Raw genomic sequence first — 72,089 nt, forward strand, 5'->3', positions numbered from 1 at the left:
ATCCCATCACATGCTGAAGATTGAGGACTTTAAGAAGGACATAAATAACTCACTTAAAGAACCTGTGTAAATAGGAAGAAGAACTTGGAGAGTAAACATGTAAATCTCCTAAAGAAATAGAGGAAAACAGAACCAAACAAGTGAATGAATTAAACAACACCATCCAGGACCTAAAAATGGAACTAGAAACAATAAAGAAATAACAAGGCAAGTTGGAGAGATTGTTCAGTGGTAAAGAGCACTGACAAGAGGTCCTCAGTTCAATTCCCAGCAACCACATGGTGCCTCACAACCATCTGTAATGGGATCTGTTTTCCCCTTCTTGTATCTCTGAAGACAGCTTCAGTGTAGTCATTTACATAAAATGAATAATTCTTTAAAAAAAGAAATTACAAAGGGACAAATCCCTGGAATTAGAAAAACTTGGAAAGATATCAGGAGTCATAGATGAAAGTATCACAAACACAATTCTTCAAGCAATTGAAGAGAGAATCTGAGATGGAAAAAATACCATAGAAAACATTGACACAAAGGTCAAACAAAATACAAAATGAAAAAAGCTCCTAATCCAAAACATCGAGGAAATCCAGAATACAATAAGATCAAACCTAAGGATAATAGTCATAGAAGAGAGAAAATATTCCCAACTCAAAGGGCCAGTAAATATGTTCAACAAAATTATAGAAAACTTTACCTAACCTAAAAAAGAGATGCCCATAGACATACAAGAACAGTATAGAACCCCAAATAGATTCGAACAGAAAAGAAATTCTTACCACTATATAATAATCAAAATACCAAGTGTACAAAAAAGAAAGAATATTAAGAGCAGTAAGGGGAAAAGATCAAGAAACATATAAAGGCAGACATATCAGAATTACAGCATACTTCTCACCAGACATTTGAAAAGCTAGAAAATGCTGAGCAGATGTCATTCAGACCCTAAAAGAAGAAAAATGCCACCCCAGGCTCTTATATCCAGCAAAACTCTCAATTAACATACCTGGAAAAACCAAGAAATTTTAAGACAAAACCAAATTTACACATTATCTTTCAACAAATCCAGCCCTACAAAGAAAATAGATGGAAAATTCCAACACAAAGAAGGAAACTACACCCTAGGGAAAAAAAAAAGAAAGTAATCTTCTTGCAATAAATCCAAAAGAGGATAGCCACACAAACATAATTCCAACTCGAACAATATTCAAAAAAATCTAAGAAGCAGCCTTCAAAAAATATTCTGAGTACCAACTCTAACAATAAAAATAATAGGAAGTAATAATCATTGGTCTTTAATATCTCTTAACATCAATGGACTGAATTCTCCAATAAAAAGACATAGCCTAACCTACTAGATAAATAAAGAGGACCCAACATATTGCTGCATATTGGAAAAACACCTCAGTGATAAAGAGAAACACTACCTCAGAATAAAAGGCTATAAAAATTTTATCCAAGCAAATAGTCAGAAGAAACAGGATGAATTAGGCATTCTAATATCAAATATAATCAACATTCAACTGAAAGCTATCAAAAAAAGATGATAAAGGCCACTTCATATTCATTAAAGGAAAAATCTACTAAGATGAACAATTCTGAACATCTATGCTGCAAATGCAAGAGCACACACATTCATAAAAGAAACTTTACTAAAGCACAAAGCACACATTGCATCCTGCACAGTAATAGTGGGAGATAATAGCCAAATCTCAGCAACAAGCAGATCACAAAAACAAAAATTAAACAGAGACACAATGATACTTACAGAAGTTATGAACCAAAGGGATTTAACAAATATCTATAGATATTTTATCTTAAAACAAACAAAAAAAATAATTTTCTTCTCGGCACCTCATGGTACCTTCTCCATAATTGACTATATAATCGGTCACAAAACAAACAACAACAGATACAAGAAGATTGAAATAATCCCATGGATCCTATCAGATCACCATGGACTATGGCTATTCTTCATTAACAACAAAAACAACAGAAAACCCACATACACATGGAAGCTGAACAACATTCTACTCAATGATAACTTGGTTATTGAAGAAATAAAGAAAGAATTTAAAGAGTATTTTAGAATTTAATGAAGGTACAACATATCCAAACTTAAGGGACACAATGAAAACTGTGCTAAGAGGAAAACTCATAGCTATGAGTGCCTCCAAAAAGAAACTGTTGCAAGCACACATTAGCAGCTTAAAAGCAATCTGAAAGCTCTAGAGAAAAAAAAAGCAAATGTCCCCAAAAGGAGTAGATGGCAGGAAATAATAAAATTTCAGGGCTGAAATAAACCAAGTAGAAACAAAGAGAACTATACAAAGAATCAACAAAGCCTGGAGCTATTTTGGTTTTTTTTTTTTATTTTTGTTTTTGTTTTTCTGAGAAAATCAACAAGACAGATAAACATTTAGCCAGATAAGACAGAGGGCACAGAGACAGTATTCACATTAACAAAATCAGAAATAAAAGGGGAGACATACAACAGAAAGCAAGGAAATCAAAAAAAAAATCACTAGAGTTTACAACAGAAACCTATACTGACCACAACTGGAAAATGTGGATGAAATGGATAATTTTGTACACAGATAACAGGAACCAAAGTTAAATCAGGACCAGATACACCAACTAAGCAGACCTATCCCTAAAGAAATAGAACCAGTCATCAGAGGTGTCCCAACCTCAGTTTCTAAACTGAACCAAATACCAATGGCTATGCTTTAAGATCAACAGTAGAAAAATGGGACCTCAAAAAATTGCAAAGCTTCAGTAAGCAAAGGAAACTGTCAATAGGACAAAACAGCAACCAAAAGATTGGGAAAAGATCTTTACAAATGCTGCATCTAATAAAGGGTTAATATCTAATGTCGAATATATACAAAGAACTCAAGAACATAGACTCCAGAGAATCAAATAATCCTATTAAAAACTGGGGTACAGAGCTAAACAAAAAATTCTCAACTGAAGAATTCAGAATGGCTGAGAAGCACCTAAAGAAATTTTCAACATCCATAGTCATTAGGGAAATGCAACAAACCAATCAGTACACATTGAGTGACACATGTCTCCAGCCACATATGTAGCGCAGAGTGGCATTGTCCAGCATCAATAAAAGGAAAAACCCTTTGTCCTGTGAATACTCATTTTTCCAATGTAGGGGAATGACAAAGCATTGATGTGGGAGTGGGTGGGTGGGAGTCGGAGCATCCTCATTGAATCAGGGGACAGGAGAGGCGGTATGAGAGAGTGAAGAAAGGGGATAACATTGAAATGTAAGTATATAAAATATCCAGGAAAAGTAAAATGAAAAAAAAAAGTTTCAACCAAAGAAAATCCTAGGTCCAGATGGGTTTAGTGCAGAATTCTATAATCCTTCAGAGAAGACCAAAAATCAATACTCTTCAAACAAAAAAATAGAAACAGAAGGAACACTAACTCCTAATTCATTCAATTAAGCCACCGTTACTCTGAGACCAAAACCACACAAAGACCCAACAAAGAAAGAGAACTTCAGACCCATTTTCCTTATGAATACTGATGCAAAAATACTCAACAAAATTCTAACAAAACAAATTTAAAAACAAATCAAAACAATCGTTCACCATGATCAAGTAGGTTTCATTTCAGGTATGCAGGAATATTGCAATACACAGAAATCTATCAACATAATCCATCGTATAAACAAACTCAAAGAAAACAAACCAACATGATCATCTTCTTAGATGCTAAAAAAGCATTTGACAAGGTCTTCCTGGTTGCTGCCGCTGCAGAGAGCCCGTGGGCAGCACCCCACGAGCGAACTTGAGCCCCGGGACCACAGGTAAGACCAACTTTTCTGCTGCAAGAAAGCTGCCTGGTGAGCTTGGGACACACGGAAGCAGAATTCCTCTAGGACCGGGCACGTTCTGTGTTTACCAGAAGTCCCACACCCGCGGATCCCGGCCCGCAGCAGCTCTCTGCCCCCAGACCCTGTGAGAGAGAGACCCAACCGCCTGGTCAGGTGGGCACTCCGAGGCTGCAGAGCGGAAGAGACCACCAACACTGCTCACCCCTGCCCACATCCCTGGCCCAAGAGGAAACTGTATAAGGCCTCTGGGCTCCCGTGGGGGAGGGCCCAGGAGCTGCAGGACCCCTGCCTGAGACACCGCCGGAACCTGAGGGAAACAGACCTGATAAACAGTTCTCTGCACCCAAATCCCGTGGGAGAGAGAGCTGAACCTTCAGAGAGGCAGACAAGCCTGGGAAAACAGAAGAGACTGCTCTCTGCACACACATCTCGGACGCCAGAGGAAAAAGCCAAAGACCATCTGGAACCCTGGTGCACTGAAGCTCCCTGAAACGGCGGCACAGGTCTTCCTGGTTGCTGCCGCTGCAGAGAGCCCGTGGGCAGCACCCCACGAGCGAAATTGAGCCTCGGGACCACAGGTAAGACCAACTTTTCTGCTGCAAGAAAGCTGCCTGGTGAACTCAAGACACAGGCCCACAGGAACAGCTGAAGACCTGTAGAGAGGAAAAACTACACGCCGGAAAGCAGAACACTCTGTCCCAATAACTGACTGAAAGAGAGGAAAACAGGTCTACAGCACTCCTGACACACAGGCTTATAGGACAGTCTAGCCACTGTCAGAAATAGCAGAACAAAGTAACACTAGAGATAATCTGATGGCGAGAGGCAAGCGCAGGAACCCAAGGAACAGAAACCAAGAGTACATGGCACCATCGGAGCCCAATTCTCCCATCAAAACAAACATGGAATATCCAAACACACCAGAAAAGCAAGATCTAGTTCCAAAATCATTTTTGATCATGATGCTGGAGGACTTCAAGAAAGACGTGAAGAACTCCCTTAGAGAACAAGTAGAAGCCTACAGAGAGGAATCGCAAAAATGCCTGAAAGAATCGCAAAAATCCCTGAAAGAATTCCAGGAAAACATAAATAAACAAGTAGAAGCCCATAGAGAGGAGACACAAAAATCCCTGAAAGAATTCCAGGAAAACATAAATAAACAAGTAGAAGCCCATAGAGAGGAGACACAAAAATCCATGAAAGAATTCCAGGAAAACACAATCAAACAGTTGAAGGAATTAAAAATGGAAATAGAAGCAATCAAGAAAGAACACATGGAAACAACCCTGGATATAGAAAACCAAAAGAAGAGACAAGGAGCTGTAGGTACAAGCTTCACCAACAGAATACAAGAGATGGAAGAGAGAATCTCAGGAGCAGAAGATTCCATAGAAAGCATTGACTCAACTGTCAAAGATAATGTAAAGCAGAAAAAGCTACAGGTCCAAAATATACAGGAAATCCAGGACTCAATGAGAAGATCAAACCTAAGGATAATAGGTATAGAAGAGAGTGAAGACTCCCAGCTCAAGGACCAGTAAATATCTTCAACAAAATCATAGAAGAAAACTTCCCGAACCTAAAAAAAGAGATACCCATAGACATACAAGAAGCCTACAGAACTCCAAATAGATTGGACCAGAAAAGAAACACCTCCCGTCACATAATTGTCAAAACACCAAACGCACAAAATAAAGAAAGAATATTAAAAGCAGTAAGGGAAAAAGGTCAAGTAACATATAAAGGGAGACCTATCAGAATCACACCAGACTTCTCGCCAGAAACTATGAAGGCCAGAAGATCCTGGACTGATGTCTTACAGACCCTAAGAGAACACAAATGCCAGCCCAGGTTATTGTATCCAGCAAAACTCTCAATTAACATTGATGGAGAAACCAAGATATTCCATGACAAAACCAAATTTACACAATATCTTTCTACAAATCCAGCACTACAAAGGATAATAAATGGTAAAGCCCAACATAAGGAGGCAAGCTATACCCTAGAAGAAGCAAGAAACTAATCGTCTTGGCAACAAAACAAGGAGAATGAAAGCACACAAACATAAACTCACATCCAAATATGAATATAACGGGAAGCAATAATCACTATTCCTTAATATCTCTCAATATCAATGGCCTCAACTCCCCAATAAAAAGAAATAGATTAACAAACTGGATACACAACGAGGACCCTGCATTCTGCTGCCTACAGGAAACACACCTCAGACACAATGACAGACACTACCTCAGAGTGAAAGGCTGGAAAACAACTTTCCAAGCAAATGGTCAGAAGAAGCAAGCTGGAGTAGCCATTCTAATATCAAATAAAATCAATTTCCAACTAAAAGTCATCAAAAAAGATAAGGAAGGACACTTCATATTCATCAAAGGAAAAATCCACCAAGATGAACTCTCAATCCTAAATATCTATGCCCCAAATACAAGGGCACCTACATACGTAAAAGAAACCTTACTAAAGCTCAAAACACACATTGCACCTCACACAATAATAGTGGGAGATTTCAACACCCCACTCTCATCAATGGACAGATCATGGAAACAGAAATTAAACAGTGATGTAGACAGACTAAGAGAAGTCATGAGCCAAATGGACTTAACGGATATTTATAGAACATTCTATCCTAAAGCAAAAGGATATACCTTCTTCTCAGCTCCTCATGGTACTTTCTCCAAAATTGACCATATAATTGGTCAAAAAACGGGCCTCAACAGGTACAGAAAGATAGAAATAATCCCATGCATGCTATCGGACCACCACGGCCTAAAACTGGTCTTCAATAACAATAAAGGAAGAATGCCCACATATACGTGGGAAGTGAACAATGCTCTACTCAATGATAACCTGGTCAAGGAAGAAATAAAGAAAGAAATGAAAAACTTTTTAGAATTTAATGAAAATGAAGGTACAACATACCCAAACTTATGGGACACAATGAAAGCTGTGCTAAGAGGAAAACTCATAGTGCTGAGTGCCTGCAGAAAGAAACAGGAAAGAGCATATGTCAGCAGCTTGACAGCACACCTAAAAGCTCTAGAACAAAAAGAAGCAAATACACCCAGGAGGAGTAGAAGGCAGGAAATAATCAAACTCAGAGCTGAAATCAACCAAGTAGAAACAAAAAGGACCATAGAAAGAATCAACAGAACCAAAAGTTGGTTCTTTGAGAAAATCAACAAGATAGATAAACCCTTAGCCAGACTAACGAGAGGACACAGAGAGTGCGTCCAAATTAACAAAATCAGAAATGAAAAGGGAGACATAACTACACATTCAGAGGAAATTCAAAAAATCATCAGATATTACTATAAAAACCTATATTCAACAAAACTTGAAAATCTTCAGGAAATGGACAATTTCCTAGACAGATACAAGGTATCGAAGTTAAATCAGGAACAGATAAACCAGTTAAACAACCCCATAACTCCTAAGGAAATAGAAGCAGTCACTAAAGGTCTCCCAACCAAAAAGAGCCCAGGTCCAGACGGGTTTAGTGCAGAATTCTATCAAACCTTCATAGAAGACCTCATACCAATATTATCCAAACTATTCCACAAAATTGAAACAGATGGAGCACTACCGAATTCCTTCTACGAAGCCACAATTACTCTTATACCTAAACCACACAAAGACACAACAAAGAAAGAGAACTTCAGACCAATTTCCCTTATGAATATCAATGCAAAAATACTCAATAAAATTCTGGCAAACCGAATTCAAGAGCACATCAAAACAATCATCCACCATGCCAAGAAGGCTTCATCCCAGTCATGCAGGGATGGTTTAATATACGGAAAACCATCAACGTGATCCATTATATAAACAAACTGAAAGAACAGAACCACATGATTATTTCATTAGATGCTGAGAAAGCATTTGACAAAATTCATCACCCCTTCATGATAAAAGTCCTGGAAAGAATAGGAATTCAAGGCCCATACCTAAACATAGTAAAAGCAATATACAGCAAACCAGTTGCTAACATTAAACTAAATGGAGAGAAACTTAAAGCAATGCCACTAAAATCAGGGACTAGACAAGGCTGCCCACTCTCTCCCTACTTATTCAATATAGTTCTTGAAGTTCTAGCCAGAGCAATCAGACAACAAAAGGAGATCAAGGGGATACATATCGGAAAAGAAGAGGTCAAAATATCACTATTTGCAGATGACATGATAGTATATTTAAGTGATCCCAAAAGTTCCATCAGTGAACTACTAAAGCTGATAAACAACTTCAGCAAAGTGGCTGGGTATAAAATTAACTCAAATAAATCAGTTGCCTTCCTCTATACAAAAGAGAAACAAGCCGAGAGAGAAATTAGGGAAACAACACCCTTCATAATAGACCCAAATAATATAAAGTACCTCGGTGTGACTTTAACAAAGCAAGTAAAAGATCTGTACAATAAGAACTTCAAGACACTGAGGAAAGAAATTGAAGAAGACCTCAGAAGATGGAAAGATCTCCCATGCTCATGGATTGGCAGGATTAATATAGTAAAAATGGCCATTTTACCAAAAGCAATCTACAGATTCAATGCAATCCCCATCAAAATACCAATCCAATTCTTCAAAGAGTTAGACAGAACAATTTGCAAATTCATCTGGAATAACAAAAAAACCAGGATAGCTAAAGCTATCCTCAACAATAAAAGGACTTCAGGTGGAATCACTATCCCTGAACTCAAGCAGTATTACAGAGCAATAGTGATAAAAACTGCTTGGTATTGGTACAGAGACAGACAGATAGACCAATGGAATAAAATTGAAGACCCAGAAATGAACCCACACACCTATGGTCACTTGATTTTTGACAAAGGAGCCAAAACCATCCAATGTAAAAAAGATAGCATTTTCAGCAAATGGTGCTGGTTCAACTGGAGGGCAACATGAATGCAGATCGATCCATCCTTATCACCCTTTACAAAGCTTAAGTCCAAGTGGATCAAGGACCTCCACATCAAACCAGACACACTCAAACTAATAGAAGAAAAACTAGGGAAGCATCTGGAACACATGGGCACTGGGAAAATTTTCCTGAACAAAACACCAATGGCTTATGCTCTAAGATCAAAAATCGACAAATGGGATCTCATAAAACTGCAAAGCTTCTGTAAGGCAAAGGACACTGTGGTTAGGACAAAACGGCAACCAACAGATTGGGAAAAGATCTTTACCAATCCTACAACAGATAGAGGCCTTATATCCAAAATATACAAAGAACTCAAGAAGTTAGACCGCAGGGAGACAAATAACCCTATTAAAAAATGGGGTTCAGAGCTAAACAAAGAATTAACAGCTGAGGAATGCCGAATGGCTGAGAAACACCTAAAGAAATGATCAACATCTTTAGTCATAAGGGAAATGCAAATCAAAACAACCCTGAGATTTCACCTCACACCAGTGAGAATGGCTAAGATCAAAAACTCAGGTGACAGCAGATGCTGGCGAGGATGTGGAGAAAGAGGAACACTCCTCCATTGTTGGTGGGATTGCAGACTGGTAAAACCATTCTGGAAATCAGTCTGGAGGTTCCTCAGAAAATTGGACATTGAACTGCCTGAGGATCCAGCTATACCTCTCTTGGGCATATACCCAAAAGATGCCTCAACATATAAAAGAGACACGTGCTCCACTATGTTCATCGCAGCCTTATTTATAATAGCCAGAAAATGGAAAGAACCCAGATGCCCTTCAACAGAGGAATGGATACAGAAAATGTGGTACATCTACACAATGGAATATTACTCAGCTATCAAAAACAACGAGTTTATGAAATTCATAGGCAAATGGTTGGAACTGGAAAATATCATCCTGAGTGAGCTAACCCAATCACAGAAAGACATACATGGTATGCACTCATTGATAAGTGGCTATTAGCCCAAATGCTTGAATTACCCTAGATCCCTAGAACAAACGAAACTCAAGACGGATGATCAAAATGTGAATGCTTCACTCCTTCTTTAAATGAGGAAAAAGAATACCCTTGGCAGGGAAGGGAGAGGCAAAGATTAAAACAGAGACTGAAGGAACACCCATTCAGAGCCTGCCCCACATGTGGCCCATACATATACAGCCACCCAATTAGACAAGATGGATGAAGCAAAGAAGTGCAGACCGACAGGAGCTGGATGTAGATCTCTCCTGAGAGACACAGCCAGAATACAGCAAATACAGAGGCGAATGCCAGCAGCAAACCACTGAACTGAGAATAGGTCCCCCGTTGAAGGAATCAGAGAAAGAACTGGAAGAGTTTGAAGGGGCTCAAGACCCCAAAAGTACAACAATGCCAAGCAACCAGAGCTTCCAGGGACTAAGCCTCTACCTAAATACTATACATGGACTGACCCTGGACTCTGACCCCATAGGTAGCAATGAATATCCTAGTAAGAGCACCAGTGGAAGGGGAAGCCCTGGGTCCTGCTAAACTGAACCCCCAGTGAACTAGACTATGGGGGGAGGGCGGCAATGGGGGGAGGAATGGGAGGGGAACACCCATAAGGAAGGGGAGGGGGGAGGGGATGTTTGCCTGGAAACCGGGAAAGGGAATAACACTTGAAATGTAAATAAGAAATACTCAAGTTAATAAAAAAAAAAAGCATTTGACAATACTCAACACCCCTTCAGGTTAAAAGTCTTGGAAAGATCAGGAATCCAATGCCCGTACCTAAACATAGTACAATCAATATACAGCACACTAGTAGACAACAGCAAACTGAATGGAGAGAAGGGACTAGACAAGGCAGCCCACTCTCTCCCTACTTATTCAATGGAGTACTTGAAATCCTAGTCAGAGAAATTAGACAACAAAAGGAGGTCAAAGGGATACAAATTGGAAAGGAAGAAGTCAAAATATTACTATTTGAAGATGATATTATAGTATACTTAAGTGACCCCAAAAGTTCCACCAGAAAACTACTAAGCCTGATAAACAACTTCAGCAAATTGGCTGAATATAAAATTAACTCAAACAAATCAGTAGCCTTCCTCTACTCAAAATATAAACTGGTGTAGTAAGAAATCAGGGAAATGGCATCCTTCACAACAGTCACAAATAATATAAAATGTCTCAATGTGACTCTAACCAAGCAAGTGAAAGATCTGTATGACAAGAACTTCAAGTCTCTGAAGAAAGAAATCAAAGAAGACCTCAGAAGATGGAAAGATCTCTCATTCTCATAGATTAGCAGGATTAATATTGTAAAAATGGCCATTTACCAAAAGCAATCTACAGATTCAATGCAATTCCCATCAAAACCCAAACTCAATTCTTCATAGAGTTAGAAAGAGCTATTATCCAATTTATTAGGAATAACCAAAAACTTAGAATAGCAAAAACTCTTCCCAACAATAAAAGAACTTCGGGGGAATCACCATGCCTGACCTCCAGATGTACTAAAGAGCACTATTCATAAAATTGCATGGTATTTGTATAGAGACAGGCAAGTAGATCAATGGAATAGAATTGAAGACCCAGAAATGAACCCACACAGCTATGGACACTTGATCTTTCAATTAGGAGCTAAAACCATCCAGTGGGGGAAAAAACACATTTTCTTTTTTAAAAATGGATATTTTTTATTTACATTTCAAACATTATTCCCTTCCCTCCACCCAACCACCCAACAGTTCCTGCCTCCCTGCCTTGACATTCCCTTACACTGGGCAAGGTGGTCCATCCTGGCCAGAACCAAGAGCTTCTTCTCCCTTTGGTTCCCAACAAGGGCATCCTCTTCTACATATGAAGCTGGAGTCACGGGTCTATCCATGTATACTATTTGGATGGTGGTTTAGTCAATGGGAGCTCTGTTCAGTTGGTATTATTGTTCTTGTGGGATTGCGAACACCTTCAGCTCCTTCAATTCTTTCTCTAACTCCTCGAATAGGGACACCATTCTCAGTTCAGTGGTTGGCTAAGAGCATTTGCCTCTGTATTTTTGATGCTCTGGCAGACGGTCTAGGTCTTCTATGAAGGTCTGATAAAATTCTCCACTAAACCCATCTTATTCTAGGCCTTTTTTTGTTGGGAGATTTTAATAACTGCTTCTATTACTTTAGGAATTATGGAACTGTATAGATGGTTCATCTGATCCTGATTTAACTTTGGTACCTGGTATCTGTCTAGAAAATTGTCCATTTCATCCAGATTTTCCAGTTTTGTTGAGCATAGGGTTTGTAGTAAGATTTGATTTTTTTAATTTCCTCATATTCTGTTGTTTTGTCAACATTTTCATTTCTGATTTTGTTAATTTGGATACCCTCTCTGTGCCCTCTGCTTACTCTAAGAGTTTATCTATATTGTTAAATTTCTCAAAGAACAAACTCCTGGTTTGGTTGATCTTTCTATAGTTCCTTTTCTTTCTACTTGTTTGATTTCAGCCATGAGTTTGATTATTTCCTTCTATCTATTCCTCTTGGGTGAATTTGCTTGGTTTTTTGTTCCAGAGCTTTTAGGTGTGCTGTCAAGCTGGTAGTCTATGCTCTATGTAATTTCTTTTTGGAGGCACTCATGGCTATGTGTTTTCCTCTTAGCACTGCTTTCACTGTGTTGCATAAATTTGGCTATGTTGTACCTTCATTTTTATTAAATTCTAAAAAGTTTTATATTTTTTCTTTATTTCTTCCTTGACCAAATTATCATTGAATAGAGTGATGTTCAACTTCCATGTGTATTTGGGCTTTCTGTCTTTTTGTTGTTGTTGTTTTGTTTTGTTTTGTGTTGTCTTGTTTTATAAGACAATCCTTAGTCCATGGTAGTCTGATAGGGTGCATGGGGTTATTTCAATCTTCTTGTATACATTGAGGCCTGTTTTGTGACTAAATATATGGTCAGTTTTGGAGAAGGTACCATAAGGTGCTGAGAAAAAGGTATATTCTTATTTTTTTGATGAAATGTTCTACAGATATCTGTTAAATGCATCTGCATCATAACTTCTGTGAGTTTCTCTGTGTCTCTATTTAGCTTCTGTTTCCATGATCTGTCCATTGCTGAGTGTAGGGAGTTGAAGTCTTCCACTATTACTGTGTAAGACTGGCTTTTGCCCAGCAAGATTTAGGTACAGAAAGCTGTGGGACAAGGTAATCTCTAGGCTCAGGCGAAAACTGGAAATATCCTGTGACAGACTGCTCCTGGATTCCTGTGTCATGAGGGATCCAGGGGCTTCCCTTGTAGCAGAAGTTGTAGTCTTACCTCTGCTCTCAGGTGTGTCCAAAAGACACATTTTCAACAAATGGTGCTGGTTCAACTGGAGGTCAGCATGTAGAAGAATGCAAATTGACCCATTCTTATTTCCTTGTACAAAACTCAAGTCCAAGTGGATTAAGGACCTCCGCATAAAACCATATACATTGAAACTAATAGAAGAAAAAGTTGGGAAAACCATTGAAAACATGAGCACAAGAGAATGCTTCCTGAACAGAACAACAATGGTTAATTCTCTATGATCAACAACTACAACTGTAGCCTCTTAAAATTGCAAAGCTTCTGTAAGGCAAAGGACACTCTCAATAAGATAAAATGGCAACCAACAGATTGAAAAAAGATTTTCACCAATCCTACATCCCAAAGAGTGCTCCTATCCAAGATACACAAAGAACTCATGAAATTAAGACACCAGAGAATCAAATCTAACTTAAAAAGCAGTACAGAGCTAAACCAGTGAAAAATCTTGAATGGCCAAGAAGCACCTAAAAAATGTTCAACATTCTTAATCATTAGGGTAATGCAAATCTAAACAACTATGAGATTACACTTAACATCAGTCAGAATGACTAAGATTAGACCTCAGGTGAGAGCATATTCTGGCGATGTGGAGAATGAGCAACATTCATCCATTGCTGGTTAGTTCGCAATCTGGTACAACCACTGTGGAAATCAGTCTGGTGTTTCTTCAGAAATTTGAGCATAGTACTACCTGAGGACACAGATACACCACTCCTGGCATTTTCCCAGAACATTCTCCAACATATAACAGGGACACATGTTCTACTACCTTCACAGCAACCTTATTTATAATAGGCAGAAGGTGGAAAAACAGATATCCCTCAAAAGGGGAATGGATACAGAATATGTGGTATTTTTACACAATGGAGTATTACTCAATTATAAAATCAATGACTGCATGAAATTATTAGGTAAATTTATGGAACTAGAAAATATCATCCTGGTTGAGGTAACCTAATCACAAAAGAACACACATGGTATGCACTCAATGATAAGTGGATATCACTTAGTCAAAAAGCTGGGAATACCCAAGACACAACTTATAAACCTTAAGGAGCTCAAAAAAGGAAGACCAAAATCTGGGTGCTTCAGTCCTACTTAGAAGGCAGAACAAAATACTGACTGGAGGTAGAGGGTAGGAGAGACTTGGGAGAAAGAGAGGAGGAGGAAGAGAGAAAATAGACGGAAGGGGCAGGTATGCCAGAAGACATGGGAGATGTACAGAGGGTCAGAAATTTGAACAGAGGTGTATAACAATGGGGTATAGGGAGCTAGGGGTTGCCACCAGAATGTCCCTTATGTCAGGAAAGCCAGAGGCTCCCAAGACCCAAAAGGGATGGCATTAGCTGAAATATCAAACAAAGGGTAGAGAACGTATAGAGACCATAACCAGAGGTTAGGCACAGCCCCTGGGTGAAGGTTAGTGTCACCTACCCGTCTCTAAAACTTTAACCCAGGGTTGATCCTGTCTAAAGGAAATCCAGGGTAGAAGAATGGAGCAGAGACTGAAGGAAATACCATCTAGATCCTACACCACCTGGGGATCCACCCCATCTGCAGCCACCAACCCAAGTCACTATTGCTGATGCCAAGAAGTGCTTGCTGACAGGACCCTGGTATAGCTGTCCCCTGAGAGTCTCTGGTAGAGCCTGACCAATTCAGGTGTGGATGCTCCCAACCAACTGTGAAACTGATCACAGGGTCCCCAATGGAGGAGTTAGAGAAAGGACTGAAGGAGTTGAAGAGTTTTGTAATCCCATAGAAAGAACAATATCAACTAATCAGAACCACCAAAGTTCCCAAGGACTAAAACCACCAACTAGAGTATCCATGGAGAGACCCATGGCTCCAGCTGCATATGTAGAAGAGGATTACCTTATCTGGCATCAATGGTAGGGGGGCCCTTGGTTCTTTGAAGCCTTAATGCCCTAAGTGTAGGGGAATGTTAGGGTGGTGAGGCAGGAGGAAGGGAGTGGGTTGGAGGGGAGCACCCTCATAGAAGCAGGGTGAGGTGGATGAAATTGGGCTTTTGCAGAGGGGACACCGGGAAAGAAGACAACATTTGAAATAAAAATAAATAAAATATCCAATAAATAATGTCTCCAACTTCAGCACCTCACAAGGCTTTTAGTGGTCAGAGAGCTAATATCTCCAATAGTGGCTGGGTTTGGTGACTATATGTGGGTGGGATCCCCAGGTGGGACAGTCTCTGAATAGCCTTTAATTCAGTCTCTGCTCCACACTTTGTCTCCATATTTATGTCTGTAAGAATTTTGTTCCCCCTTTAAAGAAGGACTAAAGAGTCCACAATTTGGTCTTCCTTCTTCTTGAGCTTCACGTGTTCTTCAATTGTATCTTGAGTATTCTGAGGTTTTAGGCAACATCTACTTATCAATAAGTTCCTATCATGTGTGTTCTTTTGTAATTGCGTTACCTCACTCGGGATGATATTTTTCTAGTTCAATCCATTTGCCTAAGAATTACATGAAGTCATTGTTTTTAATAGCCGAGTAGTACTTTGTTGTGTATATGTACCACATTTTCTGTATACATTCCTCTGTTGAAGGGCATCTGGGTTGTGGCTATTATAAATAAGGCTGCTATGAAAATGGTGGAGCATGTGTCCTTGTTATATGTTGGAATATCTTTAATTGGCATGCTTTTTCTTCTTTTTTATTGGCTATTTTATGTATTTACATTTCAAATATTATCCAATTTCCCTATTCCCCCTGCTCCTATGCCCTCCCCCTGCTTCTATGAGGGGGCTCCCCTTCCTACCCACCCATCTCACTGCCCTGGCACTCCCATACACTAGAGAATAGAGCTTTTGCAGGACCCAGGTCCTCTCCTCCCATTGATGCCAGACAAGGCCATTCACTGCTACATATGAGGCTAAAGCCATGGGTCGCTCCATGGTTGCGAACTCTTTGGTTGGTGGTTTAGTCCCTGGGAGCTCTGATAGTGTCTGGTTGGTTGATATTGCTCTTCCTATGGGGTTGCAAATCCCTTCAGCTCCTTCAGTCTTTTCTCTAACTCCTCCATTGGGGTCCCTGTGCTCAGTCCAATGTTCAGCTTCAAGCATCCTCATCTGTACAGTTACCTGGCAGAACCTCTCAGGAGATATACGTATCAGCTCCTTTCAGCAAGCACTTCTTGGCATCAACAATAGTGACTGGGTTTGGTGACTGCATACGGGATGTATTTGCTGGTGAGGCAAATTGACTATGTTTGCAAAATAATTCTTTAAACATTAGCTTTCATCCATTCACACCTTCTGAACAAAGGCATTGTTACTTGAAAGGATAGGGATAAAGAGCTCTAAGGGAGGGATTCTGAAGTATTTCCTTATTTCAAGTTAGAAAGGAAGCTTGCCCAAGTTTCAAGGATGCTAGCACCTCTTTTCACTGATTTCGATGCTATACAGATTGAGACCAGCATGTTAACCAGCCTTTCAAGTGTAAATGGGTGCATAAACAAAGGGTCATGCAAGTAGCTAAGCAGAAGAACTCAAGAGTCAGTGCTACCTTAAATGTTGAACTGTAGAGATGACTCAACAGTTAAGATCACAGACTGATCTCTGAAATCAGAGGTCCTGATTTCAATTCCTAGCAACCACATGGAGTCTCACAACCAACTGAATTGGGATCTGATGCCATCTACGTTTGTGTAAGAAGAGAGGACAGTGTACTCACATACCTTAAATCTTTTTTAAAGGGTGTCTTTAAAACGTTGAGGCATAATCGCCTCATTATAGTCCTGAACCTATGTGACAGACAACCCAGATACATTATCTCTCTGGAGAACAGAATGTATATTTGTTTGCTGTCCAGAAAATAAAGGCAATTCTCCTCTGAAGGGAAAACACTTTCAGTAATTTGGATTTTCTGAATGTAAACAAGGATGTAAACTTACCATGTGTGGAACATCTTCTATAGTTCACCTATGGGTCACCTTCTTGTGACTCAGGAAGCTCACACTGACCCATGAACACACATTAATGAACTTCTTAATATCTTATTCAAGAGTTTTTGCCTTCTGCCATAATCCACAAGCAAGCTGTAGCAAATTCCCTTATTGACTTCTGAGTAAGAAAATACCTTACTCAACCAACCCTAGTCTTTGATTCCTATTTTCAAAGAAGGGTGTGTAATCCCTTGTATTGGTGCCCAAAGAAATAAAGAACAATCAGGGAGCACAGGTATCTACTACTTGTTCTTACACAAGAAGGCCAAGATAATGAGTTCCAGTTACTCTGTGTAGTTCAATAAAGTGCTCATTTATTCACTCAACAAGCATTTACCAAGTTATATACCAAACATTGTGTGAGGTAGTGCTTTGTTGTTTGTTTGTTTGTTATGTGACAATGTAGGGTTTTGTTTGTTTGTTCAGTTGGTTGGTTGGTGTTTCACCATAGTTTCTTTTATTTTCTCCTTCACCCCATTTATCTCTGAAATAGTGCCTACATATCCCCTCCCAGAATCACCCTTCTCTGGAACATCAAGTTACTACAGGATTAGGTGCATCCTCTCACTGAGACCAGACAGGGCAATGCTTTGCTACATATATGGTAGGTGTGGTAGGGCTCAGAGCAGCCTGTGTATATGCTTTGGTTGGTGGCTTAGTCTCAAGTTGCTCCCAGGGGTCCAGGATAGTTGACACTATTGGTCTTTTATGGGGTTGCCATCCCCTTCAGTTCCTTCAATCTTTCCCCTATCTCTTCCTCAAGTCAATGTTTGGCTGTGAGTATCTGGACCTGTCTAGGTCAGCTGCTGCTAGAGCCTTTCAGAGGACATCCATGATAAGCTACTGTCTTCAAGCCCAAAATAGCATCAGTAGTAGTTTCAGAGTTTGGTGTCTGCCCATGGGATGGATCCAAATTTAGGCTGGTCATTGCTCAGCCATTCATTCAGTCTCTGCTCCATTTTTGCCCTGCATTTCTTTAAGACAGGAACTCTCTTGGGTTGAAAATATTTAAGGTAGGTTGGTTTCACCATCCCTACACTGAGGAGCCATGTCTAACTAATGGAAGTGGTCTCTGCAGGTTCCATATCCCCACTGCTGGTCATCTTGGATAAGGTCACTCACATTGAGTCCTGGGAACATCCCCCATCCCAGGTCTCTGGGAATTTCTAAAGGTTGTCCTATCCAACCCTAGAAGCTACTTATTTACAATAACAGACTAGGATATACTCCTGTCTTCTCCCATACCTGATCCTGTCACACTTTTTACTTCCCTATCCAGTATCCCACCAAGTTCCCACCCTTCCTGTGCCTCCCATGATTATTTTGTTCCCTCTTCTAAGTGGGATTGAAGCATCCTCACTTGGGCCTTCCTTCTTGTGGAATGTATCATTGGTATTCTGTGCATTTTAGCTAATATCCACTTACCAGTGAGTACAACAAGCATGTCCTTTTCAGTCCGGGTTACATCACTCAGGATGATATTTTCTAGTTCTATTCATTTGCCTGACGATTCCATGATGCTCCTGTTTTTAATAGCTGAGTCACATTCTATTGTGTAAATAAACCACATTTTCTGTACCTATTCTTCAGTTAAGGGATATCCAGGTTGCTTTTAGTAATGGAGCATGTGTTATTATATGTTAGAGCATGTTTTGAGTATATGCTCAGGAGTAGTATAACTGGGTCTTCAGGTAGAACTATTTCCAATTTACTTAGGACCCTCTAGATTGAGTTCCAGAGTAGTTCAAATTTGCAATACCACAGATATGGTAGAGAGTTCTCTGTTCTCTACATCCTTCCCAGCATGTGGTGTTGCTTAAGCTTTTGGATTGGTATAAGGTAGACAATCTCAGGGTCACTTTGGTTTGCATTTCCCTGATCACTAAGAATATTGAACATTTCTTTAAGTGTTTCTTGGCCTTCTATTAGGGCAGGATTAGGAGAAAGATATTGTTTATATTTGTTTTTTCATGCATTTTTTTTTTGTTTTTCCATCTATGATGATTGAAAATTTTGCTGGGTATAATAATCTGTGGTTTTTTGGGGTCTGCAAGCTAGGATCTTCTGGCTTTTAGAGTCTCTGTTGAGAAGTTTTGTGTAAATCTGTTCAGTCTGCCTTTATATGTTACTTGCCCATTTCCCTTGCAGCTTTTAATAGTCTTTCATTGTTCTGTGCATTCAGTGTTTTATTATGTGGCAGGAGGAATCTCTTTTTCTGGTTCAATCTACCTGGTGTTCTGTAGGCTTCTTTTATATTTATGGCTATCTTTCCTTTAGGGTAGGGAAGTTATCTTGTTGAAGATGTTTTCTGGCCCTTTGAACAGGAAACCTTTATCCTCCTCTATTCCTATTATTCTTAAATTGGGGTTTTTCATTGCATCCCAAATTTTCTGGATGTTTTGGGATAGGAACTGGCTATTTTTTGACCAATGCATCAATGCCTTATACAGTATATTCTATGCCTGAAATTCTCTCTTCTTCTTCTTGTATAGTTCCTGTTCTTTTACCTAGGATTTTTGTCTCCATGGTTCCCTCCGTTTATGATTTCTTTATTGTTTTTTTTCCCTTTTCAGGTCTTAAACTGTTTCATTCAATTATTCCACCAGTTTAATACATTTTCCTATATTTCTTTTCTTTTACTTTTTTTATTCTTTTTTTTTTGGTGTGTCAAAGTTCTTTTTTATCTTTATTAACTTGAGTATTTCTTATTTACATTTTGGTTGTTATTCCCCTTCCCGGTTTCCGGGCCAACATCCCCCTAACCCCCTCCCCCTCCCCTTCTATATAGGCTTCCTCTCCCCATCCTACCCCCATTACTACCCTCCCCCCACCAATAATCTTTTTTTTACAGTCCAGTCTTTATCCCCCTCCCAGTCTACCCTTGACTGTCCTTCATTCCATACCTCCTTTTCTCCCCCCCATCTCCAAGAAGATGTCCCCATCCCTCCCACCTGCACTGCACTACTCTCTGATGCCTGTCACTGGAACTCCTTTCTCTCACACTATTCTCCATTTTTATCCCTACAGTTCTTTCAGACAGGAACAACTCTGGGTCTGAGGTTTTTTTTTGGAATGGCAACCCCATCCCTCCTCTTGATGTCCTGTTTTCTACTGGAGGTGGACTCTACAAGTTCCCTCTCCGCACTGTAGAGCATTTCATTTAAGGTCCCTCCCTTTGAGTCCTGAGGGTCTCTCACCTCCCAGGTCTCTGTTACATTCTAGGGTTTCCCCTTTCCTCCTACCTCTTGTGTTTCGTTAAGAGGTTTATTTCTTTCCTCTTTAAGGGCTTCTACCTGTCTGCCTGGATTTTTCTGTATTTCTTTAAAGGAGTTATTTATATCCTCCCTAAAGGCCCCTATTATCTTCATGAAATGTGATTTAAGGTCAGAATCTTACTCTTCAGATGTGTTAGGGTACCCAGCACTTGTTGTGGAGGGATAAGTGCGTTCTTATGGTGCCAAATTGTATTGGCTGAAGTTGGTTATATTCTTGAGCTTACTTCTTGCGCCTGTGTTTTCTCTGATGTTAACTGGCCTTGGTGGCTCTGATTGGATCAGACCTCCTCAGAGGCAGATGGGACTGTGTGTTTCAGGTTAGAGTAGGACTCCTGGGAGGCAGGCAGTTTTGCCTCTAGTTACAGCAGACCTCCTGTGTCCCTGATAAAACTTGTTCTCCTTTGTCTCTGGTTAGGGAGGACTGCCTAGGACACAGGCAGGGATGTGTGTTCCAGGAGCAGGCATGCAGATGTGCCCCAGAGATTAGGGGCAGATGAGAAATGCAATGGGCAGAAGTGATATTATTTTAGGATATATTTTAAACCATCTAGATTCATATCATAGGGAAACATGATTTTTAAAGAGAGCAAAGAGTTGTATATAAGAAGGTTTGGAGAAAAGAAAGGGAAAGCAGAAATGATATAATTATAATGTCAAAATAAAAGAAACAAAAAGTATGATAATTGCAATTCAAAGACATCACTGCTGTAACAGAAATGAAAAGTCAGAGAAGACTAAAAAGAGATAGTGTCTGATTCAAGTTAGTGAAGCCAAAGATGGGAATGGGGCAGAGAATAGAATATGTGAATGTCATTTATATTTAAAGGAGAAAGTTCAAGGAAGGATGATGACCACATCCAATAGTGCATGCTGAAAAAAAATAAAATAGAAGAAAATGCAGAGATGATTGTAGAGGAGAAATTCTGAAGAGGAAAATGTATGACAACGTTCTGGAAAGCAAATCATAAAACTAGGGCTTTATGTAAAATGGGTGCTTTACAGTAGACTTTTGCTTTGTTAGTTTGGAAATTGTAGGACTCTCATTTTTATAAAAAATTGCCAGCTAGGTTTGAATTCTGAGAATAATGTTGCTACTCAAAAACAAATGTTACCAATGGAATACTACTCAGTTATAAAAAAAAAAAACAATGACTATGAAATTCATAGGCAAATGGATGGAACTGGAAAATATCATCGTGAGTGAGGTAACCCAATCACAGAAAAATACATGGTATGCACTCATTGATAAGTGGATATTAGCCCAAATGCTTGAATTACCCTAGATGCACAGAACACATGAAAGTCAAGATGGATGACCAAAATGTGAATGCTTTATTCCTTCTTTAAAAGAGGAACACGAATACCCTTGGCAGGGAATAGGGAGGCAAAGTTTAGAACAGAGGCTGAAGGAACACACATTAGAGCCTGCCCCACATATGGCCCATACAGATACAGCCACCAAACTAGATAAGATGGATGAAGCAAAGAAGTGCAGACTGACAGGAACCGAATGTAGATCTCTCCTGAGAGACCCAGCCAGAATAAAGCAAATACATCGGCGAATGCCAGCAGCAAACCACTGAACTGAGGACAGGATCCCCATTGAAGGATTCAGAGAAAGGACTGAAAAATCTTTAAGGGCCTTGAAACCCCATATGAACAACCATGCCAACCAACCAGAGCTTCCAGGGACTAAGCCACTACCCAAAGTCTATACATGGACTGACCCTGGGCTCCAACTGCATTGGTAGCAATGAATAGCCTAGTAAGAGCACCAGTGGAAGGGGAAGCCCTTGGTCCTGCCAAGACTGAACTCCTAGTTAATGTGATTGTTGGGGGAAGGGCGGTAATGGGGGGAGGATGGGGAGGGGAACACCCATATCGAAGGAGAGGGGGAGGGGTTAGGGAGATGTTGGCCTGGAAACTGGGAAAGGTAATAAAAATTGAAATGTAAATAAGAAATACCCAATTTAATAAAGATGGAGGAAAAAAACAAGTGTTACCTAACATATCTTTCCAATTGACTTAATCAGAAAATATCAACTTCTTCCCTTAATAAACTGTGTGTACTATGTAATTCATTGTGTCCTATTTTGGAATAATTGATACCAGGCAATTAAAAATTAAAATGTTTCTGATATTATTGTACAAATTATCATCCCAGGTAATGTTTTCTTTTCTTAATATATGGAATGCTAAATCAGTTCTTATCTCAACTCTAAGTTTTATATCATTTTAATTAAATGAACTTCTTTTAAATTTATAAGGTCTCATGTATTATTTATTCATTGACAAGTCTTGGCTCATGCTACAGATTATATATCATATTTCTTTGTGTCATAAGTAGTTGTTTTAATTGAAATAAAATTATACTTAACTGAACTTAAGGTTGGTGAGTTATTGTCTCATTTCAAACTTATTTTCTGATAACTTCACTGCCAAATGTTATAGATGAAAAAGCTTTTATCCTGACACTTAGAAGAAACTTATGTGCCATTACTGATTTTCTCTTAAAATACTTTCCTTGAGACTAAAATTTTGACATATAAATATAATGTGGAAAGCTATTGATAGAAAATGGATTTATTTTCACAAAAAATGTGAATACGTGTAAATATCAAATTTATTGAGATATTTATTTGACTCTAAGTCCATCTCATTCTATCTTTTGTTTCACTTCCTTGCTTTCCCTTTTGGAAGCTTCTCTTTCCATCTCAAAAGTCACAGCTTCTTCTTTGGTTCTTTAAGTCATGTTACTTATCCTATGGATCACAACCCCCTTGCAGATCAAAGACCCTTTCACAGGAGTTCATAAATCCATTGGAAAATAGATATTTACATTATGATTTATAACAATAGCAAAATTAGAGTTATACAGTAGCAATGAAATTAAATTTTTGGTTGAGTCACCACAACTTAAGGAACTGCATTAAAGGGTCCCAGCATTAGGAAGGTTGATAGACACTGACTAAACAATCATTTATTTAAATGTCACATACCTAATGTGTTTTTCATACTTATACACAGTGTTAATCAGTATAGCCACACTTTATCCAGAAAGGAAAATCTTAGATGAAAAAGCAGCACATGTATTGCTTGGTGACAGCTTGTTTGTTTACTAGAACTGTTTGATCAGTGAATGCTAGAAACTTAGCTTTGCTGATGACTCAACAAATGGTTCTCCCCTGTGAACACATGTCTAACCCTGGAGTCAAACAAGTAAGAGAGAATATAGTAGTTAGGTGAAAGGCATGTGTATTTGAATTAAACATACTAATGAGGTATCTTGTAATGCATTGCATACTACTTTGAATATCATATTTTGCTTATTACTAATGAAAATGTGATCCAAAAGTAATATATTGGTATTTCTCCTCTAATTTACCTGTATGTACACAGGCCTATCCTCTTATACTATCCTGTTTCTCCTTTCTTTATTCAAACACAAGGTTTCTTTATGCATTTTGGATGTTAATCTTATCTTAGTGTCAAAAATATTTTCCCCAAACCTATTAGTTTTTCTTATATTTCGCATATATACTTGCCTTTTGACATGAAACATGTTTATACATTTAGGTAGACAAAAATATTTTCTCCTATTGTATAGTATAGGGTTTCTGACATTTGAATTCTTAAAAGCTTTTCACTCCCTATTGTTATAAAGATATATCACAATTTTCATTTAAAAAAATCCTTATGGAGACACCGCCGGAACCTGAAGGAAACAGACTGGATAAACAGTTCTCTGCACCCAAATCCCGTGGGAGGGAGAGCTAAACCTTCAGAGAGGCAGACAAGCCTGGGAAACCAGAAGAGACTGCTCTCTGCACACACATCTCGGACACCAGAGGAAAACACCAAAGGCCATCTGGAACCCTGATGCACTGAAGCTCCCGGAAGGGGCGGCACATATCTTCCTGGTTGCTGCCGCTGCAGAGAGCCCGTGGGCAGCACCCCACGAGCGAACTTGAGCCCCGGGACCACAGGTAAGACCAACTTTTCTGCTGCAAGAAAGCTGCCTGGTGAGCTCGGGACACACGGAGGCAGAATTCCTCTAGGACCGGGCACGTCCTGTGTTTACCGGAAGTCCCACACCCGCGGATCCCGGCCTGCAGCAGCTCTCTGCTCCCAGACCCCGTGAGAGAGAGACCCAACAATCTGGTCAGGTGGGCACTCCTGAGGCTGCAGAGCGGAAGAGACCACCAACACTGCCCACACCTGCAAACATCCCTGGCCCAAGAGGAAACTGTATAAGGCCTCTGGGCTCCCGTGGGGGAGGGCCCAGGAGCGGCAGGACCCCTGCCTGAGACACCGCCGGAACCTGAAGGAAACAGACCAGAAAAGCAAGATCTAGTTTCAAAATCATATTTGATCATGATGCTGGAGGACTTCAAGAAAGACGCGAAGAACTCCCTTAGAGAACAAGTAGAAGCCTACAGAGAGGAATCGCAAAAATCCCTGAAAGAATTCCAGGAAAACACAATCAAACAGTTGAAGGAATTAAAAATGGAAATAGAAGCAATCAAGAAAGAACACATGGAAACAACCCTGGATATAGAAAACCAAAAGAAGAGACAAGGAGCTGTAGATACAAGCTTCACCAACAGAATACAAGAGATGGAAGAGAGAATCTCAGGAGCAGAAGATTCCATAGAAATCATTGACTCAACTGTCAAAGATAATGTAAAGCGGGAAAAAGCTACTGGTCCAAAACATACAGGAAATCCAGGACTCAATGAGAAGATCAAACCTAAGGATAATAGGTATAGAAGAGAGTGAAGACTCCCAGCCCAAAGGACCAGTAAATATCTTCAACAAAATCATAGAAGAAAACTTCCCTAACCTAAAAAAAGAGGTACCCATAGACATACAAAAAGCCTACAGAACTCCAAATAGATTGGACCAGAAAAGAAACTCCTCCCGTCACATAATAGTCAAAACACCAAATGCACACAACAAAGAAAGAATATTAAAAGCAGTTAGGGAAAAAGGTCAAGTAACATATAAAGGCAGACCTATCAGAATCACTCCAGACTTCTCGCCAGAAACTATGAAGGCCAGAAGATCCTGGACTGATGTCATACAGACGCTAAGAGAACACAAAGGCCAGCCCAGATAACTGTATCCTGCAAAACTCTCAATTAACATAGATGGAGAAACCAAGATATTCCATGACAAAACCAAATTTCCAAAAATATCTTTCTACAAATCCAGCACTACAAAGGATAATAAATGGTAAAGCCCAACATAAGGAGGCAAGCTATACCCTAGAAGAAGCAAGAAACTAATCATCTTGGCAACAAAACAAAGAGAATGAAAGCACACAAACATAAACTCACATCCAAATATGAATATAACGGGAAGCAATAATCACTATTCCTTAATATCTCTCAACATCAATGGCCTCAACTCCCCAATAAAAAGAAAGAGATTAACAAACTGGATACGCAACGAGGACCCTGCATTCTGCTGCCTACAGGAAACACACCTCAGAGACAAAGACAGACACTACCTCACAGTGAAAGGCTGGAAAACAATTTTCCAAGCAAATGGTCAGAAGAAGCAAGCTGGAGTAGCCATTCTAATATCAAATAAAATCAATTTTAAACTAAAAGTCATCAAAAAAGATAAGGAAGGACACTTCATATTCATCAAAGGAAAAATCCACCAAGATGAACTCTCAATCCTAAATATCTATGCCCCAAATACAAGGGCAACTACATATGTAAAAGAAACCTTACTAAAGCTCAAAACACACATTGCACCTCACACAATAATAGTGGGAGGTTTCAACACCCCACTCTCATCAATGGACAGATCATGGAAACAGAAATTAAACAGAGATGTAGACAGACTAAGAGAAGTCATGAGCCAAATGGACTTAACGGATATTTTAGAACATTCTATCCTAAAGCAAAAGGACATACCATCTTCTCAGCTCCTCATGGTACTTTCTCCAAAATTGACCATATAATTGGTCAAAAAAAGGGCCTTAACAGGTACAGAAAGATTGAAATAATCCCATGTGTGCTATCAGACCACCACGGCCTAAAACTGGTCTTCAATAACAATAAGGGAAGAATGCCCACATATACGTGGAAATTGAACAATGCTCTACTCAACGATAACCTGGTCAAGGAAGAAATAAAGAAAGAAATGAAAAACTTTTTAGAATTTAATGAAAATGAAGGTACAACATACCCAAACTTATGGGACACAATGAAAGCTGTGCTAAGAGGAAAACACATAGCGCTGAGTGCCTGCAGAAAGAAACAGGAAAGAGCATATGTCATCAGCTTGACAGCACACCTAAAAGCTCTAGAACAAAAAGAAGCAAATACACCCAGGAGGAGTAGAAGGCAGGAAATAATCAAACTCAGAGCTGAAATCAACCAAGTAGAAACAAAAAGGACCATAGAAAGAATCAACAGAACCAAAAGTTGGTTCTTTGAGAAAATCAACAAGATAGATAAACCCTTAGCCAGACTAACGAGAGGACACAGAGAGTGCGTCCAAATTAACAAAATCAGAAATGAAAAGGGAGACATAACTACACATTCAGAGGAAATTCAAAAAATCATCAGATCTTACTATAAAAACCTATATTCAACAAAACTTGAAAATCTTCAGGAAATGGACAATTTCCTAGACAGATACCAGGTATCGAAGTTAAATCAGGAACAGATAAACCAGTTAAACAACCCCATAACTCCTAAGGAAATAGAAGCAGTCATTAAAGGTCTCCCAACCAAAAAGAGCCCAGGTCCAGACGGGTTTAGTGCAGAATTCTATCAAACCTTCATAGAAGACCTCATACCAATATTATCCAAACTATTCCACAAAATTGAAACAGATGGAGCACTACCGAATTCCTTCTACGAAGCCACAATTACTCTTATACCTAAACCACACAAAGACACAACAAAGAAAGAGAACTTCAGACCAATTTCCCTTATGAATATTGATGCAAAAATACACAATAAAATTCTGGCAAACCGAATTCAAGAGCACATCAAAACAATAATCCACCATGACCAAGTAGGCTTCATCCCAGGCATGCAGGGATGGTTTAATATACGGAAAACCATCAACGTGATCCATTATATAAACAAACTGAAAGAACAGAACCACATGATCATTGCATTAGATGCTGAGAAAGCATTTGACAAAACTCAACACCCCTTCATGATAAAAGTCCTGGAAAGAATAGGAATTCAAGGCCCATACCTAAACATAGTAAAAGCCATATACAGCAAACCAGTTGCTAACATTAAACTAAATGGAGAGAAACTTGAAGCAATCCCACTAAAATCAGGGACTAGACAAGGCTGCCCACTCTCTCCCTACTTATTCAATATAGTTCTTGAAGTTCTAGCCAGAGCAATCAGACAACAAAAGGAGATCAAGGGGATACAGATTGGTAAAGAAGAGGTCAAAATATCACTATTTGCAGATGACATGATAGTATATTTAAGTGATCCCAAAAGTTCCATCAGAGAACTACTAAAGCTGATAAACAACTTCAGCAAAGTGGCTGGGTATAAAATTAACTCAAATAAATCAGTTGCCTTCCTCTATACAAAAGAGAAACAAGCCGAGAAAGAAATTAGGGAAACAACACCCTTCATAATAGACCCAAATAATATAAAGTACCTCGGTGTGACTTTAACAAAGCAAGTAAAAGATCTGTACAATAAGAACTTCAAGACACTGAGGAAAGAAATTGAAGAAGACCTCAGAAGATGTAAAGATCTCCCATGCTCATGGATTGGCAGGATTAATATAGTAAAAATGGCCATTTTACCAAAAGCAATCTACAGATTCAATGCAATCCCCATCAAAATACCAATCCAATTCTTCAAAGAGGTAGACAGAACAATTTGCAAATTCATCTGGAATAACAAAAAACCCAGGATAACTAAAGCTATCCTCAACAACAAAAGGACTTCAGGGGGAATCACTATCCCTGAACTCAAGCCGTATTACAGAGCAATAGTGATAAAAACTGCTTGGTATTGGTACAGAGACAGACAGATAGACCAATGGAATAGACTTGAAGACCCAGAAATGAACCCACACACCTATGGCCACTTGATTTTTGACAGAGGAGCCAAAACCATCCAATGGAAAAAAAGATCGCATTTTCAGCAAATGGTGCTGGTTCAACTGGAGGTCTACATGTAGAAGAATGCAGATCGATCCATCCTTATCACCCTGTACAAAGCTTAAGTCCAAGTGGATCAAGGACCTCCACATCAAACCAGACACACTCAAACTAATAGAAGAAAAACTAGGGAAGCATCTGGAACACATGGGCACTGGAAAAAATTTCCTGAACAAAACACCAATGGCTTACGCTCTAAGATCAAGAATCAACAAATGGGATCTCATAAAACTGCAACGCTTCTGTAAGGCAAAGGACACTGTTGTTAGGACAAAACAACAACCAACAGATTGGGAAAAGACCTTTACCAATCCTAAAATTGATAGAGGGCTCATATCCAAAATATACAAAGAACTCAAGAAGTTAGACCGCAGGGAGACAAATAACCCTATTAAAAATGGGGTTCAGAGCTAAACAAAGAATTCACAGCTGAGGAATGCCGAATGGCTGAGAAACACCTAAAGAAATGTTCAACATCTTTAGTCATAAGGGAAATGCAAATCAAAACAACCCTGAGATTTCACCTCACATCAGTGAGAATGGCTAAGATCAAAAACTCAGGTGACAGCAGATGCTGGCGAGGATGTGGAGAAAGAGGAACACTCCTCCACTGTTGGTGAGATTGCAGACTGGTAAAACCATTCTGGAAATCAGTCTGGAGGTTCCTCAGAAAATTGAACATTGAACTGCCTGAGGATCGAGCTATACCTCTCTTGGGCATATACCCAAAAGATGCCTCAACATATAAAGAGACACATGCTCCACTATGTTCATCGCAGCCTTATTTATAATAGCCAGAAACTGGAAAGAACCCAGATGCCCTTCAACAGAGGAATGGATACAGAAAATGTGGTACATCTACACAATGGAATATTACTCAGCTATCAAAAACAATGAGTTTATGAAATTCGTAGCAAATGGTTGGAACTGGAAAATATCATCCTGAGTGTGCTAACCCAATCACAGAAAGACATACATGGTATGCACTCATTGATAAGTGGCTATTAGCCCAAATGCTTGAATTACCCTAGATCCGTAGAACAAACGAAACTCAAGACGGATGATCAAAATGTGAATGCTTCACTCCTTCTTTAAATGAGGAAAAAGAATACCCTTGGCAGGGAAGGGAGAGGCAAAGATTAAAACAGAGACTGAAGGAACACCTTCAGAGCCTGCCCCACATGTGGCCCATACATATACAGCCACCCAATTAGACAAGATGGATGAAGCAAAGAAATGCAGACCGACAGGAGCCGGATGTAGATCGCTCCTGAGAGACACAGCCAGAATACAGCAAATACAGAGGCGAATGCCAGCAGCAAACCACTGAACTGAGAATAGGACCCACATTGAAGGAATCAGAGAAAGAACTGGAAGAGCTTGAAAGGACTCGAGACCCCATATGTACAACAATGCCAACCAACCAGAGCTTCCAGGGACTAAGCCACTACCTAAAGACTATACATGGACTGACCCTGGACTCTGACCTCATAGGTAGCAATGAATAGCCTAGTTAGAGCACCAGTGGAAGGGGAAGCCCTGGGTCCTGCTAAGCCTGAACCCCAGTGAACTAGATTGTTGGGGGGAGGGCGGCAATGGGGGGAGGTTTGGAAGGGGAACAGCCATAAGGAAGGGGATGGGGGAGGGGGGTGTTTGCCCAGATACTGGGAAAGGGAATAACACTCGAAATGTATATAAGAAATACTCAAGTTAATAAAAAAAATCCTTATTAGTGTGCATGTGTATGGAATGTGAAATACACAGTGCATGTAGAGGATAGTATAACATTGCCAGTTAAATTCTCTCCTACTTCGTTGAGGCTGAGTCTCTCATTTTTGATGTGCTAAGTACCCCCTGATACCTAACCAGCAATATTATTGACCATTCCTCTGTCTCCACCCTCATTCTTATGGTTTGAGCCCTGGAATTACAGATATATACTTCATGGGTTCCAGGAATCAAACTCAGTTCATCAGGCTTGAAACAGCAACCACTTTCACATAATGAGCAATTTTCCTGGCTCAATACATACTATAATATCTTATAAATGTTTTCAAAATTTTAATGATTTTTACTGAAATGTTTTAAGATGTTTAAGGATCTTTAGAAATTAAGCATTTAATTCCTTAGGAATTATCTTTTATGAAAAGTGTGGCCTTCCAGCCTGCAACTCTACTAAGGCCAAATCAAGCACTCAAGACTTCCCTTCTACACTCAGAGGCAGCTTGACTCCCAGGAGGCCCATTACAATCAGACTCACAGGTTAGACACCAGGCCCCCAAACCTGGCCTAACTGGGATCCCCACTGGGCTCAACGGATATAGCACCTATCCACCCTGCCAGAGACACATCTTTATTCCAGGTCCACAAATGTGCTTAGGGTCAGATTGTGTCCTCCAGAGCACCCCCTATCTCTCTGCCCACACTCAGAGACACTTTGAAACCCAGCAGGTTCATAATAACCAGGAAAACAGATTAGATACTCTAGGTCCCCTTGCAAACCCAGAGACATCTTGACTCTAGGAGGTCCATCAAAACCAGGCTCACAAGAGGTACAGACTCCAGTCAAAGACTGAAAGTCCAGTTAACATCAGATATAAACAGATGGCAAGAGATAAGCACAAGAATACAAGCAACAGAAACCAATGCCACTTGGCACTCTCAGAGCCCAGTTCTCCCATTACTGCAAGCCCTGGTTATCCTAACACAACTGAAAAGCAATATTCTGATCTAATCCCATTGCATGAAGATGATAGAGGACCTTAATTAGGACATAAATATTTCCCAAAAAGAAACACAGGAGAACACAGGTAAAAAGGTAGAAGAACTTAAAGAGGAAACACATAAATACCTTAAAGAAATATAGGAAAACACAACTAAAATGGTGAAGGGATTGAACAAAACTGTCCAAAATCTAAAAACAGAAATAGAAACAATAAAGAATTTGCAAAGGGAGGTAACTCTGGAAATGGAAATCCCAGGAAAGAGATCAGGAGTAATAGATGCAAGCATCACCAACAGAATATAAGAGACAGAAAAAAAGAATCACAGGAATACAAGATACTATAGAATATACTGACAAAACAGTCAAAAAATACAAAATGCAAAAAGTTCCTAACCCAAAACATCAAGGAAATTCATGTCACAATGAAAAGACCAAACCTAAGAATTATAGAAATAGAAGAGAATTAAGTTCCTGATTTAAAGGACCAGAAAACATCTTCAACATAATCAGAGAAGAAAATATCATTAACCTAAAGAAAGAGATGGTCATTAATGTACAAGAAACCAAAAGGAAACCAAATAGACTTGACCAAAAGAGAAATACCCCCTGTCATGTAATAATCATAACAACTAAATACAGAGAACAAAGAAAGAATACTTAAAGCAGTAAGAGGAAAAGGCCAAGTAACATATAAAGGCAAGCCTATCAGAATTACACCAAACTTCTCAACACAGACTCGAAAAGCCAGAAAATCTTGAATAGATGTCATACAGACCCTAAGAGAACACAAATGCCAGCCCATCCTACTATGTCCAGCAAAACTCTCAATCACCATAGATGAAGAAACGAAGATTTTAAATTACAAAATCAAATTTAAAAAATCTTGGGGCGGAAAGCCGGCCACTTCCGCCCCACGCCCTCACGCAGCGCAGGTGCGGCCGCGTCTTGACTTGTCACTGGAGGCGCCGTGCCTGTTGCTGGGAGAAGGAGCTCTGGCTAGGGAGAGTTCACGGCGGTGGGTGGCGACGTTGACCCTGACCTGGACCAGCCCAGGCATGGCGCGGAGGCGACTCGGGGTCCGTGGAGAGTGGCGGCGGGCGGCGGCGAGCCGGGCCTCTCGGGGCACAATGCTGAACATGTGGAAGGTGCGGGAGCTGGTGGACAAAGCCACCAATGTGGTTATGAATTATTCAGAGATCGAGTCCAAAGTTTGAGAAGCAACGAATGATGATCCTTGGGGACCTTCTGAGCAGCTCATGGGAGAGATTGCCAAGGCTACTTTTATGTATGAACAGTTCCCAGAACTTATGAACATGCTTTGGTCCCGAATGCTAAAAGACAACAAAAAGAATTGGAGAAGAGTTTATAAGTCGTTGCTGCTCCTAGCTTACCTCATAAGAAATGGATCGGAGCAAGTTGTTACAAGCGCCAGAGAACACATTTATGATTTGCGATCCCTGGAAAATTACCACTTTGTAGATGAGCATGGCAAGGATCAAGGTATAAACATCCGACAGAAAGTGAAGGAGCTGGTTGAGTTTGCACAGGATGATGACAGACTTCGATAGGAGAGGAAGAAAGCAAAGAAGAACAAAGACAAGTATGTCGGGGTCTCTTCAGACAGCGTTGGCGGATTCCGATACAATGAATGGTATGACCCTGAGCCCAAGTCCAAAAGGAACGAAGAGTGGGATAAGAAGAAGAGCGCGTGACAAGCTAGGGGAGCTGAGCGACAAGATCAAGAGCACAATCGATGACACCATGAGCAAGTTCCGGAGGAAAGACAGGGAGGACTCTCCGGAAAGGTGCAGTGACAGCGATGAGGAAAAGAAAGCAAGGAGAGGCAGGTCTCCCAAAGGTGAATTCAAAGATGAGGAGGAGACGGTGATGACGAAGCACATCCACATCACACAGGCCACAGAGACCACCACCATCCGCCACAAACGCACAGCAAACCCTTCCAAAACCATCGATCTCGGAGTAGCAGCACATTACACAGGGGACAAAGCCAGCCCGGATCAGAACGCTTCAACCCACACACCTCAGTGGTCAGCGAAGCCATCCGTGCCGAGCAGCAAGTCATCAGGGGACCTCGTTGACCTGTTTGATGGCAGTGGCCAAACAACAGGAGGAGCAGCTGACTTATTCGGGGGATTTGCGGACGTCGGCTCTGCTGCTGCCTCGGGCAGTTTCCCTTCCCAAGCAACAAGTGGGAATGGAGACTTTGGTGACTGGAGTGCCTTCAACCAAGCCCTATCAGGCCCTGTTGCTTCTGGTGGTGAGCTCTTCGGCAGTGCCCCACAGCCTGCTGTAGAACTCATCAGTGGTTCACAGCCAGCTTTAGGCCCACCTCCTGCTGCCTCAAACTCTTCAGATCTCTTTGATTTTATGGGCTCATCCCAGGCAACCATGGCGTCTTCCCAGAGTATGAATTTCTCTCTAATGAGCACTAACACTGTGGGACTTGGTTTGCCCATGTCAAGATCACAGCCTCTGCAGAATGTTAGTGCAGTGCTGCAGAAGCCTAACCCTCTCTATAATCAGAATGCAGATATGGTCCAGAAGTCGGCCAGCAAAACCCTGCCTTCTACTTGGTCTGACCCCAGTGTCAACATCAGCCTAGACAACTTACTACCTGGTATGCAGACTTCTAAGCCCCAGCAGCCATCGCTTAACACAATGATTCAACAACAGAATATGCAACAGCCTCTGAATGTGATAACTCAAAGCTTCAGAGCCGTGAACCTCAGTTCTCCATCAAACATGCTTCCTGTCCGGCCACAAACTAACCCTCGGATGGGGGGACCCATGCCTATGAACATGCCCGGTATAATGACGGGCACCATGGGAATGGCCCCTCTGGGGAACACCGCAGGGATAAGCCAGGGCATGGTGGGCATGAACATGAACATGGGGATGTAGGCCTCGGGGATGGGCTTGACAGGCACCATGGGAATGGGGATGCCCAGCATGGCCATGCCGTCTGGAACTGTGCAGCCCAAGCAAGATGCTTTTGCAAACTTTGCCAACTTTAGTAAATAAAAGGTTGTAACGGAGCGAGTGGAAGAAGCCTCTGTAGCTGCAATAGGTGATGTTGGGCTGGAAGATGCTAAGCAGTTCCCTTTTCTTTCATCAGTTAATTAAATAACCACATAAAGAACCAAAAAGGCTGCTGTTTCAGAAGCGATGCAAGAGCACTTCAGACGAGGCAGTCAGGATCAGTTTCCCCAGTGAAGATACATACGCTCCTAATGGGGCGAGGGGGCACGAGAGCCTCTCTGTCAGAGAGCATGTGTCCCAGTGTAGTCTGTGGGAGGACTGGCATGGATGGGGCTGAGAAAGTGTGCTTCACTCTCTAACTTTATACTTTCTCTCCCTGAGGAACTTGATTTTCTGTCCCTCAGTCGCCTTGTCATGATTGGGTCTGTTCCTTTACTACCACTCTTAAGTCCATGTATGAAATCATTAAAGTTGGATGATCAGTTTTTTATAAAAATATGTATTTTTGTCCAAAAAAAGGCATACCTATGTGATTATGGCTGAGTCAGAGGTAACTGGATGTGTGTACTTTGCCAGGCTCCAGCAGTGCTGCTACCCACCATCTGAGTCTGCATGGAATCCACCCTCTTCCTGCAGGCAGCGGGCAGTGGCTGTGAGGCTTCTCCCGTGTCTCCTCCCATTGCCCGTGCAGCCCTGGGAAAGCCTTCCTCAGGGCCACTCTGCGGTTTCCCTAACAGAGGAGAAGGAAGACCGTGTTGTTTGTTTGTAGCAGTTGTTCATTGCCCTTTGCAGCGACTGACTTGGCAAAGCTGTTTCCTGTGTGTATCCTTGGAGCCATCATTCAAGTCAGAAACAGTCAAAAGAGAAAAATATTTATTTTTATCTTTTTTGGTGTCTTTTCAAAAAATTGAAAGGTAAAAATACATTAAAACCTTAAGTTAATGTACATGTTAGGACTCAGCAACGTTCACATTTAGATTTTATACCATATTTGTTTTGTTTGCGTTTTGAGTGTAATACCACATTAGCAATACGGTTCCAATAGAAGTTCGATATATATTATTAAAGGAGACCTGTAGCAGTCAGAGATTTTATTGATTTAATGACAAATAAAGGAAATTAATTAAATGTTTTTTTTCTGCTGTGATTCTGCATTAAGCTCACATGAAAATCATGATTCTAGAGTTTGGAATGCAAAATTAAATGTTTCAACCTCAAGCTGGGAATATTTTTTAAAATAAATACTATAAGTATCAAATTATTATCTCCCCCACTTTATGTTGAATTTTTTTATTGAATTGGTACAAGTTTGTTTCCATTGTATTCATGATGTTCTGTTCTATATAACATTAAAACATTCATTAAAACCAAAAAAAAATCTTTCTGGGAACTGAACTGAACTAATCACACAGCTCCCTGCACCCAAATCCCATGGGGAAGAGAACTGAACTCCCAGAAGCGCGAACAATCCTGAGACTTCAGGAGAGACCACCGCTACTGCCCACTTCTGCCCACATTCCTGGCCCAAGAGGAAACTGCATAGTGCTGCAGGATACAGGAATATGGGAGAAGTAAGCGGCAGGAAACTGCTGGGTTCTGCCTGTGCTGATAACTGAACTGAACCGGTCCCACATCTCCCTGTACTCAAATCAGGTGGGGGAGAGAGCTGGACCTTCTGAAGTGTAGGCAATCCTGAGAACTCAGAGGATTTCCACCTGATTTCCACTTTCCACCCACATTCCTGACCCAAGAGGAAATTGCCTAGTGCCATATGTGCCCTTTGGGCACAGGGACCTAGGAGCAGTCCGGGGCAGGACACTTCAGGTTTCTGCCTACAGCCAGGGCTGAAAATGAGTTTCCAGGAGACCCGACACACTGAAAGCAGAGGTAAGACCAATTCTTCTGTGCTAAGCAACCTGTCTGGAAGCTTCAAGTCACACAAACACAAGAGCAGCTCTCTGTTCCCAGATCCTACCTAAAAATAAAGAGGTCTACAGGAATTCTGACACACAGGCATAGAGGAGGGTCAAGCAACTGTCAGAGACAGCAAGACAAGCTAACACCAGAGACAATCTGATGGCAAGAGGCAAGTGTAGGAACTTAAGCAACAGAAACCAAGACTACTTAGCATTATCAGAGCCTAGTTCTCCCACCAAATCAAATACTGTATATCTAAACACACTGGAAAAGCAAGATTTGGATTTACAATCATATTTTATGATGATAATGATGGGGGACTTTAAGAAGGAAATGAATAACTTCCTTAAAGAAATATAGGACAACGCAAGTAAACAAGTAGAAGCCCTTAAAGAGGAAACACAAAAAGCCCATAAAGAATTTTAGGAAAACACAACCAAACAGGTGAAGGAATGAACAAAACCATCCAGGATTTAAAAATGGAAATAGAAAACAATAAAGAAATCACAAAGGGAGACAACCATGAAGATAGAAAACTTAGGAAAGAGATCAGGAGGCATAGAAGCAAGCATCACCAAAAGAATACAAGAGATAGAAGAGAGACTCTCAGGCCCAGAACATACCATTGAAAACATCACACAACCTTCAAAGATAATGTAAAAGGCAAAAAGATCCTAGCCCAAAATATCCAAGAAATCCAGGATGCAATGAAAAGATTAAACCTAAGGATAATAGGTATAAAAGAGAATGAAGACTCCCAACTTAAAGGACAAGTGTGTTAACAGGGCCAAACCAGGATGTGGCGGGGCAGGGGTCCTGGTCTTGGGTAGCTGGAGGCCCTCAGCTACAGCCATGAGTGAAGGGGATTGGTGAGGGGGAGGTCTTGGGCATCTTTGGGCGGTGGGTGGCTCCTAAGGGCTGGCGGCTGGAGAGCTGGCTCTAGGACTGCAATCTGACCTGTGTCTTGCCCGAATTCACAGAGCGTCGGGTCCTGTCCTCACCATGAGGTGTCCGGGAAGGTCTTCATTCAGGGAGACTACAGCAGTGGCATCTGCTGCCAGTTCCAGACCAAGTTCCCCGTGGAGCTGGAGAACAATATTGATAGACAGTAGTTTGAAGAAACAGTTCAAACTCTAAATAACATTTATGCAGAAGCAGAGAAGCTTGGGGGCCAATCATATCTTGAAGGTTGTCTGGCTTGTTTAACAGCATACACCATCTTCTTATGCATGGAGACTCATTATGAGAAGGTCTTGAAGAAAGTCTCCAAATATATTCAAGAACAAAATGAGAAGATATATGCTCCCCAAGGCGTCCTCCTAACAGACCCCATTGCGAGAGGACTTCAAGTTATTGAAATCACCATCTATGAAGACAGAAGTGTGAGCAGTGGGAGATAAACTGTAGAATTAAAGATCCCACCTCCATCTGGGACCTTCCTCTGTCTACTGGCTGATGGCAGAGTGCCCCTACCTCCTCTCCAGAGCGTTTAATCTCTTGTCTCTAATGCCAGAGCCATGGTGCCACACCTGAAGTGACCTCTAGTCACTCAGCATCCACTTTGTGTCTCTCAATTGTGTAGGACCCTGTGATCTTTGACTTGTTTCCAAGAACACACAAGGAAGCAATTCACTTTTTAAAATTCAAAGCCATTTAAAAAACAGGCAGTTGGACAGCCCAAGGCAAGTCATTTTCTTACCTGGCACCAGTCTCACTGGTTCTCCTCATCCTGTGGGTCAGTTTACTAGGTGGCTTTATAATTCCACAAGTCATGTCTTAGCTCAGTTCTTCCCCAGATTAGTAACAGGCTTTGAGGGTTGTTATGCCTATGGTCCAACTAATCTGTCGCCCAAATTCCCCATGCTACCAGCCTTGATGTACTTCAGCTCTTAAGACTGATTCCTACTGTTCAGCTTCAGAAGCTCCTTGAGAGAATAATCTGTTACTTGTTTTAGTATTGCAGTCATTATTAAAGCAGTATTTAATGCAATTCAGTATATTTCTTTGAAAGCATTTCTGTTAATGTGCATTACCTCGAAATGTTGGGGAGATATTGTATGTGTTGTTTGTTCAGTACACAGATATGTAAGCACAATAAGCCAGATACTCAGCCATCAGATACACTGCCCCAGCTCTGCCCCAATGTGTGATAAGCAAGCACCCTAAACACCTAACTCTATCTAGTTTTGTTATAAATATAACTTAGGAGAAAAATTGGTAGGAATAATACTGTATGTTGCTAATTTGTAACCTACTTATAAACTCTGATTCATAGCCTCCTCACATACAGTACATAGAAATCTTTTGATTGACTCAAGTAAGTTTTGGCTTCCATGTAACTTGCAAGTTCAAGTTAATTTTCCCAACTCTTCTTTATCTCTGTCCTCTCTGTGTTGGAATTTCTTGTGTCCTTTCTTTTAGGAGTTTGAGAGCATGTTTGGGAGAAGTTAAGAAACAAAAAGAATGAACAAAGCAGTTGCAAGTTGAACTTTTAGAGACATTGTAGGTGCTAATACTGGATTTAATCTTTCAGATTTAATTTGTTTTCTGGGCCATGTAGTTATTCAGTAAACTCCTTAGATTTGTGTAATAATTTAACTGTACAACCCTCATTTATTCCTTTAAAGCCTATACTAGTCTGCCTGCCTTTTAAACTTGTTGCGATAATGTTGCCGAAATATTAATACATTAGAAGAGCTTTTCTTAAATAAACCCTCTCTGTGTCTTAAGAAAAATAAAGGGCAAGCAAATATCTTCAACACAATTACAGAAGAAAATGTCCATAACCTAAAGAAAAAGATGCCCATAAACATACAAGAAGCATACAGAACTCCAAATAGATTGGATCAAAAAAGAAATTCCTCTCATCACATAATAGTCAAAATACCAAATGCACAAAACAAAGAAAGTATACTAAAAGCACTAAGGGAAAAACATAAAGTAACATACAAAGGCAGACCTATCAGAATTATACCAGAATTCTCACAAGAGACTGTGAAAGCCAGAAGATCTTGGGCAGATGTCATACAGACCCTAAGAGAACAGAAATGCCAGACCAAGCTACTATATTCAGCAAAACTCTCAATTAACATAGATGGAGAAACCAAGATATTCCATGACAAAACCAAATTTACACAATATCTTTCTACAAATCCAGTCCTACTAAGAATAATCAATGGAAAACTCCAACACAAGGAGAGAAACTACACCCTAGAAAAAGCAAAAAAGTAATCTCCTTGCAAGGAAACCAAAAGAAGAGAGACACACAAGCATAATTCCACCTCAAACAACTAAAATTACAGGAAGCAACAATCACTATTCCTTAATATCTCTTAACATCAATTGAATCAATTCTCCAATTAAAAGACATAGACTAACAGACTGGAAATGGAAAGAGGACCCAGCATTTTTCTGAATACAGGAAACACACCTCAGAGACAAAGACAGACCCTACCTCAGCGTAAAAGGCTGGAATACAATTTTCAAAGCAAATATTACAAAAAAAAAAACAAGCTGGGGTAGGCATTCTAATATTGAATATAATTGACTTTCAGCCAAAAGTAATAAAAAAGATAAGGAAAGATATTAATATTCATCAAAGAAAAAACTACCAAGATGAACTCTAAATCCTAACTCTCTATGCTCCAAATGCAAGGGCAGCTATATTCATAAAAGAAACCTTACTAAAGCTGAAAGCATACATTGAACCTAACACAATAATAGTAGGAGATTTCAACACCCCACTCTCATCAATGGACAGATCTTGGAAACAGAAATTAAACAGAGACATAGAGAAACTAACAGAAGTTATGAACCAAATGGACTTAACATATTAATAGAACATTTCATCCTAAAAGAAAAGAATATACCTTCTTCCCAGAACTTAAAGGTGCATTCTTCAAAATTGATCACATATTCAGTTACAAAAGTGACCTCAACACATACAGGAAGATAGAAATAATCCCATGCATCCTATCAGGTCCCCATAGTCTAAGGCTTGTCTTCAATAACAGCAAAAACGACAGAAATCCCACATGTACATGGAAGTTGAGCGAAACTCTGCTCAATAATAACTTGGTCAAGGAAGAAATAAGGAAAGAAATTAAAGATGTTTTAGACTTAACGAAAACGAAGGCATATCAGTGGGACACACTGAAAACAGTGCTAAGAGGAAAACTCATATCTCTGAGTGCCTCCAAAAAGAAACAGGACACAGCATACATTAGCAGCTTGACAGCACAACTAAAAGCTCTAGAAGCAAAAGAAGGAAATACACCCAAGAGGAGTAGAAGTCAGGAAATAACCAAACTCAAGGCTGAAATCAACCAAGTAGAAACAAAAAGGACTATACAAAGAATCAACAAAACCAAGAGCTGGTTCATTGAGAAAATAAACAAGATAGATAAACCCTTAGCCAGACTAAACAGATGGCACAGAAAGTGTATCCAAATTAATAAAATCAGAAATGAAAATGGAGACATAAGAACAGGATCTGAGGCTATTCAAAAAAAAATAATCAAATCCTACTACAAAAGCCTGTATTCAACAAAACAGGAAAATCTGGAAAAAATGGATAATTTTCTAGACAAATACCATGTACCAAAGTTAAATCAGGATCAGATAAACCATCTAAACAATCCCATAACTCCTAAAGAAATAGAATCAGTTATTAAAAGTCTCCCAATCAAAAAGAGCCCAGGACCAGATGGATTTAGTGCAGAATTCTATCAGACCTTCATAGAAGACCTTGTACCAATACTGTCTAAATAACTCTACAAAACAGAAGCATACAGAGCACTACCAAATTACTTCTATGAAGCCACAGTCACGCTTATACCTAAGACACACAAAGACCCAACAAAGAAAGAGAACATCAAACCAACTTACCTAATGAATACTGACACAAAAATACACAATAAAATTCTCACAAACAAAATACAAGAATACATCAAAACGATCATCCATTATGATCAAGTAGGCTTCATCCCAGGAAAGCAGGGATGGTTTAATACATGGAAATCCATCAACATAATCCACTATGTAAACAAACTCAAAGAAGAAAATAACATGATCATTTCATTAGATGCTGAGAAAGCATTTGAAAAAATTCAACACACCTTCATGATAAAAGTCATGGAAAGAACAGAAATGCAAGGCCCATATCTAGACATAGTCAAAGCCATATACAGAAAATCAGTAGCTAACATTAATCTAAATGGAGAGAAACTTGAAGCAATCCCACTAAAATATAGGACAAGCAAGGCTGCCCACTCTCTACCTACTTATTCAATACAGTACTTGAAGACCTACTCAGAGCAATCAGACAAGAAATGGAGGTCAAAGAGATACAAATTGGAAAGGGAGAAGTCAATATATCACTATTGGCAGATGATATGATAGTATACTAAGGTGACCACAAAAGTTCAACCAGAGAATGACTAATCCTGATAAACAACTTCAGCAAAATGTCTGGGTATGAAATTAACTCAAACAAATCAGTGATCTTCTACTCAAAGGATAAACAGGATGAGAAAAAAATTATGGAAATGACAGCCTTCACAATACTCCCAAATAACATAAAATACCTGGGTGTGCCTCTAATTAAGCAAATGAAAGATCTGTATTATTAGAACTTCAAGTCTTTGAAGAATTAAATTAAAGAAGATCTCAGAAGTTGGAAAAAACTCCCATGCTCATGGATTGGCAGGATTAATATAGTAAAAATGGCCATTTTGCCAAAAGCAGTCTATAAATTCAATGCAATCCCCATCAAAACTCCAAATCATTCTTCATAGAGTTATAATGAGCAATTTGCAAATTCATTTGGAATAACAATAACCCCAGGATAGTGAAAACTATCTTCAGCAATAAAAGAAGTTCTGGCTGGAATAACCATCCTGACCTCAAGCAGTATTACAGAGCAATAGTGATACAAACAGTATGATATTGGTACAGAGACAGGCAGGTAGAACAGTGGAATAAAATTGACCATCTAGAAATGAACCCACATAGCTATGGTCACTTGATCTTTGACAAAGAAACTAAAACCATTCAATGAAGAAAAAAATAGCATTTTCAACAAATGGTGCTGGTTCATCTGGAGGTCAGAATGTAGAAGAATGAAAATCGATCCTTTGTTACCACCCTGTACAAAGCTCAATTCCAAGTGGATCAAGGACCTCCACATCAAACCAGGTACACTCACACTAATATAAGAAAAAGTGGGGAAGAGTCTCAATCACATGGGCACTGAGGAAAATTTCTTGAACAAAACGCCAATGACTTATGCTCTAAGATCAAGTATCAACAAATGGGACCTCATAAAACTGCAAAGCTTCTGTAAGGCAAAGGAAGCTGTCATTAGGACAAAACAGCAACCAACAGGTTGGGAAAAATCTTTACAAATCCTACACTCAGATAGAAGGCTAATATCCAAAATATACAATGAATTCAAGAACTTAGACTCCATAGAGCCAAATAACCCTATTTACAAATGGGGTACAGTGCTAAACAAAGAATTCTCAGCTGAGGAATATCGAATGTCTGAGAAGTACTTAAAGAAATGCTCAACATCCTTAGTCATCAGGGAAATGCAAATCAAACAATCCTGTGATTCCGCCTCATAACAGTCAGAATGGCTAAGATCAAAAACTCAGGTGACAACAGATGGTGGCGAGGATGTGGAGAAAGAGGAACACTTATCTATTATTGGTGGGGTTGCAAACTGGTACAACTACTCTGAAAATTAGTCTGGAGGTTCCTCACAAAATTGGACATTGTACTACCTGAGAACCCATCTATACCTCTCCTTGGCATATACCCAAAAGATGCTCCAACATACAACAGAGACACATACTCCACTATGTTTATAGCAGCCTTATTTATAATAGCCAGAAGCTGGAAAGAACCCAGATGCCCTTCAACCAAGGAATGCATACAGAAAATGTGGTACATCTACACAACGGAATACTACTCAACTATCAAAAACAATGACTTTATGAAATTTTTAGGCAAATGGATTGAACTAGTAAATATCCTCTTGAGTGAGGTATCCCAATCACAGAAAAACACACATGGTATGCACTCACTGAGAAGTGGATATTAGCCCAAAAGCTCGAATAACCCAAGATACAATCCACAGATCACCAGAAGCTCAAGAAGGACGACTAAAATGCAGATGCTTCACTCTTTCTTAAAAGGGGGAACAAAGATATTCATAGGAGGGGATATGGTGGCAAAGTTTGTAGCAGAGACTGAAGGAATGGCCATTCAGAGCCTGCCCCACATGTGTCCCATATATATATATATATATATATATATATATATATATATATATATATATATCCACCAAAACTAGATAAGATTGATGAAGCTAAGAAGTGCATGCTGACAGGAACCTTGTATAGATGTCTCCTGAGAGACACAACAAGAGCATGTCAAATACAGAGGCAAATTCTTCTAGCAAACCATTGATCTTAGAACAGAACCCCCCTTGGAGAAACTAGAGAAAGGATTGAAAGAGCTGAATGAGTTTGAAACCCCATAGGAACAACACTTCCAACCAACCAGAGCTTCCAGGGACTAAAGCACTAACCAAACTCTATACATGGACTGACCCATGGCTCTAGCTGCATATGTAGCAGAGGATGGCCCTATTGGGTTCCAATGGAAGGAGAAGGCCTTGGTCCTGCTAAGGTTGGACCCCCATTGGAGGGGAATGTAGGTGGTGTGGGAAAGGGATGTGGATGGGGAGGGGAGCACTCTTATAGAAGAAAGGGTGGGAGATGGCATAGGAGGTTTATGTTTGGGAAATTGTGAAAGGGAATAACATTCAAAATGTAAATAAAAATATCCAATAAAAGAAAAAATAAATAAATAACCTTCCATATTGTTTTCTGATACTTAAAGCAATATAAAAATCACTGGAAACAAAAAAATTGCCATTGTACGTCCTAGCAACACCTGGGAGTAATGCTATGAAAAACATAAACAAGATCATACATTATACTACATTTTTAGAAAATATATGATTTTCCTCAAATATGTTCTAAATATATCCTTTTTAGTGAGTACTTAATGTTCCTAGGTTAATATTGTAAAGGACCCATTCTATCTAGGTGTTGCCTATGGCTTACTATTGTCATCAGCAATGTGAACAGATGCCTTTACTAACTAATATCCTTATATCAGATGTTGATAATTATCTTTCTAAGTATCAATTTATACTCTGCCATTGGTACTGAGTATAGCTGGGAATTTGGCTTTTGTCAGTCTCACATCTTTGCATGTCTGCAGCATCCTATGATTTGGGAGAAAAATCTCTCGTGGTTATTCTCTGAGCATGAGGTAGTTCAGATTTCCTTTATTTCTATTATCTTTGGTCTTTGCAGAACAGCAGAGGAAAGGGACAACCATGAGCTCAAAGATAAACAAATGTCTATTTATGGCTTCTAGTGGTACATGAATGTCTAATAATTTGTTATCACAATAGTTTTGGGGCTCAATTCCTGGAAATGAAAGTAAACACCTATTGAAGATCAGGAGAGTATGGGCAGCTAGAAAGAAGTAGAGAATATTAGGGAGTGGTAAATAAAGTGCATCACATTTAGAGTCTACAGTTTAGACAATCAAACACCAGGTAACCCATTTATTTATATTGGACTCTATCTATTGGAAGATAGGCTCTCCTTTTGTCGATCTATCTATCTATCTATCTATCTATCTATCTATCTATCTATCTATCTATCTATCTATCTGTGTATTTATTCACTCACTTATTTTATATCCCAATCAAAGCACCATCAATCGGACCTCCTTAACAACCCATTCATCTCCATCCTTCTTCTTCTCCTCTGAGAAGGGAGATGTCCCCCTGGGTACCAACCTATACTACCACATCTAGTCAGTAGAGGACTAGACACATCCTCTCCTAGTGAGCTAAGACATTTCAGACCAGTTAGGGGAACAGGATCCCTAGGCTGGTAACAGAATCAATGACTGGCCCCACTCCAGTTGTTGGGGGACCTGCACGAAGACCAAACTGTACATCTGCTGCCTATGTCTGGGGGACCTAGGTTGAACCTCTGTATGCTCTTTGCTAATGGTTGAGTCTCTGGGAGCCCACAAGAGTCCATGTTAGTTGACTCTATTGGCCTTCTTGTAGGGTCACTATCCCCTCTGCATCCTTCAATCCTTCCCCTCAATTCTTCCTTAAGACTCCCCAATCTCCATCTAATATTTGGCTATTAATCTCTATCTACATCTGTTTTGGTCAGCTACTGAGTAAAGTCTCTCAGAGAACAGTTATGCTAGTCCTGTCTATAAGTGTAGGAGATAACATTAATAATGTCAAGGATTGGGAAGTGTCTCAATTTGGGCCAGTCATTGGATAGCCATTCTTTAGCTCTCTGTTCTTTGTCCCAGCACTTCTTATAGGCAGGTCAATTTTTAGTTTGAAGCTTTTGTGAGTAAGTTGTTGTCATTAGCCCTCTACTGGGAGTCCTGCCTGACTACAGGAGGTTTCCACTTCAGGCTCCATAATCCCCATTGTTAGGAGTCTCAGCTCCAGTCACCCTCACAGACTCCCTGGAGCTATCCTTAAATATGAGTACTGTGGTTTTCAGGAGCTAAAAGCCTAGAGGCACTAAAATAAGCATTAGTGAAAATCCATGGTATGATCACAGAATAAAGTGCAATTATTTAATCAAGCATCAAGCAGTAGGCATATCTTAGTTGTCAGCAGACCCATATGTGTATGTAGAATATTGCAAGGAAGATGTGACTTTGTTTCAAAGATGGAATATGAAATTTTAAGAAATGAGAAAGGAAACCAAATTTTACCTGACATACACTTTTAAAGAACAATAAGAATCATAAAGCTAGGCATGGTAATGCACACCTTTAATTCCAGCACTCAAAATGTAGAGGCATGTGGATCTCTGTGAGTTTGAGGTCAGCCTGGTCTACACAGTAAAATTTGGGCCACCCAGGGCTACATAGTGAGTATCAGTCTCAAAAAAAAAAAAGTAAATAAAAAGATAATCATGAACCCTGACTAGAAACAAAAAAATTTAGCAGCAAAATATAAATGTACAATCTTGAAGAAAGTGCTACTAAGTGTTTTGATAATGTCCATGCCTTAAATAGGAAGATTCCCTACCAAAACTTTAGAACACAGAATAAGGAACATGATAAATGCCATAAAAGTTTTTCTAGCTTGTTTCAGGATGCCTATAAAAGAGGTATAATTGTCACACAGAATTAAATACAGTTCTATAGTAACATAGCTTCCAAGTGTTGTGACACTAGATAAGCACAAGAGTAGCTCCCTTACAACCAGGTTAGATGGAATAAAGATAGAGACAGACCTTATATTTCAAGAATGCCAAAGTCAGCTGATAGAAAAAACATTCCTAGCAAAAAAGAATTTGAAACACTTCTCAGTATAGGAGTCTCAGTCTCTCCTGGACCCCAGGATTCAAGTTTTATATTGAGTAGGTATGTTTTTAGAATCTTCTACAAAATTGGTAACACCAGTGCCCAAAAAACAATCCAGATAAGAATGGGTTCTGGTTTAAATGTTTAGATATTTATAGTAGGTAAAATGTGTATTAGTTGGCTTGTGGCCTGAAATTTGTAATAGATCCTATTAAGGCTGGTATTTGTTCATTTGGTTATTTCATGCCTTTAGAGAAACAAAGAAACCGAGGCTTGAGTTATTACTTTATAAAGAGTTTTTTTTTGGATTTAATGTGATATTTTGCATATGATCTGGAGCTGTTCATAGTATGTACTTTTACTTTCTGAGTAAGTATTTTCTTCAGGCTTCAGAGACCTAGAGCAATGCAGGACATAATAGAGAGTAGGGGTGAAGAAAGCATAGTTCTCTCTCTCTCTCTCTCTCTCTCTCTCTCTCTCTCTCTCTCTCTCTCTTCTTTTTTCATTCAGAATTCATCTTCTTCATCATTCTTATTACCCTTTTGCTGTAAGTCTTTTGAGGAGAATGATTCAACATTATCTCTGGAGAAAAACAACAATGTCTAAAATTTAGACTCAAAGCAGCTTATCCTATTTATTCAGTGTCGTTCAGCTACTAGTATAAATTGTCCATTTTACTCAAATTAGAAATGGCCCTCATCAGTAAATGGCATCAGGCATATGCTTGGCTTCAATTCATTAATTTTAAGATAATTGTGAGAGGAATAAAATCAAGAGAGGACAGAATCCCATACAGACTATACACACCTATGTTTACTTCTCCACGAAGCTTGAAACAATGCCCTGAGTCATATTTAAATGATCATTAAAACATGTTACGAATCATTTTGTTACTTAAAATGCAAGTAAACCCAAATGGGAAATCGTATCAAAAGCTTGTGAAACAGGACAAATCCATAGCAATAAATGGATAGCAATAATTAATAAGTGAAATTTTCAGTTTCTTACTCAGTTTATTATAGTGTAAGACTCAAATTTAGGACACTCAGACAAAAGTCAATATGAACAGGGATTTAAAACTTCTGACAACTTTTCAAAAATGTGTTGTCTCTCAAGGAAGGAAGGATAACTTGAGTTCCAGCTACCCTTGAACTCAAAAGTCTTGTAGTGTCTCACTCTGTCTCTGTCTCTGTCTCTGTCTCTCTGTCTCTCTGTCTCCCTCCCTCCCTTCTTCCCTCTATCTCCCCTCCCACTCCTGCTTATGGATCAGGATGTAGCTCTCAGCTATTGCTCCAGCATCAGGCCTGCCTGTTGTTAAGCTGCCTGTCATGATGGTCATGGACTCTTAATTGAACTGTGAACCCCACTAAATGCTTTCAAAGTTGCCTTTGTGATGTTGTCTCTTCACATAAATAAAAAAGGAACTAAAACATTAGCCTCTATCCTACACAGAATGAGCCTTAGTTTTTCTGCCTCTTCCATTCAAAGGAAGCCTTTAACCACTTCTGTTTTGCTGCTGACCATGATAATGAGGCTAAAACAACTTATTATCCTGATACATAAAACACAGCCTAGAAATAGGGCACTCTAAATGCCATCTCCTATTCTGTCTATTTCAGACAAGAAATCTAATTCCTCATCTCTGGACTAGACTCTAAATGCACAGAGAAAAATAAAGAGACAGAAAGGAGATCAAACCAGATCAAAATCCTCAAAGCTGTACTGGATGTAGTGCCCAGACCTTTTGCTCTAGGAATTTATTCATCTGAAAACAAAGAGGCACTGAAGGATATCCTATAACAGATTACTAATACACTCCGAAGGTATGTGGCTTAGACTTAAGGAAAACATTTACCCCACTAGTGAATATTCAGGGACCTTCTATCTATGCCAGTGAGCTCACACTGGAGCAGAACAGGTTGTACAACAGTGAAGAACCCAGCTGGAAGAAATCGTACAAAAGATTCTAGACTAACATTTGTTACTCCTGTTATTTTTACTTTAAGTTTTAACAAAGGATTCAAGTCAAGAGCAACAAATCAAGCAAGAATCTGTTCACTGGCTTTTCTACTGGTGTTTTCACCCAGCCTCCAGGATATTAAAAGGAAATTGGCATAAAGAAACCTTTTTATCTTCCATGATCAAAATTGCCTGGCCAGAATGGTATGTGAGCCACAGGACCTTCAAAGAATGAAATAAATCCATTCTAGGAAGACAGGAGGGTTACATTGGCCGTTTCTTCCCTTGCCTTGGGAACAGAGTGTATGAGAGAAGAGAAATGGCCAATTCTTAGAGGCAATTAGTTTATAGTTGAAGTTAGAGGACATTAGGCTATAGAAAATGCTATATTAGGAGAGTCAGCTGTTTACAGACTATCAACCTTGGCTTCAGCTGAAGGGCTTGCTGGAAACTCAAACTCTCTGACTCTACCTCTGACTCACAGAATCTGAGGGTGGTGTCTAGGAATGTAGCTTTTAATAAGCCCTCCAGGTACCTATTACATAAAAACAGTAAGAATGAGAAATGGTAACCAAACCTATAGCACCCACACACACTAAGACCCATGACCCTAAAACAGTCACACAGGTTCTTACAAATGCAAGGAAGGTTCAGAAACACATAAGACCCACACAGGAAGATCTTGCTTGGGAAAGCAGATATAATACTTGTAAGAACTAGCTGTAAAATTAACTGAATACTTTCAATTCCAATCTCCTTTCAGGTTCACACCTTTGATAATATGAGCACTTTTCAAAAACTTTACCTTTCAAACAAATGTCTGCTGACATCTCAGCGATGTTAGTCTTCAATTTCAGGATGTTCAGGAATGAGACTTACCTGTGAATTTTAGCCTTATTCCATCTTCCTCATTCATCAACATGAGTCCCCGTCACTGTGCAAATGTCAAATGTGAGCGGACTCTTGAGTTTTCATGCCATCTTACAAAGATTAAAAGCATGAATAGTAAAATCACTAATCTGGAAACATGCAGCAAAGCACTACCAGATTCCCTAGTACACTAGGAGGAACAATTTGAAGACTTTTAACTGTCAGTCATCTGCAGGGACTGTCATGTTCCCTATTTACTGATGAAAAACTGAAGATCCTATGTAAAAAATTGCAATACTTTTTCCCACGATAATGATTACAAACCAGAATTCAAGTGGCCACATGAGCTAACACTGCACCAAGAAGTTGGAATGCTGATAGGAGTTTAGCATGACTGTCTTGTTAAAGGCTCTACCCAGTATGTGACTCAAACAGATACAGACACCCACAGCCAAACAATGGATTGAGCTTGGGAAGTATTATGGAAGAATTGGAGGAAGGACTGAGGGTCCTAAGGGAATGAGAACTCCACAGAAAGTCAAACAGAATCAACTAACCTGGACCCTTGGAGCTCTCAGAGACTGAACCACCAACAAAAGACCCTACACAGGTTGGACCTAGACCTCCCCACACACAAGTAGCCGATGTGTATTTTGGTCTTCATATGGGTCCCAAACAACTGGAGCAGGAGCTATCCCAAAAGCTGTTCTTTATGAGGAGGAATATGGCCTCCTAGCTTGGCTGCCTTGTCTGGCCTCAGTGGGTAAGGATGTGCCTAGCCTCACAGAAACTTGATGTGTGCCAAGGTGGTGGTGGGGTACCAAAGGTGGGGCACATCTGCTCAGAGGAGAAAGGGAGGGAGATGGGGAAAGGATAGTGGGAGAAGGTGACCAGGGACGGGTCAGTGAGCGTGATGTAAAGTGATTAAGTAAAGATTAATAAACAAATTGAACATTGTACTGAAACAAAAAAGACTGACATGGGGCTTGGCTCCCAGGCTTCTTTACATTCATAGAAACCACTGCAACTGTATATGATAAAGCAATAGTCCTTCAATACATTGGCATAACTAGGAAGACTTTGCAAAGCGAGCCCTTAATTAAAAATCTCAAAATGCACACAAAGTTTGAAGATACCTGGAGAATTATAGATTACTCAACACAGACCACATTTTTCAGTGGGAAACACATTTAGAACCATTTGTAATGATGACATTATGTGTGATAGTGAAGTTCAGAAAAAATATATATCCTAAAGTTTGGAGTCATGCTTCATCTTGGGTGGCAATGGTTTATCATTCAAGAAATTCTGAGTGGGGTACTTACTAAAATTAATGAGAAAGTTTGTAGTGGTGCTTGAGTCTCCTCACTCTCTTTACAATTTATTTTTAGCTCTTGCTCTTGCTTCTCTTCTCTCTGCCCCTCTGTCCCTGTCCCTTCTCTCCCCATACCCTCCCCTTCCCTCCATATACCCAAAGCCGGTATCCTTTGTTCCTCCATTCTTCTACTCTTCTCCTCTCATTAAAACTCTCCACATGGAGAAAAAGATTTATTTTTAATTTTGCATATGTTACTGTTTTGTCTGTTTGTATGTCTGTACACTACATGCATGTCTGGTGTGTACATAGGCAAAAAGTATATCAGATCACTTGGAACCAAAGTTACAGACAGTTGTGACCCACCATATCGGGTACTGGGAATCCAATATGGGTCCACTGCAAGAATAGCACATGCTCTTAACTGGTGAACCATCTCTCCAGCCTTAAGTGTCCTCAGTTTCTAAAAGCTCCCCTAGAAAGCCGATGTTCCTGATTCTCAGACTATACACATCTTTAATTATAAGTCCATATACATTTATACAGATATTTTAAAGAACATGTATAATTTTTACTTATTTTGATATGAAGGATGGCATCTAGACCCTTAGAGCTTCACTGCATGATCGTATCAGCAAGACAATCATCCTTATAAGAAGAAATAAACCAGTATTGAGTCTCAGATCTAAGGAAAATGGAGCCTTGGAACGAAGAGTCTGCAGAAACACACAGATATCAGTGAGCAACAATTATATAAATGAAAAGAAAACTGATCAATTGAAGAAAGAGTCCAGTGTTTCAGATGCAAAGACAACATTAGCTGCTGGAAGTTCTTGCTAACATCCAACTTGACTATCACTGAAGAATGACAAATAACACTTAACCAAATCTGATAACTCTAAAAGGCCATGCAAATCTCAGTGTCTTAACACAACAAGGAATAGGAAAAAAATCAGTGCAAGCAAGTAAAAAAACAAATGCCAAATTAAGGACAGTACTACAGATGTAGCATCTAGGCAAGAAGGTGGAAATGAATTTACCTGCCAACCTTCAGTTTCCAAAAGGGAAAAAAGAAAAATCAAAGTATTCTAATCAAACAAGGAATCTAGGATACACTAAAGCATAGGAGCTGTAACTCTCAGCAAAAGGACCTATCTATAATACCCACTAGTTTGGTATCAAATTGATGAGCTACTAAACCATTTAAAACCCTCTTACTCCTTCCTGGCAATGTCTAATGCCAGGTGGTAAATTAAGTGGACCCAAAAAGTGTGACTGAGGTGGGTACAGCTGTGAACATTATCAGAGTAGTATGCAAACAAGTTGAACAGTGAACCTCAACTTACGTTGCAAAGTATGAGTTTCATAAATTCTCAGCCCCATTTCATATTATGAAATCAGAGTCTGTGGATGGAGCTCAATATGGAACTTTTCACACACTCTCAACAGGGTTCTAATGTACTGTGCATATGTTTATGAACTACTGTAATAGAGTATCTAGCAGTATAGTAATGGAAACAAGGCCATATGCTGCAAAAGAAAGTCATTAGAAGTAGCTTCAATAGTAATGTTTTTAAAAAGCTGGTAAGGACTCACCAGCATGCAGGGAAAGAAAACCCAGCTGAGGTTATGTGAAAGAATAATTAATAAATCATGTTCGTGAATGGAAGAAGTTTGAAAATGATACTCAAAGACAAATTTTATCAGTGTTGAAGAAACATGCTACCATGTATCTGTTATTCATATTTTGATTCTAATAGTGACAGGAATTACAATTGTCAACTCTCAGATGTGTTTGAAAATCTTCCCATAATGTTTTTAAGAATCTGATCCCAAGAATTCACAGAGAGAACCAACACTCAAAAGCTACTCTCTAACCATCACATGCACTCCTCTTCTGCACACATTTATGCACTCACACTATAATAATAAATCATATATTTTTCAAAAGGAAGGGCCATTTGCTGTTAACACATGTGACACACCCCTCTTGGAGGGGAACAAACTCAAGAAAACAAATGCAATGGCTTAATGTGATCTAACAAGTAAATTTTACTTTTTCAGAAACATGGATACAAATTCAAGGTAAAAAAAAAACTACATGTAGGGTTTTATTTATACTAGTTAATTCACCAAACATGATAGACATCTACGCAGACATTAAGGCCATGAAAATGAATCAAATATAATATTTCAAACATTTTCATTGTAGTTGCATGGTGGAGAACAGGACAGAAAAGAAAAGAGAAGAGAAGAAAAGAAATGAAATGAAAAGAAAAGAAAAAAGAAAAGGAAGAAAAGAAAAGAAAAAAAGAAGCTGGCATACCACAGAGGTTCTTCAGAAGGCATCAGTTCTTATTTTACTCTGAGAGACAACAGAAAGAAGAACCTAGCAGAGAGAATAATGTGGGCAAAAAATATGGAGGCAGTAATTTACTTCAGGGAAATTCTGAGGGCTTTGGATGACCATAGGAGATATTGTTAGCCTAGGATTAGTAATCAGAAACTGTCTCTCATACATCATAATTAACAAATGGGTAGTACTGGTGAGCAGGAACAACCAGAAACAGATTGCTACTTCCAAAAAATTCTGACTCAGTCATATGGTAAAGGATTTGAAGAGAGAGGCAGAACAAGATAGACAAGTTCACTAAGTAAAAATGGCCTCAAATAAGGTGATAGACTTAGATGTCAGAGCTTGGAAATGTAGAGTTTGTGCATAACTCTAAGGGATAGCAAGGGTTCTAATGTAACAAAATTGAGATATAGAAGCACACATAGATCAATGGCAGGATGGGATCTCATAATTTATCAGCAATATTAGCAAAGGCTGGTGATCAATTTCATTATTGTCATGAATTAGAAATAGTTTAAAGACATTTTGGGAACCATGTTAGTGGTACATTTCAATATGCCCTCCTCTGAGCAAGGTATTTAATCCCACAGCAGAAGCAGGATGGAAATTACATGTCACTTCCCTCCTGGAGCTCTGCATAGCTACATAAGTGATAAAGTGTTTACCTAATACAGATGACTTAGCCTTCATCACATAACTGGAGCATGGTAAGGTGAGGTAAAAGCAGTTATACAGGTGGTCCATTGACCAATAGTTGTTCCCTCTAAACTCAAGTAGAACATGAAGCTGCTAATGTTGAGATGACAATAGCCCATTCTCTGTAGTTAAAGACTTACATGAGAGTATAACCCCAAGTAATATTTATCACTACTATCAGATTCTCCCCTGGATTAAATTAGTATGAAGAGATGCAAACTATTGGATGCTTCAGTTTGTATGGCCAATCAGGGAAGAGTTCTCAGGAGGGTAGATTATCTGGAGGTTAGAGCTGCCTTGATTCTCAGGAGAAAGTAAAAAGAGAAAAAATTAAAAGGAATATGTGTAGTTTCTGTAAAGTAAGATTTCACAAGTTAGAAAAGAGGGTGGCGATTTACTCCACAAAGAGTTCTGACCATAAATTCATAGAGGACACATGATTCAAGTTCCCTTATTTATGTTGCAATCTTTAAAATATAGGGTTCAGAGATGAATTATTCTCCTAGAGATGATCAACACTAACTAGGGGACAGAGGAGAGCTTAATATATATGAATCAAGAGTTTAAATGTCCTATAGACCCTGGAGGATTTTGCAACAAAATGCCTAACAACAGTTTTTCCTGAGTATTAAGATTCCATGTGACTTTTACTTATTATTTCTTTATTATTATTTTTTAAACTCCAGATTTTATCCCCCTCCCAGTTCACCCTCTGACTGTTCCACATCCCCGAAGGATATCCCCATCCCCCAACCCCCACAAGATCTCTCCACTCCCTGGGACCTCCAGTCTTTTGAGAGTTAGGCGCATCTTCTCTGACTGAACCCAGACCCAGGAGTCCTCTGCTGTAAATATGTTGTGGGCCTCATAGCAGCTGGTGTATGCTGCCTGGTTGGTGGTATAGTGTCTAAGATATCTCGGAAGTCCAGGTTAATTGTGACTGCTGGTCCTCCTACATGTTGGCCCTCCTTCTCAGCTTCCTCCAACTTTTCCCTAATTCAACCAGAGGGAGGAGTCAGTAGCTTCTGTTCATTGGTTGGGTGTAAATATCTGCATCTGACTCTTTCAACACTTGTTGGGTCTTTGCGAGGGCAGTCATGATAGGTCCCATTTTGTGAGCACTCCATAGCCTCCATAATAGTGTCAGGCCTTGGGGCCTCCCCTTCAGGTGGATCCCACTTTAGGCCTTTTAAAATTATCTTCTCTTTAATTGGAAACTTCCATAATGAATATGACTTCCATTGGTAATAATGTAAATCATAATCATTTATGATAATATAAATTAAAATTACATAAAATATTATTGAAAGGCAATAGGCAAAAACTATGCGCAAAAAAATCTCATAAATGTAGTACGTGTGTGTGTCTGTGTGTGTGTGTGTGTGTGTGCAAACACGTGTGTATGTGCATGTGTTTATGAGTATTTAGATGAAAAAGCAAAAGGCACAGCTGGTAAGACCATTAAGTAGGTTGAAGTAATTGCTGCTTAGGCTTAAAGATCTGAATTTAATACTAAACAACCTTTTAGGAAGCCCAGCATAACTGTACACACCTGTAACCTAAGGGTTTGTGTCTTCTAAGGGTACTAGAGACAAGATCTCTAGGGCCTTCCAGGTACCAGCTTAGCTCCAAGCTCAGTGAACACCTTGTCTCTAGAGAATAAGATAGAGTAAAATACTCTTGAAAAGCTAAAACCAAATATATCCTATGACCCAGGCACACCATTCCTTGGCTTATGTCCAAAGGACTGGACATCCTACTCCACAGAAACTTGCTCAGCCCTGCCATTGTTTCTTTTTGTTTGTAGTGGTTAGGAAATGGAAACAACTTCTGCAGATCAATGAACAATGAAGATGTGTACATATACGCATCACATTTCTATCCAGCTGTAAATAATATGAAATTTTCTGTTAAATGTATGGACGTATAATATTATTCTGAGCAAGATAACTCAGAAAGACAAATGCTGATCTTTGCTCTGCATCTGTGGTTCCTAGCTTCAAATTTTCAGATGTAAGCATATTACCTGGAGTAAAAAAAAGAAGACCATGACTGGGACAAGGAGAGAGAATTTGGGAATGGGGCGTGAATAGAGGACAACACAGAAGGAGAGTGTGAGAGAGGAAGGATAATAACACTAAAGGTGTTTGAAGAAGTCATAAGAAATCAGTTTTATATTTACCTAAAGTTACATATAAAGTGTGTGTGTGTGTGTGTGTGTGTGTGTGTGTGTGTGTGTGTGTTGTGCAGGTGGTGGTGCTGGTAGTTATTTTAGCACTTGGGGTGATACTGCTTGCCCCACTGGGAGCTCTCAGTTATCTAACAAGAACTGGGTATGAAAAACTTTCAAGTTCTGAGTCAGGGGAATTCAAGAGACTATTCAAACAATATAGGCTATTGATGTTGCCTTTGATTGCCTTCCAGAAGTTGAAGGTGAGTCTCTATTGCTGCAGATGCCAAATATTTTGAACACAAGTCTCAGAAAATGTGAGCCAAATCTAAACCAACAGCTTCCTCCTGGAGGACTTTTACAGAATTGGAAGGTGCCATACACACTGCCAAGGGATGAAAGCAGTCAATAATCCTACTGAGCTGTGATACGTATAAACAACAGCAATGAATGATCATTGTGGCAAGATATCCCTAAAGTTAAAATTGTGGAACTTATACATTGGCAGTAAGTAGTAGCTCTCTGTTTGGACTAAAAGCCTGCTGAACTTGAGAGAAATCATGCCTTGTATTGGAAACTTAGTTAACTACCCACAGATAATGAGATCATAGATCTTGGGGGATAGCCTACTATCACCAATTTCTGAATCACCACAATCCCTAACTACATTCTCAATACTTAAGTTTATATTCATAAAAATAGTATAGGTCTCATTCCTTATCAGAGAAACTTTTTCTTTCAGCAGATGTAGATTATTACAAAAAGCCATAACTGGTCAAAATTCAGAAAACAACTGACTATTGAGTCCCAGTCTCAATTAATACATTTAAAACACAATTCCCACATCTAAAACTCAAGGAATATTAGGGAAAGGGAGCTAGAGAAGTCATAATCACCAGAGGACCAGTAGGAGATTGTGTCTTTGAGATATAACATGGAAGCTACACCCATGAAATAATATCAGCAACACATCTGCCTAAACAATCCCCACACAAAGTCAACACCAGTTGATATGCCAATGTGGATAAGAAAAATCATACAAAGTCCCATGCCTAGACAAAAAGCTAAAAAGCCTAAGGAACAAAGACAATGAATGCTGAGAGCACAAGAGGGAGAAATTGTATTACTGCAGAATGAACCTTTTAATTGTTTATCCAAGACCAAGTGATCACCCCTGGAATCATAGGCATAGAAGCAATCCCATAGAAAGAACAGCAATATCAACTAACCAGACTGTCGAAGGCTCCCAGGGACTAAACCACCAAACAAAGAGTAAACAAGGAGGGACCCAAAACTCCAGCTGCATATATAGCAGAGAATGGCATTGTCTGGCATCAATAAGAGGTTAAGCCTTTGATCCTGTGAAGGCTTGTTTCCCCAGTTTAGGGGAATTCCAAGGTGTTGAGGAGGGAGTGGGTGGGTGGATGGGAGTGGTAACATCTACACAGAATCAGGGGGAGTGGGAAGGGGGATGAAGAGGGAGGAAAAGAGATAACATTTCAAATGTAAATACATAAAATATGCAATAAAAAATAAAAATAATTTAAAAAAGAATCCAGCAAGTTGCAAGGTTGAAATTATGAATTTATTTAGTCAGGCATGTATATGTGTGTAAGTGTGTGTGTGTGTGTGTGTGTGTGTGTGCGTGCGCGTGTGTGTGTGTGTGTGTGTGTATGTGTGTGTGAAACAACAATTTAAAAAATTTGCCATGAATTTGAGAAAGAGATGAAGCTGAAAGGTGTCATGTAACAGTTGGATAGAAGAAACTATGCAATTTACATATAATTAAAAATAAAGTATTTTTTAAAGTCTCGCCCACATTTAACTGGGTGGTTTTGTTACTAAACTATAGAAGTTCTTTAAATATTCTGGGTAGTAAACATATATAAAGCTCTTATAAATGATTTATAAAATATTTATTTATTCTTTGCAGTATTTTTCCCTGACTGATGGTCTTTGATATATAAAAGTATTTTATTTTAATTACCTAGTATATTTATTTCCCTTTTGTTTTTATGCTTTAGTGTCATAGTTCACAAATAATTGCCTTAAATATAGAGTTACCACATGACTTAGAATCTCCAATAGCAGGTATATTTCTAAAAGAATTTGAGGAAGAACAAAATGTGGATGTTTCATTCCTTCTTAGAAGGGAAAACAAAATACTCATGGAAGGAAATCCAGGGGCAAAGAATGGAGCAAGGACTGAAGGAACGGTCATACAGAGACTGCCCCACCTGGGGATCCATCCCATATGTAGCCACCAAACCCAGTCAGTATTGCTGATGCCAAGAAGTGCTTGCTGACAGGAGCCAGATATGGGTGTCTCCTGAGAGGCTCTGCCAGAGCCTTACTGATACAGATGAGAATGGTTGGAGCTAACCATTGGACTGAACATGGTGACTCCAATGGAAGAGTTAGAGAAAGGATTGAAGTAGCTGAAGGAATTTGCAACCCCATAGGAAGAGCAACAGTGTTAACAAACCAAACCCCACCAGAGCTCAGAGGGACTAAACCACCAGCCAATGAGTGGAACCCATGACTCCAGCCAAATATGTAGCAGAGGATGGCGTTGTCCAGCATCAAAGAGAGGAAAAGCCCTTGGTCCCATGAAGACTCATTTCCCCAATGTAGGATAATGCTAGGGCTTTGGAGTTGGAGTGGGTGGGTGGGAATTGGAGCATCGTAACAGAAGCAGAGGGGAGGGGTATAGGAGAGGGGGAAAAGGGATAACATTTGAAAGGTAAATACATAAAATATACAAGAACAATTAAATTATAATTAAAAAATAAATAACAATAAAAAGAATTTGAAACAAAAATAATAAAAGTATTTGCAAACAAATGTTCATAACAGTACTATTTAGGGTAACCAAAAGACAGTAAAACAACAGGTAACGGGGCATGGATAGATGAACAGAATGTGTTAAGTTACATACAATAAATACTACTCAGCCATAAAGTGGAAACATTATTTCACATAAAATAAAAAATAAAAAAAATGAATAAATACTGTATGATTCCACCCATGAAACATTTAAAGCAGGTAAATCTATAGGAGCATAAAGTAGATTAAAGATTAGCAAGAGGGAAAAGAGAATGGGGAGTTGCTACTGCTCTATTCGATAGTATGAACCTGGGAAAGTCAAACTGAAAAATGAGGCAAATTAAAGTCTCAGGCAATAGCCAACTTCATTCAGGGCATCAAACATCTTACATTTTGAGGGTATTATGAGGGTTAAGTAAAGTCATATAAGCAAAGTTTACTTGAGTTCATGTTGTATACAGTCACAATGTCAAACTTACATAAGTTTATACAGTTATAATGTCAACTCTTACTTGGAGAAATAATCTAAATAATAATGGATAATAATGGGTAAACTGAAACAAAACCCAGTCCTATTTACTACACACAGGAGGAGCACAAAGGCACATTCAAAGTATAAATCCATGTTATTTACAAAGAGAGATTAGAAGATATTTTTGTCTTGTTTATTTAGAATTTTCTTATAAGTTTTCAAAAAAATCTATTCACACAGCTTCACTCATGGTTCTTGTTTCTATAGGAGATTAGAAAATTATTAATAGTTACAAAATTTGCTTCGAACCTTACAAAAATATTTTGGAAATAGAAATAATGGCCATGGAACACTCTGGTTGTTATTATTTCCTCAAAACTTTACACTTAAAATGGTTAAATTTTTATAATGACACATTTATATCATGTATGTTTCATCACAAGTTAAAAATTCAACAAATAAATCTAACTACAAAGTTGGCAAAGGAGGTGTTCAGAATATCCACTGACAAAAATGGAAAATAAGCACATAAATTTTGACCAATATTATTGTCCATTAGAGAAATGCAAATTGTAACCACAGTAAGCTAGCACTATATTCCTATAAAACTGACAGTTTTATAGCAAAATACCTAATTCTAATGAGGAGATAAAGCAATTTTATTTCTAACACATTACTGATAGGAATAGAAAATGGGATGGCCATTGTGGTGAATAGTTTGACAACTGCTTGTGAAATTAAACTAGGACTGAAAATATAGCTCAGCTGGAGGAGATCTTGAATATCAGGCAGGAATCCCTGGGTTCAATCCATAGTACTACATAAATCTGTAATCTTAGCACTCCCAAGGCCAAGGTAGGAAGATAAAGAATTCAGACTTGTTAACTACATATCAAGTTCGAGGCTAGCTTGGGCTATATAAGGCTGTTAAAAGTAAACTAAAACTACATTTAATGAAAGTAGCACAACTACAAAAGTGTACGCTTACTTACCAACTGGTCATGGATTTTATAACAATTTTATTCCAAAATAGCAAAATCAGCAAACAACCCAATGCACTGAGTGACTGAGTGATTAACTAATCTACAAAATGTAATATTATTCAATGGCAGAAGATGTAGCATATCAACAAATGCAATAGTTTTGTTGTATCTAAGTGGTAGTAAGTTAAATGAGAAAATTTGTACAAAAGATCATATACAATACTATTTTAGTTCTGTAAAGTTTTTAAAATGATAAAAAAGAATACAGTTTAATGGTTTTAGGGCATATACATATAAAGAGTTATCATAAGGGAGCAATTATTAATTGTATCCACGGATGCCTGAATTTCTACATGGAAATAAAGGATATAGAAAAAATATATATACAATATTTGTCAAAATGCTAAAAACTGAACAAGATTGGATAACTGATTATACCTTTGTATCATTGCTAGTGTTGCTAGTTTGATATGGCACTTCAGCTCTATGTGAATAGTAAAAAGTACACAGAATTCTATCTTGTGATATTCTGTGAATGCAGGATGAATTCAAGTTTTATTTAAAAAATATGTTTAAATTGATACATGAATACCACAATCATATTTTATTTTGCTTCTTTATCAAATAGGTAATTCTCATAGAATAATTTTTAACAAATACAGTATAATATTGACCACAATGCTAAAGTTGCTGTTGTTGAACAAAATAGTCTTTTAAAAGTTGGTAGACAAGAAAATAATAATTTGACAGGAAATTCATGTACTTTTAAACATACCTCTATATAAATAAAGCTAAACCATATACATGTGTGACAAAGAATATAAATACATATACATACCATATATGCAAACATACATACATAAATACACACACACACCACCACCACCACCACCACCACCACCACCACCACCAATTCTCTTTTCCCAAGTTGTTCATGGAAAAACAAGAAAGAGAGAGAGGGGGGAGGGAGAGAGAGAGGAAGGAAGGAAGGAAGGAAGAAAAGAAGGAAGGAAGAAAGAAAGAAAAAAAGAAGAAAGAAAGAAAGAAAGAAAGAAAGAAAGAAAGAAAGAGAGAGAAAGAGAGAAAGAAAGAAAGAAAGAAAGAAAGAAAGAAAGAAAGAAAGAAAGAAAGGAAGGAAGGAAGGAAGGAAGGAAGAAAGAAAGAAAGAAAGAAAGAAAGAAAGAAAGAAAGAAAGAGAAATTCCTTATGGCTACAGTTCTATTTCTGTAAATAGAAACACAGTATATATGTCACTCTTCCTAGAAGAGGGTGAGTAGTGATGAATATGCATTTTTTTAAAATGGGAAACTTGAAGTTGTAAAATGAACTAGAATTTGAAGTAGGTGGCAAAGGAGGAGTAGAGGGCTTTGCAGTGAAGCTGGGGACAAGCTGAAATAAGCAAACTGAAATAAAGAAGATCTAGCTTGATTTAACTTTCGTAATGGAAAAATATAATAATAAGGAAACTTCAAGTCCTTGAAAATCTCTTCATCCTATCTTCATAAAATTGACCCTACACCTTATCCTCTACAAACATGCAAAATATAGGCCACAGTGGCCAAAGTTAGCTGGGTTTCTGTACCTGAATTTAATGTATCTTGGGGTAATAGCAGTATAGAAGTGCAAACTAGGCCCTTAGAGATATTGGAAAGAAAATGAGGGGCACTGAGTTCTGTCATCATGGCTGGCAGAAAAACAAGGATTCAAAACTAAACCAAGGAAAGCCCCCAAACAAGATTTTTTCTCTGAAACACAGATGGAGTCATAATGTAGGGACATATTTGATACTCTAAGAATTGTTGTCAGCAGCTCTAAAAAAATGCTAAAATGTAAAACAACTACAAACTGAGCAGCAAAAAAGCTAGAGGTCACTTGGATTGAAGTCTTCCTAGTGTTTAATTCTTAGATTATACAGATGTGAAGATGTGTCTAATAAGAATTAGGAACTATGAATTTTATTCTGAAACATGGAAGAATTAAAGAATTGTTTTATAACATCTAGTATCAATCCTGGAGCAGTATGATTGACACATGCATATGCTAAAAGAAAGACAAGGAACAAGAAAAGGAGGGAAGAAAAAACAAAGGACAAAATGGTAACAACAACAACAACAACAACAACAACAACAATAACAACAAAAAGAAACAATTTTCAATTCTAAATATTTCGTTTCCTTTACTTTACATATATGTAGTCTGACCATGGTCCCTTTCCTATCCAAGAAATAAAAGGAAGGAGAGCAGTGGGGGGGGAGCAATGTAGAAAGCACAGCCCAGCAGATAATCACATGTTTGCCCTCTGTGGCTCTACAACCTGCTATGCACACAAGAATCCCAGAAAGAACTGATCCAGGTAGTCTTTGGCTGACCTCTTCAGAAGTTCATAAATATATTGTCCTTAGTTGACAACTCCTTTTCCTGCACTTTAGTCTCCATGTAGTCATGAAAAGTACCTAGCAGTAAAAACAGGGGTAGTTAATTTGATTCTGTCCTTTATGAAGACTAATTTAAAAACAAACAAAACATCTCGATAGAACCCACTGGTCTTCAACTTGGATGTAATCCACAAAGGAAGTTCCAATATAACCCTGAAAGGAAGCAAAAGGTTCATAGGAGAAATTATATATGTATATAACATATATAAATATATAATCAATGATTAATACAAAACAGTAGTTTTAGATGGAGCATTTATTTAGTGTACTAAGTGTCCAGGAATAAGTGCTTTCATGTGTGAATGTAGTCATCCATTCTAGCAGTCTCCACAAGTGTTATAATTGGCCCTCCTCATATCACTAGTGAAAACATTGATACACACAAATCTAAGATGTGAACATTGTCTCAAGTCAATGTAAATAAAAAACAGGAAGAAAAATAATAGGAAGTGTACATTCTTCCCCAAGTGAATATAGTCTTCAGTCAACGATAATGTTCTCTCTCTTTTAGTGCTAGTATTTCTTATGAAATCACCCATCTTGAATTCATTAAAGCACTTTACATTAAAATTATTTCTGTTCAGAAAACAGCTTTAGAGAAAATTATTGTAAAAACAAAACAAACCATGAAGAAATAACAAAGAGATGGGTCAGGAGCAAGGTCCTTAACATAAAAGGATACAAGATTATAATTTTTCACTTGAAGTTCAGTTTCACAGGTACAAATTATTGTTTAATGGGTCCTAGTTAACATTCCAGAAAGAAAAAGCAGCAACAGCACAAGTGCTATACATACACCAGATTTTATCCAATGGAATGGTGCTAATCCAAAGCAGTAGTTCTCCATCCTAATCACACATAACTCAGAAGTTCCCAGAGAACTGAGTAGAGAGAGGCCCAGTCTTATTAAATTTAGGTAGGAAGTAGGACACACACACACACACACACACACACACACACACACACACACACACACACAAATGTAATATTTTTAAATTTTTGGATAAATAAATTGGTGTAAATCTATTGGTATTAAAACTATAGGAATGTTGAGGGTAGTATTCAATTGTATATAAATCTAACTCCAATTATAATATAGTTCAGGTATTAAAACAGGTTTCAATATACACAAGCAGAAGCTATTCCTCTTAAATACCAAGAAACTACTTGCTTTAATATTTAGGGATGCTGAATTCTCAACCTGCTTTCCCTCTTTCAGTGGGTAACTTGGGTATATATTAACTTCCTAGGGTTTCCTGTACGTCTTCCTAAACCATAGATTATTCTATTACCCACTTCATAAGGGGTATTTAAACCAAACAATTAATGACCTAGGTACCTTAAAAATACCAAGTGTTTTGCCAATGTTTATTATATGGTCCCAGGCATAATAATGGATTTTCTTTCACTGAATTAGATGTTATTTAAGTGTAACAAAAATGACCTTTTAATCAGAAAGTAAATTACTTGCTATCAATTTAACAAGACTACTATTTTCACTACTCGAAATAATCCAGTCTAAATCACCTAGTATAAAGAATACATACAAATAAATCAGTGCCACATTTATTCTGAATATAGTTTTTATTTAACATCAAAGCAGTTTCCTGCATGCCTGTTATACAGATGTTGTTGTCCACAAGTGAAGTTCAATAAGGGATAGGTAAGTCATAATCTCAGGTCCAAAAATATCAACGTACTTCCAGTATATAAAGTCTTTGAATTAAATGAGGTTTCAGTTTTTGTAAAATAGAAATAATTTTATCTCAATTGACAGGTTATACTCCACACAAAAGGAGTAGTGATCTCAATGACTTAAAACGTAAGCGCTGATAAGTGTTGCAATCATATGCTATCCATGTTAGTTGGCATCTTAGATAGCATAACTAGTCTATCACTCAACCTTTTCATCCCATGTCACTACCCTGTCTAAATGAGTTCCATTCTAGTTAGTGGTCTAAATAGAAAATACTACATCTGATTTTAAAACATTCCATAAGCTATTAGTTTTTGATATCCATGTGTCCAATAGGCCCTGCTGAACTAATATAACCTCTTTATCAGTCTTAAAGCATAGTCAGCTTCCCCAACTTTCCTAGTACATTTGTATGACTGTGGGTTTAAGCGTGTATAATGAAGTAATAAAGATTTCTGGTAGCCAGTCTTTTTTCCCTTTTTGTTTCTTTTTCCCCTTTCAAGTTTATACAGATTCAGAGCTCTTTGGATCTGTAGCAGCAGGAAACATTTCCATTTTCAATATGGGCCTGCCATCTGTTGAAAGACTAGCTTCAGAGCATCACCTTCTCTCCATTACTATTTTCTACCACATAGGTATGTTCTCAGCAGTCTCACAGCATCATGTGCAATAATAGCTACTATTTACTGGGTGCTGACTCTGACTGCATACACTTAATTCCTTGAGGCCTGTATGATTATCCTATCCTATAAATGAAGGAATCCAAGGCTGCAGGAGATTAAGTGTTTTGAAGGGGCTTGAGACCTCATATGAACAACAATACCAACCAACCAGAGCTTCAGGGACTAAGCCACTACCCAAAGACTATACATGGACTGACCCTGGGCTCCAACTGCATAGGTAGCAATAAATAGCCTAGTAAGAGCACCAGTGGAAGGGGAAGCCCTTGTTTCTACCAAGACTGAACCCCCAGTGTATGGGATTGTTGGGGGAAGGGTGGTAATGGGGGGAGGACAGGGAGGGGAACACCCATATAGAAGGGGAGAGGGAGGGGTTAGGGAGATGTTGGTCCGGAAACGGGGAAGGAATAACAATTGAAATGTAAATAAGAAATACCTAATTTAATAAAGATGGAGGGGAAAAAAGAAGTGCTAGTGTTTGAAGTGAGGTGAAGTCTGCCCATAGATAATAGCAAGGTCCCTTTATCTCCCTACTGCTTTGCGGACATGTCATGAGGAGATATTTGACTTGGAGTTATGGTTAAAGCATTTTTCAGCTAGGCATATTATGCTCTCATCACTTCAGTTCACTATGGCCACATACACAGAAATAGCTTATGAGCCTGCTATCCTTGAGCTGGGCTCACGTCCAGCTCTGGGCTGTACCAGGGGGAGCAGTGCTTCTATTAAATTAATGTGTTCCTATATGAGCACATCATTCTAGTCACATGAGAATAGGAAAAGCCTTATCAAGAGCTTGCTATTCATCTTAAGCCACTTTAATCCCCTCTGGTTTGATGCAAATTCATTTCATTAATAATTAACAGTACTTGGCAACGTTTTCCCTCAGTCCCAGTTCTGGGTTGGCATTCCACTTTGCTGAACCTGAGAGAAATCAGGGTCAAACCAAGGGAGAAAAGAAAATGAGAGAGCCAGCATCTGCCACTAACCCACGCACCCCAACCCCTTTGCAGAAAGCAAGCTAACTATTGAAGCAACAAATACTGACATTATCTGTGAGGCAGTGTGGATGATCCCTGTAGTTCATCTTCTTAAATATTATATCTTTAATGAGCTCATCCAGGCTTTGACAGTGTAGCTTTAAACCTTCATTTTGAGTAGATATGTCTGATTAGGGGTCCTCTGACTTGCTTATGAATCAGAATAAACTCTAGAACTTAAAAATGCATGTTAAATTTACTAGAGCTGAAAAGTAATGTGCCTTATGACTCAGTAATTTTTATTTGTAGGCATAATACCAATAAAGACACACTCACATATGAGTCCCAAATAATATACCAGGATGTTCATAGCAACACATGGTAGTCCCAAACTGGAAACTATCGAACGATTAATAATAAAATGGAAAATATATTTTATTTTTACACAATGAAAAAATGTGTAGGGCATAAATGAATGGCAGGCGACTATATACAGTGATAGAGAAAACCTTCAGCGTGTGAAATATAGAGTCTAAAACCCAAAGACATGTACATAATAATCACGATAAAAGCCAGAATTTAAAATGGTCGTACTGGGTGATGATACCTAAACAAAAGACAAAAGCAAAGCTAATGTACAGCTTTAGGAGTTGTAGCAGGAATTAGCATTAGTGGTGAGTAGTTGGAAGGGCTTTAGGGCATGTGTCTTATCTTCCAATAAAGGGTCAAAATATCCAACATACTACCCCTCTTCCAGTAGCCTCCACACATATCCTCATTTTCCCTTCAGTTCCCAACAGTCCCAACAGCTACCAGTATTATACCAATATCTCTAGCTTCCATTAGCCTGACAAAGATTATAGTAGACTTCAATGGTAAAATCCTGTCTATTAGTGTCTGCATAATATTAAAATTAGTCATTGAAAAAATCAATTTATTTAGCAGAAGCATAAAATAAGGGTACTCTAAGCTCATTTCTGACTTAGAATAAGGAGCTATGAAACTTATAGAGAAAAAACTTAAAAATTAGTTTTTCTATAAGGCATAATAAGGAAGGTATCACCTGTCTTTTTGTACTAACAATGAAATAATCATAGTTATCATGTGTACAAGGCAATGTTCTGAGTGGCTTAGATAAATTGACTCATTTAATCATGAAAGCAGCTATTTCAAGTATGTGTTATTATGTTTATTTGGCTAACAATGAAATCAAAGGACAAAGACGTAAAACATCTTCCACAACAACCATTTACAATGAGTAAATGCTAAACCAGAATCTGGATCCTGTCAATGTGGCTTCAGGGTCTGTGTTCTTCACTGTATACCTACATATTTTATTTTGCTTACTATAGTTCTGACATTTCTAATGGAGTATATTTAATGTATTAGGAAAAACTAGTCTACTTGAATATTGACACATGGGCTAAATACCACTTGTAAAATCACCAAAAGCAATAAAACAAATAGTACATCAATCATTCTTCTCTTGGAAGAAATGCTCAGGTTAAATACAGCATGAAGATGGTACAGGCTTTGGCCTTCATTCATTTGCATACATTGAGAACATGATGAAGTAGTGCAGTGAACTTGATGATGAGTGCAGGTCAGGACAGATCCAAGGCCCCGATGACCTTCCCATCTAGTAGGCAAATACTGAGCAAACACGAAAGGAACAAGTGCAGCTGTGTAGGAGATCATGAGACATGAAAGCATGTAAGAGTGGAGGGAGGCTTCCTGGTTATGGTCAGGAAAGGCCTAAGAGCCTCGTGTACATTTTTAAACAGCTCATTTTTAAACAAGTCAGAATGAACAAGGACTGTAACTGGTAAATCAAAACAACAGAGTGGAATCTCCCAAACTTTTTCTTATGATATAAACCATTTGAAGTATCAGACATTAGGCATAAAACCAAAAAATTGTGTTATATGCATGGTGAGTCAAAAAAAATGAAACACAGAAAGACAAAAATCCCGAAGGATGGAATTTGAAATAATACTTTCAAGTCCACACATATTGAATGACTCAAGGCATCAAAACAAAGAGGAAATAATGACATCTACTTTTCTCTAGTGAAAACTTGCAACAATAAAAGTAAATGGAAAAAAGCTAAGCTGGCCAAATCACCAATCATCAAATGTATTCCCATAATACTATAGGCTAGAACTTACCTCCCATCACCATATATGAGGTTAACTTTGCTAGAAAGTATGAATACTCTATTAGGCTAAAAGACTTTGTATACTGTCTGAAAAATGGGATTAAGTACAAGTCTTCAGGCTTCCTAGTAACTTGAAAATAAAACCAGATGCAGGAAAAAAAAAAAAGGTCTTTGCATCTAAACTAGCCTCTCATTGCCCCCTCATATAATCACCATCCAAACTGTTCTTCACATTTTAAAGCTTAATCATTTAAAACTCCAAATCTGCCAGGGTTATACTCTCAGAAAGAATCTTTAGTGGAGACATACTGATGGGGGGAATACACCGACTTAAACTAGCTTGCAAGTATTCTGTGTTGATTTTCTTCTGAACTCTTGAATCCCATCATGTACTTCACTTCCTTTTGTTCTGTGCATTTCCCAAAAGTCATCCTTCTTTTACGCTCTCATATCAATATGTTCAATGTTATCTCAGGTTCTTTGTATATGCTATTCCATTTCCTAGAATATTCTCTCTTTAGTCCCTCTACCTAGCTACTTCCCACTGCCACTTCAGGCCTTGGTAGTAGTTTCAAATCAATGATCAATGAGTTTATTGTTTATACCAATTTCTTCTCTATCATAATCATAGACATCTTTTCTCCCTAACACCTACAATATGTGACTATATATATTTTTTTCATATATTCATCACTTCCTTGAATACAAGTATTGAAACTCTGGCTGGCTTGCTATACCGACTTTACTCACAATCTGAAGGACCATGTTGACTCTTACCAAATCCTTCACAAACATGTATTATGCAAAAGGAGTTTTATGAATCTTCTCAATTCCTGTGAATCTTTGGTTAGTGTAATGTTATGCTTCCGAATCACATGCACATTCTGAAAGCCCAATATAGTATATTTCTGCAAGAATCATGGATTAGGCCAAACAAAGTTGTTGACAATTTGCTACTTTAGTCAAGTAGCACAGTTCTAATTATCTTAGTTACCTGGGAGGAAAGGAAAGTCCCAAGTCTTACAGTAGGAATGAGAAGAAAATAAATATTTAAATATAGCTGTTTAAATATCACACTAATCAAACAATATATCCATAATAAAATGTGGTAGTTCTTTTATTTAGTTCCAACACATTTGAGAAAGATTTTATGTTGAAATGATAAAAGACCAAATTCCAGTTATAAAAGCTAACAAAAACTGAAGAGGAACATCAGTGGGATTCAGGGAGGCCATTCAAAGCTAATAATTTACATTTTAGATAATGTTTGCTTTCCTCTTTCATAAAATTAAGCACAATTATCTATTGCCCCTACTTGTTCCATTAGGAATTTGGAAGAATTAATGAGATGTTTGTGGAGAGTGTGTGTCCCCATGGAAAAGCTGTTATTAAAATGGTTAAGTGAGAAGTTTCTAGCAATTCATGGGAAAACTTCCATAAAAGCAAGGTTGACAACATGAAAAAGAATTCTACTAGAACGGTCTATAAGTCAATAAGAAGCTCCTTTTTTCCCCTCACTGCATATGAGTCCTCATTTTCTAATCAGAATAGCATTATCATCAAGAAAATAAATTATCTATTTGTTCTTTTAAAGATCATTTTATTTTTGAGTATGAACATATGTGAGAGAGAATGTATATGAAAATGGGAGGACTTCATTCTTTGGAGGAAGAGTAGGGAAAAGAATTCACTGGAGCTAGAGTTATAGGCTGAGCAGTAACAGTTGTGAGCAGTCCAGGGTAGGTACTAGGAATAGAATTTGAGTCCTTTGAAGCAGCAAGTACTCTTAATCCCTGAGCTCAGAAAATCTCTGCTCACAAAATTATAATAAAAAAATGTTTCCTTTTGAATTTGTTTTGCCTTTAAATACTACCTCTATCTGGTAAGCACTAAGAATATGAATAGTCTGGATGGGCTAATATTTCCCATTTTTCACTGTCTCATATTTCTCAGTGTCCTCCCTGTACATGTGCTGGAAATATACAGAGAATCATTCGAGTGACAAACAAAAAGAGAATGAGAAAGAAGGGAGTCATAATTTTAAAACTGCTTTTTCTGATTTCTCATAACTTTAGAGACAGGTTACTAATATATTCTTACAGAGAATTAATCCCCTCTGGAGTAAAATGCTGCTTCTTTTCGTTTTCTCTTTATACAGTTTCAATATTGTTGGACTGTAGGTGGGGTTGAGAACAGAAAGAAACACAGTGCATTATAAGATCGTGTGGGTGTCCACTTGGCTTTGTTACCAAAGAAACCATTATGTTCCACATTATTCAAATAATGACTTTACCGGTGCTCTAAATACTTTCTTTTCTAACCTGTCTACACTTCAGATTTAGAGCCACCATCTGGTGTCCAGCAAGAGAGGGGGGAGGTTTCTAGAAATGTTTTTCTTATACTGTTTAAGTTTCAACCTTAGGATTTCAATCCCAGAAAGGCTATTTTTGATGCCAACATTTCCCAACCAGGCCCAAGTCACTGCACTCATGCACTACTGCCCTGGCAAACTGCATAAGTGAAAGGTATTAGCAGGTATCTTCTGAGGCTGCCAAGATTCCTTCCATACAAGCTGTGAGGTATATTTTTCTACAGTTACCAGGGCCTTCTTGTTCTAACTCGAGCATGCTGGAAGATCTGACTAGCATGGACATTTGTCAATCACGTTGGGCCCTGGAGTCAGTCATATCACCCTCTCTCAGATGCCCCAACTGGTTTCCATGCAACAAATGCAGAAACTGAGATGATATGTTGCCATGGATTCCATCTTTACCTATACTTTCTAAGCCTTCCACTCATGAACTTAGGATGCTAACATACCTAGGAAGGATTTTCTAGAAAAGGACTCTTGTTTTAACACTTTAATGACATCTGCCCTTTGCCACCAAATCTCTAATGTGTAGAGAGACACAGTGTACTTGGCAAATTCTCTATGTATTTGAATCAGCCAGGATATAATGAATGAGGTCTTCTTCTTGGAAACCTTCAAGACTGCAACAAAAGGGGCTGAATGACATCCAGCAATATAATCACACTTTCTGACTAAATATTTCTTTTCTGAGTATCTAAATTTAAATTTGGTGAAAATTTTTAATCTATTAAAATAGTCTTATGGGGGCTACATGTATATCATTAGTAAAGAACTTAGGTAAGGCACAGCAAAAACTCCATACAAAATAGAGTAATACTGATTGCCACTTAAAAATAAGATATTATGCTTAAAGACCCTGTTTCTGTTCAGATGAATACAAACACTCCTTTTCTTTCTTTCTTTCTTTCTTTCTTTCTTTCTTTCTTTCTTTCTTTTTCTGCTTATTTTATTTTTTCTCCATCTTTATTAAATTGGGTATTTCTTGTTTACATTTCAATTGTTATTCCCTTTCCAGGTTTCCAGGCCAACATGCCCCTAACCGCTCCCCCCTATCCCCTTCTATATGGGTGTTCCCCACCCCATCCTCCCCACATTACCACCCTCCCACCAACAATTCCATACACTGGGGGCTCAGTCTTGGCAGGAACAAGGGCTTCCCCTTCCACTGGTGCTCTTATTAGGCTATTCATTGCTACCCATGCAGTTGGAGCCCAGGGTCAGTCCATGTATAGTCTTTGGGTAGTGGCTTAGTCCCTGGAAGCTCTGGTTTGTTGGCATTGTTGTTCATATAGGGTCTCCAGCCCCCTCAAACTCTTTCAGTCCTTTCTCTGAATCCTGTTCTCAGTTCAGTGATTTGCTGCTGGCATTTGCCTATGTATTTGCTGTATTCTGGCTGGAGAGATCTCTCAGGAGAGATCTGCATCAGATACCTGTCGGCCTGCACTTCTTTGCTTCATCCATCTTATCTAGTTTGGTGGCTGTATATGTATGGGCCACATGTGGGGCAGGCTCTGAATGGGCGTTCCTTCAGTCTCTGTTTTA

At 38.8% G+C, this 72,089-nt stretch overlaps 2 pseudogenes; both read left to right on the forward strand.

The window, feature by feature from the left end:
- The first annotated feature begins 32,205 nt into the window (after positions 1 to 32,205).
- Positions 32,206 to 34,518, forward strand: Clint1-ps1 (clathrin interactor 1, pseudogene 1; annotated as a pseudogene).
- On the forward strand, positions 34,158 to 37,543 carry LOC147998216 (golgin subfamily A member 7 pseudogene; annotated as a pseudogene).
- Positions 37,544 to 72,089: the final 34,546 nt, after the last annotated feature.

Source organism: Rattus norvegicus, chromosome X, assembly GCF_021556685.1.
Source record: "Rattus norvegicus strain SHRSP/BbbUtx chromosome X, alternate assembly SHRSP_T2T, whole genome shotgun sequence".
Lineage (NCBI taxonomy): Eukaryota > Metazoa > Chordata > Mammalia > Rodentia > Muridae > Rattus > Rattus norvegicus.